The sequence below is a fragment of the Nicotiana sylvestris genome, chromosome 6 (genome assembly GCF_000393655.2).
Source record: "Nicotiana sylvestris chromosome 6, ASM39365v2, whole genome shotgun sequence".
In the NCBI taxonomy this organism is placed as follows: Eukaryota; Viridiplantae; Streptophyta; class Magnoliopsida; order Solanales; family Solanaceae; genus Nicotiana; species Nicotiana sylvestris.
Window position 1 is genome coordinate 56,493,359 of NC_091062.1, and position 62,269 is coordinate 56,555,627.

Consider the following 62,269-nt stretch of genomic DNA (forward strand, 5'->3'; position numbering starts at 1 on the left):
AATCCACCTCTATATCCTTCTCAAGATCCTAGTTCTTCCAATAATGAGATGGGCCGAATAGAGAACATGTTCAAACAAATGATGGAGAAGAAGGCCGACTCCGATGCTCAATTAGCCTCTCACAACACTTCGATTCGCAATTTGGAAGTTCAATTGGGCCAAATCTCACAAGCTTTGAACACTCGTCCAAAGAGGGCACTACCAAGTGATACAGCGATGAACCCTAAGGGTGGGAACAATACGGGACATTCCATGGCCATGACTACAAGGAGTGGAAAAGGTGGGGAAGCAACCACCTCAAGTCAAAAGAAAATTGTGGATGAGGAACAATTGGTACAAGAAGATGAGATGCCAAGCAATGAAGTGCAAGCAAATGATGAGGTGAGAATTGATATTGATGACAATGTGGAGGAAGCTCAAGAAGAAGTGAACCCATCTAGGGAGCATATTGTTGACATACCGGAATTAGTATTGCCAAAGGCTAAGGCACCAATGCCAAGGCCTCCTCCTCCATATCTTTAAAGGATTGCCAAGAAAAATGGTGAGAACCAATTTAAAAAGTTCATCGACATGATGAAGAGTTTGTCTATTAATGTACCGTTGGTTGAGGCCTTGGAACAAATGCCAGGTTATGCAAAGTTCATAAAGTACTTGGTGACCAAGAAGAGGTTGATGAATTGTGAGACTATAAAGATGACACATCAAGTGAGTATAATTGTGCACTCAATGGCTCCTAAATTAGAAGATCCGGGTGCTTTCACAATCCCATGTACAATTGGAAGTGCCGACTTTTCCAAAGCTTTATGTGATGTTGGGGCGAGTATCAACTTGATTCCCTATTCGGTGTTCAAAACTTTGGGGATCGAGAAACCAAGACCCACATCCAGGACGTTGCAAATGGCGGACCGTACAATGAAGATACATTTGGGTATTATTGATAATGTGTTGGTTCATGTTGACAAGTTCATCCTCCCGGCGGATTTTGTGATTCTTGATTGTGAAGTAGACTATGAGGTGTTTATTATTTTGGGTAGACCTTTCCTTTCCACGGGGAAGGTCTTGTTGATGTGGAAGCCGGTGAGCTCACTTTCTAGGTGGGAGGTGAAAAGGTGATCTTCCTTGTGTGCAAATCTATAAGGCAACCGAATAGCAATGAAGTTTGTTCGTTCGTGGATTTAGTGACTGATGTGATTATTGATGATGCTAGTGCCACAATGAATGTTGAGGATAATTTGGAAGTCATTTCGCTCAATCTTAATAATGATGAGGAGAAAGAAGGCTATGTGGAATGTGTGAATACATTGCAAAGAATGGGGTCGTACACTTATGAACCCTGCAAGTTATCCTTGGATATTGAAAACCGGAAGACTCCTCTAACAAAGCCCTCAATCGAGGAGCCTCCCACTTTTGAGTTAAAGCCATTGCCTCCGCATCTCAGGTATGAATTCCTTGACCCTTCTTTGACTTTACCAATTATTCTTTACTCTTGTTCGACTAACATGCAGGTAGAGTCCACATTTGGAGGTGCTACAAAGGAGGAAGATACCAATTGGATGTACATTGGAGGATATCTAGGGCATAAGCCCCGCCTTTTGCATGCACAATATTATTTTGGATGAGGGTGCCAAATCCTCTGTTGAATATCAAAGGAGGCTAAATGAAGCAATGCAAGAGGTGGTCAAAAAGGAGATTATAAAGTGGTTGGCTGCCGGGGTTGTTTACCCCATTTCCTATAGTTCATGGACTTCTCTGATGCAATGTCTCCCAAAGAAAGGGGACATGACTATGGTTACCAATGACAAGAAAGAGTTGATTCCTACAAGAATGGTGACCGAATGGAGAGTGTGTATGGACTATCGCAAGCTCAACAAAGTCACAAGAAAAGATCATTTTCCACTTCTCTTCCTTGCTCAAATGATTGATAGGTTGGCCGACCGTGCTTTCTATTGTTTCCTCGATGGGTATTCCGGCTACAATCAAATTCTTATTGTCCCAGAGGATCAAGAAAAGACTACTTTCACATGTCCATATGGTACTTTCGCATTCTCGCGGATGCCATTTGGGTTATACATTGCATCAATAACTTTTCAACGGTGTATGATGGCTATTTTCACCGACATGGTGGAGGATATTCTTGAGGTCTTAATGGATGACTTTTCTATGGTTGGGAATTCTTTTGATGATTGCTTGAACAATTTGGATAAGGTCTTGGCAAGATATGAAGAGATGAACTTGGTATTGAATTGGGAGAAATGTCACTTCATGGTCGAGGAAGGCATTGTCCTTAGCCACAAAATTTTAAAGAATGGTATTGAGGTGGAGAAGAGAAAATAGAGGTGATTTATAAACTTCCGCCCCTACATCCATGAAGGGATTGAGAAGTTTCTTGGGTCATGGGGGGTTCTATCGCCGATTCATCAAGGATTTTTCCAAAGTGGTGAAACCCTTGTGTAAACTTTTGGAGAAGGATGCCAAATTCGATTTCAATGAGGATTGTATGAATGCATTTGCATTGCTAAAGTTCAAATTGACAACTACTCCCATTATCACCGCACCGGATTGGAGCTTGCCTTTTGAGCTCATGTGTAACGCAAGTGATGTGGTGGTTGGAGCGATTTTGGGGCAATTAATCAGCAAAATCTTCCATCCAGTCTACTATTCTAATAAGACCATGAATGATGCCTAAGTCAGTTACACTGTGACTGAAAAAGAATTACTTACTATTGTCTTTGCTATGAAGAAGTTCCACCCGTACTTGATTGGTACATAGATGATTGTCCACACTGACCATGCGGCGCTTTGATACTTAATGAGAAAGAAAGATTCAAAGGAGAGTTTAATGCGTGGGTGCTTCTATTGTAAGAGTTTGATCTATAGATCCAAGACTGCAAGGGTAGTGAAAATCAAGTGGTGGAAGAGAGTCCACATGATGGCCTAGAGATCAATGATTCCTTCCTCGACGAGCAACTTCTAGCTATTTCAATGACCATGATGCCATGGGTTGCTGATTTAGCAAATTATCTTGTGAGTGGCATTGTACCGAATGAGTACTCTTCAAACCAAAGGAAGAAGCTCAAACGGGATTGCCTTGACTATTAGTGGGATAAACCGTATCTTTTTTGGATATATACTGATGGTGTGATCCGACGATGTGTGCCGGAGGAAGAACAAGTGGAAATTCTTGAGGCTTGTAAATCTTCACCGTATGGTGGTCACCATGGTGGAGCTAGAACGGCAACAAAAGTATTGAGTTGTGGATTCTATTGGCCTACTCTCTATAAGGACGCTAGTGATCTCTTCAAGCGTTGTGATGAATGTCAAAGGGCCGGTGGGATTTATAAGAAGAATGAGATGCCCGTCACCATCATCTTGGAAATTGACATCTTTGATATGTGGGGGCATTGATTTCATGGGACCGTTCGTGAGCTCTTCTAGTAACACTTATATTTTGGTATCTGTGGACTATGTGTTAAAATGGATTGAAGCCATGGCTTTACCCAACAACGAAGCTAGAAGTGAGGTGGAATTTTTGAAGAAGAACATCTTTACAAGATTTGGTACTCCAATGGCTATCATAAGTGATGGGGGTTCGCATTTTTTCAATAAGGCTTTTGATACCTTACTCACCAAGTATGGTGTAACTCACAAAGTTTCGACCCCCTATCACCCTCACGCAAGCGGACAAGTGAAAGTCTCCAAGCGGGAGATCAAGAGTATTTTATCAAAGACAATGAATTCCAGCCGGACAAAATGGTTAAGAAAACTTGATGATGCTTTATGGGCTTACAGGACGGTTTACAAAACACCGATTGGGATGTCTCCATATCGATTGGTGTTTGGGAAGGCTTGTCATCTTTCAGTGGAACTTGAGCATAAGGCTATGTGGGCATTGGGGAAGCTTAATCTTGAATAGGATGTCGCCGCCAACTTAAGGGTGACACAATTGAATGAGCTAGATAAATTCCGGTACCATGCCTACACAAGCTCGTCACTATACAAGGAGAAGATGAAGTACCTCCATGACAAGTACATCCGGATCAAGGAGTTTAAAGAAGGTGATCTTGTGTTATTGTTCAATTCTCGGTTACGTATGTTTCCGGAAAAGTTGAAGTCAAAATGGAGTGGCACGTTTGAAGTTGTTGGTGTGACATAATTCGGTGCATTGGACTTGAAGATAAGAATGATGAAGTGTATAGAGTCAATGGGCACCGGGTGAAGCACTATCTTGGAAAAGTTGATAATGGCCATGTCGTGGCGGTTCTTCATTTCAAATGATTGGTAATCTGCGTCGTACCGCGACATTAAATCAGACGCTTCTTGGGAGGAAACTTATGTATCTTCTTCGTTTTTCCTTTTCTTTTTCATTAGATAGGTTTTATTTTGTGCTAACTAGTTGTGAAGTGTATGCAGGAATGGGTGTGCATTGTAGGGACTGTGTCATAAAAAATTGGCTAAGTGTTGAAAAAGTGCAGACACAATTCTGATTGCAACAACAGAAATAACTCTACGGCCGCACAATTCTGTGTGCGTTCGCATAACTGGAGGACAAAAATTGCAAGATCTTTGAAGTTGATATGTCAAAATTCATAGCCAATCTGCGGCCGCACACAATATTGTGTGGTCAGCACAAATTCTGCGGTCGCACTCACTTTTGTGCGGACCACAGAGCTTCAGCAAACTTCCAAGTAAAGAGTGCGGACCGCACAATTTTTTTAGCAAAGTTCTAGGTAAAAAGTGCAGACCACACCCAAAATTGTGCGGTTGCACTTAGATTAAGTTTGGGGAGACTTGGTCAACCTATAAATAGAACCTCAGTGCACTATTCACAACTTTACACAATCTGAGTTCCTGAGACCTAAGCAAACGTAGTGCACATCAAATTGGTTCACACTTCACACTCATTTCATCAGTCTAAATTCTTCCTTGCATCCTTCATCGCTGGTATGTTCAATTCATGTTTAGATTTTTCAATTTTTCATAATTTTTGTTCTTTAGTATTATCATTAATTTTAAGCCTAAACTGTAAAATGTCATTTATGTGTGCTTTAAATCATGTGGGTGATATCGTATTTGTTCCTTGGGGACTGGGTAGATATTAATCATGTTTAATTGAAAATACCATGTTTCAATTGTGTAAATATTGCAAAACATAAAGTCAGTGGTGCGTGATTCCAAATTGTACCGCCGCACACAAAATTGTGCCGTCCGTAGATCTTAGAATTACGGCAAATGTGTTGCATGAAAAGTGCGGACCGCACTCAAAATTGTGCAGTTCATAGAAAATTATGTGGTACACAGAAAAGTGTGTGTGACCGCACTGTTGAAATATTAGAGAACCAGTAGTCTGAACCTGGGATTGTGCGGCCGCACTCATTTTTGTGCGGTTCGAACTGTCTCTCATGTAGTCTGTTTTCCTGTAACTGTAATGCCAATGTTTCCACTATTTTGAACTCCAACTGACTTATGCACCTTGTATTGCAGACAATTCGATCACGAGGTCGAGCACTTCTAAAGGGAGGGGTGAACACTCCCGAGGCCGAGGCAGGGGAAACCTCCCACTCTCAGTCCAAAGAGCAATAAACAAGAAGGCAACTGCCAACATAGTCCCTGAACCCTCAGAATCCAGTGGGTATCTCCCATCTAGGGAAGCTTCAGAGGAAAACTCTGTGCAAGCACAACCCGAGGCCCAATATCAACCCAAACAAGTTCCAGGTAGACTACAATTGAGAGACGAATCCTCCTCCGCTACTAGTTCTTCTAAGGGTTCGGAAGAGGGTAGCCAAGATTCTGAGCTCTCTTCCTCACATTCCCCTGCAACACCTGTTCCCGTTGATGATGATGATGATGCTCCTGATGATGGTAGAGGGGGTGACACTAGAGTGGGAGGCCAAGAGAGGTCGAAGAAGAAGGAGATATGGGAAGATCGATTTGTGAGTTTGACAGCCTTCACTAGGTTCAGAGAATGGTGGCCCTAGAGATCGCTCACACTTGAGTGACAATTCTTATTGAAGGACTTGGATAAATACAATCCTAATGTCCTTAGGCAGTTCAGGGAGCGCAAGGGGTGGATGTGGTTCACCCAGAGTGTCATGGATGCAAATGAGCACTTGGTACGTGAATTCTATTCCATTGTGGCACACATCAAGAAAGGTACCAAAGTACGTAATTTGAAAGTCATATTTGATCAATGCACTTCGAACACCTACATGGGATTTGAGGAGGTAGAGGCAGTTCAGTAGGTGGAGAAGCTTGCAATGGGTGATGCAGCTCACCCTTGGGTAGCAGAGGTCTTAGCAGCTCCAGGATCACCACCATCGTGGATCACAGCAGGAGTTTCCCATTGCACAGAACACCCTCAATTTTGAAGCAAAAGGGTGGCAAACCTCTGTGTGCAGCCGGATAGACCCGAGCAAAAATGAGAACAATCTTCCACTTCCCCGAGCAATTTTGATGGCTCTATAAGGGCTAGGTACCCAATCAATATAGGTGCCATCATGTCGGCCAACATGTCTGTGGTTGTCCGAAAGGGTGAAAGCTCCTATCCATATCCAAACACCCTCACTGAATACTTTAAGGATGACAAGGTGGAGCCGAGGAGATTTGATACATAGGTGCGGGTCAAAAATCCCTTCTCATGGTACTTTCTGCAAGGACTGGGGAACCCAAAATTCAAGGTTAAAGCAAATACCACCGGTGGCCAGTGTGATGAGCCAACGGTAGTGGTTACAGATTCTACTACTAAGCTTTCTAGAGCTGCCATGCCTCCACAGTAGCCGATCCTTCCACCGAGATAGCTGACATTCCAACACCTCCATCTTCTAGACCATCTACATCAGTACCAGTGCTTGCCTCTTCCACATATCAACTCACTGCACTACGAGTCTTGCAGATATTAGCGAGTCTCAACAACTAGATGCATACAACTACTTCAAAGCTGTCTGATATATCCAATGTTGTTGCAGTATAGTCTTTTGCCCCAGTAGCATCACAAGATCCTCAGTCAGTGGAGCAAACATTGTCAAAGATCCTGGAAAATCAGAAGACCATTATGGATACATTGATGGGGCATGGGAAAGTCATTGAGGAGTTAGGCAAACAGGTGAAGAAAATGCAAAAATCTCAGGCTTCGAAGAAGTTAGTGGATAGATTAAGAAAATAAGTCTTCAAGATAACATATGCTGGAGATATACCACTTGATTTGCTAATGGAGTCAGCACCTGCAGAGCCAACAACACCATCAGTGCCAGAGCCATAAGAGGCAGTAGTTGGCCAGTCTGAGGAGCCAGACCTTGCTGCCTACACTGCCGAGGAGATGTTGCAGATGTTCTCAAACCCTGTTATTCCCCGATTGGAGGATGACGAGATCCAGTTGGAAGATCCTGAGGATGTTGATGACCCCATGCACACTGAGACCACATAGGGAGCTCTCTTAACTCTCCACCCTTCCTTATTCTGATTGTTATTAAGCATTAAGGATAATGCTTGTTCTTATTCAGGGGGTGATCTATTTGGTTTGATTTGATATGACATTGGGTTGTAATACTTTTAATATTCCTTTTCTTTTATCTTAATTTTCTCTTTCATTATATATCTATTCTTCCCTCTCTTTTGATGTACATATTTTGTTCCCCTCGGTTTATATATTCGTTTGTCTTACATTAAGTTGTTTATTTATTAACTTCTTTAGCTTTTTCTTAGTAGTATAACTTCTTATTTACTTTAATAGCTTCTTTTTTATGTTTAAGTGAGTAATAAGCCTTTGGTTTTCTTAATGCCATGATTCTTTCCAAATGTGGGTTTAGTGTGAATTGGGTGACTCTTCCCAATGATGGATGGCGTGACAATCTTCTTAAGAGATTGGGTCTGTTTTTGATGTTTAGGTAAAAAAGTAGTATTAATGAATAAAAAGGGTCAAGCATGCTTTGCTTGGTACCAACGCATTTAACTACAGCCTTCTGGTTAAAAACAAGTTCATGGCAAAGAATAACTTTAATTAGTGACCTTTAGACTCTTGTGTTGACTTGAGCAATCATCGAGTGGTTTAGTTGAACAATTAGCTATTTTCAATCTTGAATATGGTTGTTGTGGGCCCTCGAATCTATCTTCTTTAACAATTCAATTGTGTGAGAAGTGAGATTTTTGTTGCAAGTCTGAGTACCCGTGCGAATGGTCTAGAACTTGCCCCGAATGTGCTTCTAGACAAAATTCTAAACTTTGCTTGGCTTGAGAAGTGATTGTAGGCTCTCCTTGACCCGTTTGAATTTTTCATGTCCCACCAATGTTGTTATCCCTAGTCAACCCATTTGAGCCTAAGACCTTTCACATTTGATAACCATGTTACAAGCCCTCACCCGTTTTGTAATGACCCTCTCTTGGCACCCTAGCTTTCCTTATCACTCTTGAGAAATAATTTTCTAAAACGTAAGTTTGGGGGAGAGACGTGGAGATTGAAAGTGGAAAAAGGCACAAAAAGAAAAGAAATAAAGAAAAGGATAGGCAAAGAAAAATAAAAAATGAATAAAAGAAAAATACAAAAAGAAAGTGAACAAAGTGAAGAGTTGAAGGTATTCAAAGAAAAGCAATGATGCAAAGCATAGAAAAAACAAAGAAGGATAAAATGACCGTCATGACCGAGAAAGAGTGATATTAAATCTCTCTAGTTCCCCCAAGGAAAAAGAAAATGACTCAAAGAGTCGACAAAGTATGAGCCAAAAAGAGAAAATGGAGTGCTTAAGGAAAGATGAACCCATTCTATTCCAACAAATCCTACCTTAGTCCAAAAGCCTTCATTACATCCCGAAAAAGACCTACATGATTTCAAGTCGAGTGAGCGTACATTAGTGGTGATTTACATGAGGGGAAAGCATATGGTACATAGAGCCGTACTTGTGACATTCTTTTAAGAGAGATAAGCGAACTTTTCACAAGTCCTTGAATCTGAGTGCTACATTCTTAAGTGAGATATGCTAACGGAGAGTAGAGGAGGAGGCGTTTGGGATCCACAGTGACCTACATGAAAGAACATGCTTCCATGATGAATAAAGTCAACTCTTGAAAAGTCAAATCATTGCCTTGTTGATAATTCATAAGTGTTGGTCCTAATTGATGTTTGTTTGATTCATCTTAGGCTAGCTGAAATAGATCTTTTCTTGTGGAGGTGGGAATTACCTTATTTGCTTGAGGACAAGCAAAAGCTTATGTTTGGGGAAGTTAATAAGTACTAATTTTGACTACTTATTTGCACTCTTTTACTTTCGTTTTAGCTCAAAATTGCTTAAAGGTATTCCCAAAAACTGATGAAATATGCCTTCTTGCAGGAGTGTTGGAATATGAGACAAAGAGATGAAAATCAACTCAAGAAGAAGTAAATTTTTGACAAGGACTTAAATAAAGCAAAAAAATCAAAATGTGGACCGCACAATATTGTGTGCGGCCGCAGTCTATGAAGACTCCTCTGTCAGATTTTCTATGCAAAGTGCGAACTGCACAATTATTGTGCGGCCGTAGTCTATGAGGTTCAGAGAGATGGATTTTGGGTTCATAAAGAAGTGCAAACCTCACCATTATTGTGCCGCCGCAGGATTCAAAAGTGGGGCCATAATAAAAAATGTGCGGTCGGCAAAAGTCACTCAGATCAAGCTCAAAGTCAAGAGAATTGTGCGGTCCGCAATCAAAAATGTGCGGTCCGCAGAATCTGAAGGAGTGCGGCCGCAAACCAGAATTGTGCGGCCGCAAACCAGAATTGTGCGGCCGCATAAGTCCATCCTGTCAAGCTAACATCAAGTGTAGACCGCACACAGAATTGTGCGGCCGCAGAACCTCCGCAGAGGCAATTTTGTCTGATAACTTTAGCGGTGTATAAATAGTCTTTTTTGTCAAAATTAGGTCAAGTTTGAACATCAGAAAATAGATAGCCGTTTTTCCTTTACTCCTTTGGGTAACTATGTAGTAGTTTATCATTTTAGCATTGGATTTTCTTCCCTTTATCATCTTTATGAGTTTAATATTATTTTATTCTTTAGTTTCTTCAATTTTCTCTATGAGTAGCTAATTTCTAGCTAGGGTTGTGCGCTAACCCTAATGTGGGTGCCTACTGAGTGTTTGAATTAGGGCTTGTTTGTGATTGAGTTAGTGATATTTAGCCAAATATTTGCTTCAATTTAAGAATTAATGGTTGCAAACATTGATTCATACCTAATTGATTTAGTCTCTACTTGAGAAAGAGAGACTAAGTCTAGGAAAACTTGGCTAACAAGGAATTGGGGTGAACTCATTGATAGCCCCAATTAAAGGGTTGAATCTAGAGAGAATAAGACCCGACTAGAGCATTTATCACTTGTTTTGTGCAATACCCATTTGGACTTGAGAAAGCCAAATTGGGCAAAATGTAACGACCCATCGTTTTATGAGTTACCACTTCGTTTACCCATTCCTACTTCTTATTGTCTTGTTTAGCTGTATTATGTGCTATGGGGTTGGTTGGCTCGGGTTCGGAGAGGTATTGATAAGGTTTGAAACACTTAGTCTCTTTTGAGTAAGCTTAAAGTAAAAAAGTCAACCGGATGTTGACTTATGTGGAAAGGGCTCGGATGTGAGTTCCGATGGTTTAGATTGTTTTGGAATGTGATTTGGGACTTAGGAGTGTGATCAGAACGTGTTTTGGAGGTCCGTAGTAGGTTTAGGCTTGAATTGGCGAAATTGAAATTTTGGCGTTTTCCGGTTGATCGGTGAGATTTTGATATAGGGGTCGTAATGGAATACCGGGAGTTGCAGTAGGTCCGTTGTGTCATTTGGGATGTGTGTGCAAAATTTTAGGTTATTCGGATGTGGTTTGATAGATTTTTTGATCAAAAACGGAATTCGGAATATTTTTGGAACCTTAGGCTTGAATCCGATGTTATTTGGTTGATTCGATGTTGTTTGAGCTATTTTGAAGATTGGCATAAGTTTGGATAGTGGTATATGACTTGTTTGTGCTTTTGGTTGAGGTCCCGGGGGCCTCGGGGTGATTTCAAATGGTTGACGGGAGATTTTGGAGTTGAGTTTGGTAGTTGAAGTTTATTGTTGCTGTCATAACTGCACCTGTAATTGGGTGGCCGCAGGTGCGATGCCCGCAGAAGCGGAAGGCAATCCGAAAAAGCGGCCAAGATAGGGGTCAGCTGGAACCGCAGAAGCGACTATTGGAGCGCACCTGCAATAGTGCAGGTGCGGGCGTTTGGTCGCATATGCGGAAGAGGGCTTTTAAGTGAAAACCGCAGATGCGGTGCTTTGGCCACAGATGCGGTGTAGGGACCGCAGGTGCGAGAAGCCTGGGTCGGAAAGTATATATTTCATCCTTCGCGACAGCCTTTCTTCATAATTTTTAAATCGATTTTGGGCTTTTTGGGGGGATTTTGAAGAGGGAATCCAAGGGAACTTAATTGAGGTAAGATTTTTGAACATAAAACTCGTTCCTATGGTGTTATTTCATTAATTAGGCCTGAAATTTGTGGAAATTTGTGGGTAAATATTGAAGAAACTAGGGCTTGAGATTGAAGACCTTTGATTAAGGGTTTAAGGGGTCATTGTGGTTGGATTTTGATACTTTTGATATGAATGAACTTGGGGAGTGATAAGGATTCCATTGATGTAAATTTTGTCGGATTCTGAGAAGTGGGCCCGGGGGTCAGTTTGGTAAATTTCGGGATTTGTGTTGTAATTTTATTATTTTTGAGTGGACGTTGTTCCCTAAGCATGTTTTGATGATTATATACTGATTTTTGTTAGATTTGGAGCATCTGGAGGCCGATTCGAGAGGTAAGGGCATCGCGGGTGTTGGCCCAAGTTCAGGTGAAGTTTTGAAGAATGACAAATGAACTCATTCATAGACCAGGTTCATCACGTGAGGCACAATATTTATCAACCTAGACATGTGAGATACACGTGAAGAAGATAAGTCTCAGTAATCAAGCAGCAATATCTCCTGAACTGATCGAAAAGGTTATATATTGGATGAGGAGAGAAAGTATCCTTATGGGAAGAGGACACAATCACACAATCCGGATAAAGGATAGAGTTGGAGTTTGTATTGAACAAGGACTCAACTTCGATGGAAGATCAGCAATTGAGTCTCAATCAAACTCTGATTACTAACTCATTAAATAACAGTGATTGTTCTCTTTTACAGGTGTTGCACATACGCAGAAGTTAAACATGAATATGGAGCAAAATAGCAACGCATTTTGCAAGCAGTTCGTGTGCAATTCAAGTATGCAAACTTGAAGCTACTTGAACGATATAGAAGAACCAGTTCCGTTGTGTTTATTCTTATTCTAGTTCAATTGTAGTAGGTGGTTTAAAGTTGTACCTTTTCAGCTTTCATAGAAGCATTTGTAATAGGTACTTTGAGTGTTCAAGTTATAAGCTAACTTGAAGGTGTCTCAACAATTGAGGTTGTGTGCTACACAGGGATTAAAGTTAATCCTTAGGTTTACAAAGAGTTTTGTAAATGCTATTTTGGCTCAGTGATTTTAGTGGATGTTTGGGAAAATTCTACTGAGTAGTAGGTCGTGGTTTTTTCACCTTTTGAGCCAGGTGTTTTCCACGTAAAAATCTCTGTGTTCTTTATTTTCTGTACTTTTAATTCCATAACAGTAGCAGTTAGAACACCTAGAAGAACCAGGTTCTTCTAGATCGAAAAATTGGTTACCACACAAATCACCCCCCTCTTGTGTGGTATTGACATTTAGAACATCAATTGGTATTAGAGTAGGTTATCCTTGAAGAGGCTAACACCTTAGGAAAAGATCAACATGAGTGCACCACCTGGGAACTGGGAAGGGAAATCCACTTCCAGGCCTCCACTGTTCAATGGACACTACTACTCTTGGTGGAAGAACAGGATGAAGGATCACATCATAGGAGAAGACTATGAACTCTAGGACATAGTCACTGATGGTCCTTTGGCAACTACAATGAAAAATGAGGAAGGAGTGGTTGTACCAAAGACAAGGGCTGACTGCACTGCTAAAGACCTAAAAAAGTGGGAGAAAAAAGCTAAAGCCAAGAAATGACTTGTGTGTGGACTAGGTCTAGATGAGTACAGTAGGATCCAAAGTTGTACTACTGCCAAGGAGATATGGGACACTTTGCAAGTGGCTCATGAAGGAACACCTCAAGTGAAAAGATCCAGAGGAACACTGCTGTATTCTCAATATGAGAATTTTACTATGAAGGAAGGAGAAACTATGCAAGAGATGTATACTAGGTTCACTACATTGGCAAATGAACTTAAGTCCCTTGGAAGGATTATTCTTGAAGAAGACAAGGTTGAGAAAATCCTGACAAGGGTTCTGCCAGTCTCATGGGAAAGCAAAATCACGGCCATTCAGGAATCCAAGAATATTGCTACTCTCAGACTGGATGAACTGATTGGAAATCTTACTGTTTATGAATTGAAAATGCAAACCATGAAGATGGATACACCCAAGAAGGAGAGAAGACTAGCTCTCAGAATTGCTGAAGGTTCAGATCTGGAGGATGATGAGATGGATATAATCACTAGAGAATTCAAAAAGTACCTGATGAGAGGAAATGGTTCTTCAAGAGATATAACCTTCAACAAGTCAAGAGCTCCTGAGAAATAGACCAATGAGGGTTGCTACAAGTGTGGTAAGACTGATCACATGATCAAGAACTGCCCTCAATGGGAAATTGAGTGGAAGAAAGAAAGGGCTGAACGAAGGAACAGGTTCAACCAAAAAGGAACAAAGGTTTAACCAAGGCTATGGTTGCTGTTTGGGGAGAAACGTCAGATAAAAATTCAGAAGATGAAGCTGAAGAAGAGCAAGCACTGATGTCTATCGAAGAATCAGATGATGAACAAGAGGTAAGTATCCTTCATCTCAAAAATAAGATTAAATTTTTGTCTAAAGAAAAGTTGGCTGAGCTACTACTAGACTTCATTGATGAGTCTGAGATAATTAACAATGAGAAAGAAGTTCTGTCTAGGGAATGCATGATCCTAAAAGCAAAATGCAAAAGGCTAGAGTCTAGGGCTAATGAGAGTGATAACACAAATGCTGAGTTGAAGAACCATGTTCTTGAACTTGATAATAGTGTCCTAGAACTTAGGTCTGAAAACTTAAAACTGAAACTAGGAATGGGAAAGAAGAAAGCTGATCACACAACTCACTCTAGAAGAAAACTTGGGAAAAATGAAAGATGAATTGTATAAGAAAGATGAACTCATCAAAGTCCTAAAGGAAGATCTAGGAAAGGTGAAACATGAACTAGACAGAACTTGCAAGTGGAACAAGGCTTCTGATGCACTCTCTTGGCTGCAAGAGCATCACAGTAGCAACAAAAGAGGACTTGGCTATGGGACTCAAGCTCCAAAATGGGACTCTAGAAGCAAGTATCTCACTCTTCCTGAAATTAAAATCTGCACACACTGTGGCAAGGCTGTCCATTACAAAAATGAATGTAATGCAAAAGAAAAGGCCAATCAAAAGAACAAAGTCTTTATTCAAGAGAAAAACAAACTGCCTAGGTGGGCAAGAAGGAATTTGATTCATCCTTTTGCCTATAGAAAGGGACCCAAACTAGTTTGGGTTCCTAAGACTAACTCCTGATTTCTTTTTTGCAGGTCCAAGTGAAAAGGAGGTGCCAAATATGGTATATGGATAGTGGTTGCTCAAAACATATGACTGGGAACAAGGACCAGTTCCTTTCACTTGAGGACTTAAAAGGGGGTAGTCTCCTTTGGTAATGGAAAGAAAGGTGAGATCATTGGGGTTGGAAAGGTAGGCAAAACAGATTCTCATTCCATAGAGAATGTCTACCTGATAGATGGCTTAAAATATAGCCTAATAAGTGTGTCACAATTGTGTGACAGAGGTAAACTTGTAGCTTTTACCTCTACCAAATGCTTTGTGATTAACCTTACCACTGACAAGATTGTTTTGTAGGGAAAAAGAGTTAACAATATTTACATTGTAGATTTGTCTACTCTCTCAGAAAATGAACTCACTTGCTTACGTGTGTTGGTTAATGATCCCCTCCTGTGGCACAAAAGACTTGGCCATGCAAGTCTAAATCAGCTAAACAAATTAGTCTCTAAAGACTTGGTGATAGGGTTACCTAATATCAAGTTCAAGGAAGACAAAGTTTGTGAGGCATGTGCAAGCGGGAAGCAGGTAAGATCATTCTTCAAAAGCAAGAAAATGGTAAGTACAACCAAGTCATTGGAACTGGTCCATATGGATCTATGTGGTCCAATGAGAACCATGAGCAAAGGTGGAAAGAAATATGTAATAGAGCTTGTCGATGATTATTCTAGATTTACATGGGTTCTATTTCTAACCTCCAAAGATGAAGCATTCGACATGTTTATTGCATTTGTTAGAAAAACTCAGAAACAATTAGGAAATCAACTTGCATACTTTAGGTCTTATCATGGAACTGAATTTGAAAATTCCAAGTTTGCTAAATTCTGTGATGAAAATGGTATAGATCATAATTTCTCTGCCCCTAGGAACCCTCAACAAAATGGAGTAGTTGAAAGGAAGAATAGAACTCTGGAGGACATGGCTAGAACCATGCTGCTTTCTAGTAAATTGCCCCACAGCTTCTGGGCAGAGGCCGTAAACACTGCATGTTACATAATCAATAGGTGCATGACCAGACCTCTGGTAGAGAAGACTCACTATGAGTTACTTAATGGGAGAAAACCAAACATATCCCATCTTAGGGCATTTGGTTGCAAGTGCTATGTCCAAAATAATGGAAAAGACTCCCTAGGTAAGTTTGATCCCAGAAGTGATGAGGGAGTATTCTTGGGATATTCATTACATAGCAAAGCATATAAAGTGTTTAATAAAAGAACTTTATGTGTAGAAGAAAGTGCACATGTAGTATTTGATGAAACTAACATTTTTTCTGAAAGACAGGAACATGAAGATGAAGCCATTGGATTGGTAAAGGAATTGACTGAATCCCCAACACAAGTCAAAGTGGCATCAAAACAAGGAACATGTGATGGAACATGTCCTTCAAATCAAGGCAACCTGACAGGGGGAACTAATCAAGGAGAAATTGAATCAAACCCCCTAAAGGAACTTGTTCATGAACCTGTTCCTCATCAATAGAACATGGGAGAGACATCTAGCAGAAACCAGTTGGTTGTGAAACCTCCCAAGTATCAAAGTTCTCATCCCATTGAGAACATTATTACTGATCGAACATCTGGAGTCAAAACTAGATCACAGCTAAAGAATCTATGTGCTTTTGATGCTTTCCTTTCTCTTATTGAACCTAAAAATGTTGTTGAGGCTTTGTATGATGCAGATTGGGTGAATGCAATGCAAGATGAACTCAACCAATTTGAAAGAAGTCAAGTTTGGCATCTAGTTCTGAGACCCAAAGACATATCAGTCATTGGTACAAAATGGGTCTTCAGAAACAAACTTGATGAAGATGGAACAGTTACAAGAAATAAAGCAAGACTGGTAGTACAAGGATACAGCCAAGAGGAGGGCATAGACTATGATGAGACATTTGCTCCAGTTTCAAGACTAGAGGCAATCAGACTCCTCATAGCCTTTGCAGCACACATGGAATTCACTCTTCATCATATGGGTGTCAAAGTGCCTTCCTGAATGGTTACCTAAAGGAAGAAGTGTTTGTGAAACAACCTCCAGGGTTTGAGAGCAAGGAATGTTCTGAGCATGTGTACAAGTTAGACAAGGCTCTCTATGGGCTCAAGCAGGCCCCAAGAGCTTGGTATGAACGACTATCCAAATTCCTACTGGAGCATAGTTACAAAAGAGGTAAAATTGACAGTACCTTATTTTTAAGGGAAAAAGGTAAAGATCTCCTTGTTGTGCAAATATATGTGGATAACATCATATTTGGGGCTACCACTGATAGGCTAAGTAAGGACTTTGCAAAACTAATGGGCAGTGAGTTTGAAATGAGCATGATGGGTGAGCTTAACTTCTTTTTAGGCTTGTAGATCAAACAAAGTCCAAATGGAACCATGATCTATCATCAGAAGTATACAAAAGAGCTAATCAAAAAGTTTAAAATGGAGGAATCTAAAGAAATAGACACACCCATTGCAACTTCCACCAAATTAGATATTGTTGAACCTGGTTCATCAGTCGATCAAAAGTTGTATAGGGATATGATTGGTTTACTCTTGTATCTTACTGCAAGCAGACCTGACATCGTTTTTAGTGTAGGGCTTTGTGCTCGTTTTCAGGCAAATTCAAAAGAGTCCCACCTGACTACAGTAAAGAGGATACTGAGATATCTGAAAGGCACCACTGATCTGTGTCTTTGGTATCCTAAAGGTAGTAATTTTGATCTAGTTGGATATGCTGATGCTGATTATGCAGGTTTCTTAGTGGACAGGAAAAGCGCCTCAGGTATGGCATATTTCCTTGGTTCATGTCTTGTGTCATGGGCTACCAAAAAGCAAAATTTTGTGGCCCTATTTACTGCTGAAGCTGAATATGTTGCCGCTACTTCCTGTTGTGCTCAATTGCTATGGATCAAACAACAGCTGGTAGATTTTGGAATTGAAGTGGGATGTATTCCAATATTCTGCGATAACACTAGTGCTATAAGTATGGCAAAGAACCCTATTCATTATAAGAGGACTAAGCACATAGATGTTAGACACCACTTCTTAAGAGATAACTATGAGAAAGGATTGATTTCAATAGAATTCTGTGCTACTGATAAACAAATAGCTGACATCTTCACTAAAGCACTGAGTAGAGAAAACTTTGAGAGGAATAGGTTGGAGTTAGGGATGATTAAGATCACCTAATAGGTCCAGTTCAGAATTCACAATGAAAAAAAAAGAATTTTTTTTTTGTTAGGGGTTCTAACTTTGTGTAAATATCTAGATCAATTTCTTAATCAGTTTCATACTTTAATCAGTATACTCCTGTGACATGTGTATGACTCACTGATTTCTTACAAAGTTTCTTCTATTTTGGCATTTGAGGCATGTTCAAGAGAGTTCTATATAATGAACCTGGTTTATCAGTATATGTTCATATGAAAAGCTCAGGTATGTTTTCTATACTCTACACAATTAGAAAGATTATTTTTTCAATCATGAGCAGAAGTCCTACATTCATCAAATTCCCAGAAATTATATCCGTTGAGCATTGAACCAGTTTCTTTCCCCTAGAACTCTAAAAACCAAGATTTGTGCCTAAAATCTAGCGATGCCTAATAATCACTAAGAGACCGGAATTACATCTTGATTAAACTTCTAATTGACATCTGAAAAATCTGCCGTTACTCCATTTAAGTCTAATCATCTTTAAATACACGCCACACCTCTTCTTCATTAGTCCATAACCGTCAAAACTCTTCTCAAGTTCTGATCGCCCTTCTTCTCTCCAAAATTTCCAAATTTTTCTTAAGAAACAATCCACCATGACTAACCCCCAAGATAATCCTGTCACTCCCCCACCAGTATCCCCTTCAAGTATATCCTCATCTACACCCCCTAGTGAAACCCCAAAACCTAGGTTTCATAAGCAAAAAATGTTGGCCAAAAAAAATGTAGCTTCTGGAGCTATAAGAAAAGTTCTAAATGAGAAATTGAAGGCTAGCCAGAGGAATGAAAGTCCTACTCAAGAATCTGACTCAAGCTCTGAGTCTGAAGCTTTTATTTCTGCCAGTGAAGGAGAAGAACATGGGTCTTCTGACACTGCCAAAATTCAAGAAACCCCTGGTGAGGTAAGTTCTTGTGTGGTACTCTCTACTGTGGTTGAAAATGTAGAAAATAGGTTTGCCTTGGTTGGTCCTGTCAAAGATGTAAAGGGGGATGAATCTAGTAGAAGTGGAGGTAAAAAGAAAGAAAAAGAGAGAGAGGGAGCAAGTGGTGATGAGAGGGGAAATGGGAAAGAAAAAGTTCTGTCTATCTGTGGAGGTGTTGAAGAAGGTGGCAACAAGTCAGGGGAAGTGGTTCTGGGGAGGTGACTGAAGGGCTTGTGCATCTAAGCAAGCAACAAGATGAACCTGGTTCATCTGTTGAGGAAACACTAGTTGATCTTCTGAAGAGGGTTGGGGCCAGTTATGATCCAAAGAAGCGTAAAGCTTCCACATAAAAGGCTCTAACTGCTTCCAAGCGAACAAAGAAAAGCAAAATGTCATCTCCAAAACCTACTGTACCTTTAGTACCTAAAGGAAGAGCCACTAGAAGCAGGGTCAGGCAAAGTGAAGCTGAGTTACAGAGAGCTCTAGAAGAAAGCAAGAAGAAAAAGAAGGAGAAGGCAAAAGCAAAGGCTGTGGAGAGTTCTGAGGTTGCAGAAGAAGAAAAGGAGATAGAACTGGTCCATCAAGAAAGGGGAACAACTGTGGAGGTTCCTACACCCAAACCAAAAAGGGCCAAGGCTTCTTCCAAGAAGTCTTTCTCTGAACCTGTATCTGATGAACCCTCTTTAGCCAAAAGAACCAGATCTACAGTGAAAGGTAAGTAGGTAAAAATTACTGAGGAAAAAGAAGAATGGAGTGGAGAAGAAGAAGAAGAGGAATCTGAAAAGGAACAAGATAGGTTTGCCATCTTTGGTAGAAGAAATTATTTGAAAGGAAGACTGTTGAGAGACCTGGATTAGCCATGAATGAGAAGACTGGTGTATGCCCTAGCTATACAAGGTTGGAAGGACATGGTCCTTGAAATGGCTAGGAGGCTGGCTAGGAAAGAATTGATTGAGTTTATGGCCAATGCCACAGTGAAAAATGGGGTAGTCACCAGGATAGTGAAAGGAGTAAGGGTGCAGTTTGATGCACTCAAATTGGGTAAGATTCTAGACATACCTAGTGAGGGGTATGATGATTATACAAGGCAAAGGTGGCTATGTCTAGATTCTCTCCCTACTGCTCTTCAAATCACTAGGAATTTTTGTGATGCCGCAACTGCTGAAGATGTGCCTGAAGCCAGGTTTGTGCAGAAAAGTGAGATGAGGCCTGAGCACAAGGTCTTGTTTGAATTTGTTAACAAGTGTCTGCTACCCAGACAGGAGAGGAGGCACACTGGCAACTACATGGATCTGGTTCTTATGGAGTGCGAGAGGAATGCAGATCAATTGGCCTGCCTTTATTGTCAAATTACTGGACAGGGTCATAAATGGCTCCAAGGCTCATGCCACCCCATATGGGTTCATATTGACTACTGTTCTGGATAGGCTGAATGTGCCTTTGAAGATATGGGAGATGGCATCAAGCAAGGAACATTTTGGCGTCAAGACTCTTCTGGCTTGTGACTATCCAGTCAATGCCACCCCAGTTAAACCTGGTTCAACCCTGAAGACACATGTGAACAGCAAGGTTAGGGCTTTGGTTCAAGAGTGTGGATCTAATGATGCTAAAATTGCTCGGCTCCAGGCTCGTGTAGCTGAACTGGAAACTGAAAGAGATGGCCTTAGAACTGAGCTAGCAAAAGAAAAGGAGAAGAGTGATGGGATTCTTTAGAATATGTTCAACCTTCTCCAAACCCAGCCCTCTAGTTCCTCCAAGCCTTAGGATGTCCAGTTGTTGTCTTCTGAACCAATCTAGTACCCCTAGTGACCTAGATTAGGGACTTTTTCATTTTTTTTGCTCATGCTTTGGAAGTTTTTCTTTCTTTTTGTGGTTTGTTGGTGGAAACATATCTTATCAATGATAATTATTATTTCTCTTGTTCTATGAAGATTTTGCTCTTAATAGTCTGAATATGTTTGTTGATTATTGATGATTTCATCCATGTTTACACTTGCAGTTGCCCAAGTGGCCATGAGTAATTACTAAAATCTGGGATTCACAATGCATGCAACTTTTCGATGATTCCAAAAGGGGGAAGAGAATTGTGTTTTACTCTTTATTCTGAATAATGTGATATTTATAACCTAATTAAATCTAGTCCTTGATGATAAGTTAAAATTCTAAGTTAATATGTTGATGGTCAAGATGAGTTCCTACAGGTTCTTTGATTAATAAAAGCATAGTGTTTGTCATCATCAAAAAGGGGGAATTTGTTGGCCCAAGTTAAGGTGAAGTTTTGAAGAATGACAAATGAACTCAGTCATGGACTAGGTTCATCATGTGAGGCACAATATTTATCAACATAGATATGTGAGATACACGTGAAGGAGATAAGTCTCAGTAATCAAGCAGCAATATCTCCTGAACTGATCGAAAAGGTTGCATATTGGATGAGGAGAGAAATTCTCCTTATGGGAAGAGGACACAATCACACAATCCAGATAAAGGATAGGGTTGGAGTTTGTATTGAACAAGGACTCAACTTCGATGGAAGATCAGCAATTGAGTCTCAATCAAACTCTGATTACTAACTCATTAAATAACAGTGATTGTTCTCTTTTACAGGTGTTGCACATACGCAGAAGTTAAACGTGAATAGGGAGAAAAATAGCAACGCTTTTTGCAAGCAGTTCGTGTGTAATTCAAGTGTGCAAACCTGAAGCTACTTGAACGAGATAGAAGAACTAGTTCCATTGTGTTTATTCTTATTCTAGTTCAATTGTAATAGGTGGTTTAAAGTTGTACCTTTTCAGCTTTCATAGAAGCATTTGTAATAGGTACTTTGAGTGTTCAAGTTATAGGCTAACTTGAAGGTGTCACAACAGTTGAGGTTGTGTGCTACACAAGTATTAGAGTTAATCCTTAAGTTTACAAAGAGTTTTGTAAATGCTGTTTTGGCTCAGTGATTTTAGTGGATGTTTGGGAAAATCCTACTGAGTAGTAGGTCGTATTTTTTTTACCTTTTGAGCCAGGTGTTTTCCATATAAAAATCTATGTGTTCTTTATTTTCTGTACTTTTAATTCTACAACAGTAGCAGTTAGAACACCTAGAAGAACCAGGTTCTTCTAGATCGAAAAATTGGGTACCACACAAATCAACCCCCTCTTGTGTGATATTGACGTTTAGAACATCAACGGGCTAGAGTTTGGACCGGATGGAGGTAAGTAATGATTTTAAATGTTGTCCTGAGGGTATGAAACCTCGGATTTCACATCGTTGTGCTACTTTGAGGTGACACACATGCTAGATGACGAGCGTGGGGTTGTGCACCATTGGGGATTGTGACTTAGTCAATCCCCTATGATTGTTTAACTGCGTATTTGATTGAAAATTGTTTGCTATCATCATCCTTTGGGCTGAATAACATATTTGGGCCTCGTGCCAACTTCTTTGGACCCTTAGGGGATTTTTACTACTATTCCTCACTATTTTGACTTCATATTTGTACTCAGTCATGGTGTATTATATTGTTTTCATAACTCAACCATATTTACTCAGTTTTTGATATTTTTAATGATATTTTGGGCTGAGTATCATGTTTTACTGTTGCCCGAGTGGCATGAGAGATTTCTGACTGAGTGAGGTTGAAGGCCTGTGTTGTGAGGATACTATGGGATCGGGCTGCGCGCCGCAGTAGTGTGGTACTGATTTATGATTATGAGGCCGAGGGACTGATTTGTTACGCCACGAGGTGGCTTGATATGGGGCTGGGTTAATATTTGATTTTGCCATGAGATGGCTTGATATTGCCCTTGGGCCGTAAGGGACCTCTCCTGGAGTCTGTACACACCCAGTGAGCGCGGGTACCCAGTGTGAGATGTGATATATCCTGAGGGTCTGATATTTCATGTTATTGCCCAAAGGGCTGGTACGAGTGATTGTGAGATACCCCGAGAGGCTGATTCTGTAGGTATTTTGCCTGAGTGGCTGATTTTATGTGTCTATCTTCTCTCACTGCTTTTCATTCACTCGTTCAACTGCTATAAGATGTTTTAAAGTGGTTTTTACTAAACTAAGGTGTTTCTATGAATTTTTACTGATTATTGCCTTGTTCTGGTTTTATACTGCCTCTTTGTAGCATTTTGTTATGTTTTACGTGTTTTCTTATCGCTCAGCTACCTTTACTTTTATTACTTACTGAGTTGGTGTACTCACATTACTCCCTACACGCTGTGTTCAGATCCAGGAGTCTTGGGTCATGCTAGCGAGGGCTTATTGCTTCTAGCAGGCTGTTTGGAGTTCACTAGGTAGTTGTTTGGTGCTCGCAGCCTAGTGCTTCTCCTTCCTATCTTTACTTTCCTTTGTACTAGTTCTGTAATAGACTATGTAGTCCTTTTCATACTCTAAGACAGATGTTTAGATGCTCATAACTGGTGACACCCCGATGTTGAGCTGTGTTGTTTCCGCAATTATTCTATTTCACTCTTTATTTTGGGATTTATAGCATATTAATGACTTAAATTGAATTATTATAACTGTTTAATTGATATTGGGGGTTTGTGTCAGCTGACCTTGTTTCACGATATGCGCCATCACGACTGGGTCCGTTTTAGGGTCGTGACAAGTTGGTATCATAGCCTAGGTTACATAGGTCTCACGAGTTATGAGCAGGTTTAGTAGAGTCTCACAGATCGGTACGGAGACGTCTGTATTTATCTTGGGGAGGCTGTAGAACCTTTAGGAAAACTTCATATCCTTGAAATTCTTGTTGTGCGAATCTGTTGATCCGGGTACTAAACTTTTGTTATTATATTCTCTCACAGATGGTGAGGACACGTGCTACCGGTCAGTACGGACGACCACTAGTACCACCAGCTGGGGCCACTAGAGGCCGAGGCCATGGTAGGGGTAGGGGTGTAGCCCGTACAACAGCTAGGGCAGCACCTGCAGATCCACCAGCCGCCCTAGTTCATGATCAGGTCCCAGTTGTGGACGCTCCAACAGCACTAGCTCAGGCACCAACTGTGCCCATTGTGATTCCAGGTCTTCAGGAGACCCTGGCCTAGATTCTATCAGTATACACTGGCCTAGATTAGGCGATCTCAATTACTACAGCTGCAGCTACTTCTCAAGCCGGGGAGGCACTCAGACTCCCGACGCTCACACACCTGAGTAGGTCGTGTAGGGACTTCAGACACCGGGGGCGCCTCTAGCCCAGCCGGTTGTAGCTGTTCAGGACTATGTAGCTCCTACTATGCTAAAGTATGAGTAGCGAAGGTTGGAGAGGTTTGGAAGACTTCAGCCTTCGACTTTCAGTGGGGAAGAAGGCGAGGATGCCCAGGGTTTCTTAGACAAGTGTCAGAGGATTCTTCGTACAAAGGCTATTCTGGAGACCAGCGGGGTCGCATTTGCTACTTTTCAATTTTCTGGAGCCGCGTTAACTTGGTGGGAGGCTTATGAGAGGCGTAGTCCTGTTGGTATAGCACCCCTTACCTGGCAGCAGTTCTTCATTCTCTTTTTGGAGAAGTATGTGCCACAGTCTCGTAGAGAGGAGCTGGGCAGGCAGTTCGAGTGGTTGTGTCAGAGAGATATGAATGTGACGCAGTATGAGATGAGGTTCTCGGAGTTAGCTCGGCATGCTGTTTGGATGGTTCTTACGGAGAGAGAGATAGAGGATTAGGAGGTTTGTTGATGGCCTCATGTATCAGCTTCGGATTCTCATTACCAGGGAGAGGGTGTCTGGTGCTACTTTTGAGGAGGTTGTTGACATTGCTCGCGAGATTGAGTCAGTTTGTCGCTAGGAGCGAGATGAGAGGAAGGCCAAGAGGCCTCGGGGATCTAGTAGTTTTGGCGGAGCTCCTTCGAGAGGTTAGTTTCAGCACGATAGAGGCCGTCCATTTAGACATGCTCAGTCAGCTCGCCCATGTTATTGTGGGGCATCATCGGGTCATGGTTCTCACAGTTCTCATCAGGGTCATTCATCACTTAGTGCCCTTCCAGCCTAGAGTTCGTCTCGTGGTCCATCAGTTCAGGGCTCTTCTATGCAAGGTGTATCTACTAGTCATTCCATTGCTAGGGGTTCCCTTCAGTCCCCGTCTCCAGCACCAGGGAGTTGTTATGAGTGTAAAATGTTGGGCCACATGTGGAGGCAGTATCCTCATCGTCTTGGGGGTTCGTCTCAGTAGAGGAGTCAGCCACCAGCTTCAGTGCCAATTACTTCACCATTACCTACCCAGTCAGCTATGGGTGGATGTCAGTCAGCTAGGGGTCGCCCTAGAGGGGGAGGTCGATCAGGTGGTGGTCAGGGCCGTTTCTATGCATTCCCAGCTAGACCCAATACTATTGCTTCAGATGCTGTGATTATAGGTATTGTCTCAGTCTGCCACAGAGATGCCTCTATGTTATTTGATTCCGGTTCCACTTTTTCATATGTGTCATCATATTTTGCTCGTTATTTGCGTACGCCTCGTGAGTCTCTTGTTTTATCTATTCGTGTATATACTCCGATGGGCGATAGTATTGTTGTGGACCGTGTGTACCGGTCATGTGTGGTGACTATTGGGCGTCTGGAGAACCGTGTGGACCTGTTATTGCTTTGTATGGTGGACTTTGATGTGATCTTGGGCATGGATTGGCTATCTCCGTGTCGTGCTATTTTGGAAATGTCATCTAAGACAGTGACATTGGCTATGCCAGGTGTGCCACGAATTGAGTGGCGAGGTTCGATTGATTATGTTCCCAGTAGGGTAATTTCATTCTTGAAGGCCCAACATATGGTCGGGAAAGGTTGCCTCTCGTACTTAGCCTTTGTGAGGGATATCGGTATAGAGACTCCTAGTATTGATTATGTTCCTGTTGTAAGGGATTTTCCCCATGTGTTTCCTGCAGACCTGCCGGGCATGCTACCGGACAGGGATATTAATTTTGGTATTGACCTGGTGCCGCACGATGATGATGTGCATTGATTACAGGCAGTTGAACAAAGTAACAGTCAAGAACAAGTATCCTTTGCCTCATATCGATGATTTGTTTGACCATCAGGGACTCGAATATTCTTAAGATAGCTTCCAGGACCCGATATGGTCATTATGAGTTCATGTGATGTCTTTTGGGCTGACCAATGTCCCAGCAACATTCATGTGTTTGATGAACAGTGTGTTTCGACCTTATCTCGACTCGTTTGTCATAGTTTTCATTGATGATATTCTAGTGTACTCGCATAGTCAGGAGGAGCACGCAAAGCATTTAAGAGTTGTGTTGCAGAGATTGAGGGAGGAGAAACTTTATGCAAAGTTCTCCAAGTGTGAGTTTAGGCTCAGTTTAGTGGATTTCTTGGGGCACGTGGTGTCTAGTGAAGGTATTCAAGTTTATCTGAAGACGATAGTGGTAGTTCAGAGTTGGTCCAAACCGTCCTCAGCCATAAAGATTCGCAGCTTTCTTGGTTTTGCGGGTTATTACCGTCGGTTTGTTCAGGGATTTTCACCTATCACATCACCCTTGACTATGTTGACTCAAAAGGGTGCTCCATTCATGTGGTCGGATGGGTTTGAGGAGAGATTTCAGAAGTTTATGACTGCATTGACCACAACTCCAGTGTTAGTTTTACCATTAGCTTCAGGTTCATATACCGTGTATTGTGATGCTTCGAGAGTTGGTATTGGGTGTGTGTTGATGCAGGAGGGTAGATTTATTTCTTATGCTTCTCGCCAGTTGAAGCCCCATGATAAGAACTACCCTGTTCATGATTTGGAGTTGGATACCATTGTTCACACGTTGAAGATTTGGAGGCATTATTTGTATGGTGTGTCTTGTGAGGTGTTTACTGATCATCGTAGCCTCCAGCACTTGTTCAAGCAGAAAGATCTCAATTTGAGGCAGCGGAGATGGTTGGAGCTGCTAAAGGACTATGATATTACTATTTTGTACCATCTGGGGAAGGCCAATGTGGTGGCCGATGCCTTGAGTAGGAAGGCAGTGAGTATGGGGACTTTGGCATATATTCCAGTTGGGGGGAGACCTCTTGCAGTTGATGTTCAGGCCTTGGCCAATCGGTTCGTGAAGTTAGATATTTCGGAGCCCAGTCGTAAACGAGCCAGAGTTGATAGTTTCTTGAATTTACGTCAGGGCAATATGAGTGCCAAAGAGTACGGCCTTCAGTTTAATTCCTTAGTAGGTCTAGGACCACACTTGATAAACGAATGCATGACTGCTGAGAAAGTACGAAAGGAGCAACAACAAGCTGAGCGAGAATCAAATAGGAGTCAGTGTAAAAGGACTAACCCCACCCGTGGGATTATACTAGCTATGTTGTTGTTGTTGTTGTTGTTATGTAACAGAAATTTAATTCACTTTATAATTGGTCCTTCACTTGACAGATAACATCTTTTTTTACACCACACTTATTTTCTTAATTGACATGCATTTTACTTGAATAAATATTAAAGTTTTATGGGAAACTCAATTTTTCATGAAATTTTCAAATTTAAAAACTCATCTTCAATTTTTTTTGAAACTCATCTTCAAAAATATTATTAAATGTATATAACCACACATGATTTGAAAATATTGGAACAAGCCAAGAAAATTGAGGAGCTACAGGCTCGCTTGGACACGGAGCTTGCAGTGGCGAAATCTGAGGCTAAGACGGCTAAGGCCGATGCTGAGGCGATCGTGGTTGTCTGCCGATCTGACGTCGAAGCCGCTCAAGCTCGAGCAAAAGAAATTGCCGATGCTGCTCAGACTCGAGCATACTGGGTTGTCGAGCATGTCAAGTGCCATCGCGATAAAGAATGCAAAAGAGCTCGAGGTTGAAGCCAAAGCGTTGCTCTCTTCTGATGATGATGATTCCGAGAGTGGAGAAGGCTTTGAGGACGAAGATGTTGCTCCTGCAGAAGATTAAGTGTTTAGGATATTTTTGTAAATTCTGATTGGGCCATGTTGCCTTTGTAAATAACTTTTTGATACATAAAAGGTCTTTTCTTTCCCTTTCTGTTCTGTTTTTACTCAAATCGTATGTTCTTATAAACAAGCTCCTCAACATTACTGCCAACAGTAGGATTTGTAGTAACCACCTCTCCTAAATGCAACTTGTAAAGCGTCGCCGTTTTACCAGCATTATCCAATCCAACTACAACGATCTTGTACTCTTTCGCTGGAAACATCATGAACAAGAATCTCGATATGAAACCTCTCATAATTTATAGATCTGATCCAAAAAATGGATTAAAAATCCAGATCGTGATTATCAGAATCAGAGGTGAAGATCAATAATTTGATCGGTGAGGAAATAAAGTTGAATAATTGATCTTTGATCTGAGAACTGCCTTTTTGATGAAGGATTGGGAATTTAAGAGCAAAAATAAGAAAGGAGAAGGAGATGAGACTAACGATTATTTTATATCTAAATATATATATATATATATAGTTAGCGAATATAATAATTATACAAAATTCCCAATTTCTGTTGTCCCATTCCAACATCGATTCCAAAAGGGCTAACCACAAAATTGAAAAGATATTTTGGGGAATTTGCTATGGCAATTAGTTTCAGCCCACGTGCAAATTTTGGGTAATACCAGCGCAATCTTCTTCCATGTTTCCTCTTCGATTCAATATTGTTTGGAGTTATTCTTTTGTTCGATTCCTATTTTCATTCTCTTTGTTTCATTTTTTGTTTTCCCCTTTTGTTTTATGTGCTAATGCTTGCTTTGATTTCTTTGGCATATGTTATTGTTATATCTATGTATTTGATTGTAAAATCTATGTATTTGATTGTAAAATCGATGTATTTTATTGTTATATCTATGTATTTGATTATAAAATCGAGTTTTCCTTTTTTGCTATCCTCTATACCTAGCAAAACAGAGAAGGCGGTAGGATAATTGCCTGGGTCACTAAGGAATTATTCAAATAGAGATTCCAACATGATACTTCTCCCAAGGTAAGTACACTATTTTCATGTTTGTCGTCTCAGTACGATGTACAACAGAGAACATTATTTTACGACCGTAAAAAGCAGGTGTCATGCGGAAGCTAGCAAAACAAACCTTGAACGACGATAAATCATACAATAAAGGAGAAATATATCAAAAGAGACATAAACATTTAACATGGTTCGGTCAACTAACCTACGTCCACCGCGGAGATGAGCAATCCACTATATGAAAAGAGAGTACAAAATATCGAGAGAACAACCTCACGAAGAGGCAAACACAAGTGACACACTAACACTTGTCCCGTAAAGTTTTCCCCCTAAATACTACTCTCAAGCCCCTATGGCTACATTGTGGATGCTACTGAATGAGAAAGAAGGATCCTCAATTTATAGAAGTCCTGATGATGTCCATCTCATTGAAGAAGTATTAGGCATGTGCCTAATAAGAGTTTTCTTTGGTTTGGTAGCCAACCTTGTTGACTTGGTTTGGTTGGTAGCCAACCTTATTGAATTTCTTTGGTTTGGTAGCCAACTTTGTTGAATTGTGAAAAGTGTGTGTAAATTGTCAAATATTGTAGGCTTTAGAGGGTGAAGCTTTGGCTATAAAAGGAGAGCTTCAACTCTCATTTCTACACACCAACAAAGAGAGAAAGAAAGAGTGAGGTTTCACAGACAAGGTATAAGAAAATAGTCTGTGAGGAAAATAGAGAGTGAGCGATATTGTAGTGAGGTGGGAATATCAAAAGAGGGTTATTTCTTTTGAGTGTTGTAGTGGTCTTTGGAGTATTTATCTCCGACCTACAAAGTGTAAAATTCCTTACTATAGTGATATCAGTTGCTCCTCTCGGGGTCGTGGTTTTTTCCCTTATTCAGAAGGGTTTTCCACGTAAAAATCTTGGTGTCATTGTTACTCTTTTATTCTTGTTAATTACCGTATCTCGGTGCTACATTATTATTCCGCTTTATTACCGTGAATATTATTTTGGTAAGGGGTTTATTCCCAACAACTGGTATCAGAGCACAGGTTCTGCTCGTTCACTGAAATACTATTCACTGTCGGTAGTACTATACTTGGTGAAAAATAAAAATGTCCGGAGTAAAGTACGAGGTAGCAAAATTCAACGGAGATAACGGTTTCTCAACATGGCAAAGAAGGATGAGAGATCTGCTCATCCAACAAGGATTACACAAGGTTCTAGATGTTGATTCCAAAAAGCCTGATACCATGAAAGCTGAGGATTGGGCTGACTTGGATGAAAGAGCTGCTAGTGCAATTAGGTTGCACTTATCAGATGATGTGGTAAATAACATCATTGATGAAGACACTGCACGTGGAATTTGGACAAGGTTGGAAAGCCTATACATGTCCAAAACGCTGACAAATAAATTGTACCTGAAGAAGCAGTTATACGCCCTACACATGAGTGAAGGTACGAATTTTTTGTCACATTTAAATGTGTTTAACGGACTAATCACACAGCTTGCCAACCTCGGAGTGAAAATCGAGGAAGAAGATAAAGCCATCTTGCTATTGAACTCGTTGCCATCTTCGTACGATAATTTGGCAACAACCATCCTGCACGGTAAGACTACTATTGAGTTGAAAGATGTCACATCGGCTCTTCTACTCAATGAGAAGATGAGAAAGAAGCCTGAAAATCAAGGACAGGCTCTCATCACAGAAGGTAGAGGCAGGAGTTATCAAAGGAGTTCGAACAACTATGGTAGATCCGGAGCTCGTGGGAAGTCAAAGAACCGATCCAAATCAAGAGTCAGAAATTGCTACAACTGTAATCAACCAGGTCACTTCAAAAGAGATTGCCCAAATCCAAGGAAGGGCAAAGGTGAAACCAGTGGCCAGAAGAATGACGACAACACAGCCGCCATGGTGCAAAATAATGATAATGTTGTCCTCTTTATAAATGAGGAAGAGGAATGCATGCACCTGTCAGGTCCAGAGTCGGAATGGGTGGTTGACACAGCGGCATCTCACCATGCCACACCGGTAAGAGATCTTTTTTGCAGATATGTAGCAGGTGATTTCGGCACAGTGAAAATGGGTAACACAAGTTACTCAAAGATTGCGGGGATTGGTGACATTTGTATCAAGACAAATGTCGGATGCACATTGGTTCTAAAGGATGTGCGGCATGTACCTGATTTGCGGATGAACTTGATCTCGGGAATTGCTTTAGACCGAGATGGATACGAGAGTTATTTTGCAAATCAAAAGTGGAGACTCACTAAGGGATCATTGGTGATTGCAAAGGGAGTTGCTCGTGGCACGTTGTACAGGACAAATGCAGAAATATGCCAAGGTGAATTGAACGCGGCACAAGATGAGATTTCTGTAGATTTATGGCACAAAAGAATGGGTCATATGAGCGAGAAGGGATTGCAGATTCTTGCCAAGAAATCACTCATTTCTTATGCCAAAGGTACAACTGTAAAACCTTGTGACTACTGTTTATTTGGTAAGCAGCATAGAGTCTCATTTCAGACATCGTCTGAAAGAAAATTGAATATACTTGATTTAGTATATTCTGATGTTTGCGGCCCAATGGAAATTGAATCAATGGGCGGTAACAAATATTTTGTTACTTTTATTGATGATGCTTCACGAAAATTATGGGTTTATATTTTGAAAACCAAAGATCAGGTGTTTCAAGTTTTCCAGAAATTTCATGCTCTAGTAGAAAGGGAGACGGGTCGAAAGCTAAAGCGCCTCCGAAGTGACAATGGAGGTGAGTACACTTCAAGGGAATTTGAAGAGTATTGTTCAAGTCATGGGATCAGACATGAAAAGACAGTTCCTGGAACCCCACAGCACAATGGCGTAGCCGAGAGGATGAACCGCACCATTGTGGAGAAGGTGAGAAGCATGCTCAGAATGGCTAAACTGCCTAAGTCATTCTGGGGTGAAGCAGTTCAGACAGCCTGTTACCTGATCAATAGGAGTCCATCAGTTCCGTTGGCGTTTGAAATCCCAGAGAGAGTTTGGACCAACAAGGAGGTGTCCTACTCGCATCTGAAGGTGTTCGGTTGCAGAGCTTTTGCACATGTACCAAAAGAGCAGAGAACAAAGCTGGATGATAAATCTGTTCCCTGCATATTTATCGGATATGGAGATGAAGAGTTCGGGTACAGACTGTGGGATCCTGTAAAGAAGAAGGTCATCAGAAGCAGAGATGTAGTCTTCCGAGAAAGTGAAGTTGGAACTGCTGCTGATATGTCAGAAAAGGCGAAGAATGGTATAATTCCTAACTTTGTTACTATTCCTTCTACTTCTAACAATCCCACAAGTGCAGAAAGTACGACCGACAAGGTTGCCGAGCAGGTGGAGCAACCTGGTGAGGTTATTGAGCAGGGGGAGCAACTTGATGAAGGTGTCGAGGAAGTGGAGCACCCCACTCAGGGAGAAGAACAACCTCAACCTCTGAGGAGATCAGAGAGGCCAAGGGTAGAGTCATGCAGGTACCCTTCCACAGAGTATGTCCTCATCAGTGATGAGGGGGAGCCAGAAAGTCTTAAGGAGGTGTTGTCCCATCCAGAAAAGAACCAGTGGATGAAAGCTATGCAAGAAGAGATGGAATCTCTACAGAAAAATGGCACATACAAGCTGGTTGAACTTCCAAAGGGTAAAAGACCACTCAAATGCAAATGGGTCTTTAAACTCAAGAAAGATGGAAATGGCAAGCTGGTCAGATACAAAGCTCGATTGGTGGTTAAAGGCTTCGAACAAAAGAAAGGTATTGATTTTGATGAAATTTTCTCACCTGTTGTCAAAATGACTTCTATTCGAACAATTTTGAGCTTAGCAGCTAGCCTAGATCTTGAAGTGGAGCAGTTGGATGTGAAAACTGCATTTCTTCATGGAGATTTGGAAGAGGAGATTTATATGGAGCAGCCAGAAGGATTTGAAGTAGCTGGAAAGAAACACATGGTGTGCAAATTGAATAAGAGTCTTTATGGATTGAAGCAGGCACCAAGGCAGTGGTACATGAAGTTTGACTCATTCATGAAAAGTCAAACATACCTAAAGACCTATTCTGATCCATGTGTATACTTCAAAAGATTTTCTGAGAATAACTTTATTATATTGTTGTTGTATGTGGATGACATGTTAATTGTAGGAAAAGACAAGGGGTTGATAGCAAAGTTGAAAGGAGATCTGTCCAAGTCATTTGATATGAAGGACTTGGGCCCAGCACAACAAATTCTAGGGATGAAGATAGTTCGAGAGAGAACAAGTAGAAAGTTGTGGCTATCTCAGGAGAAGTACATTGAACGTGTACTAGAACGCTTCAACATGAAGAATGCTAAGCCAGTCAGCACACCTCTTGCTGGTCATCTAAAGTTGAGTAAGAAGATGTGTCCTACAACAGTGGAGGAGAAAGGGAACATGGCTAAAGTTCCTTATTCTTCAGCAGTCGGAAGCTTGATGTATGCAATGGTATGTACTAGACCTGATATTGCTCACGCAGTTGGTGTTGTCAGCAGGTTTCTTGAAAATCCTGGAAAGGAACATTGGGAAGCAGTCAAGTGGATACTCAGGTACCTGAGAGGTACCACGGGAGATTGTTTGTGCTTTGGAGGATCTGATCCAATCTTGAAGGGCTATACAGATGCTGATATGGCGGGTGACATTGACAACAGAAAATCCACTACTGGATATTTGTTTACATTTTCAGGGGGAGCTATATCATGGCAGTCTAAGTTGCAGAAGTGCGTTGCACTTTCAACAACTGAAGCAGAGTACATTGCCGCTACAGAAACTGGCAAGGAGATGATATGGCTCAAGCGATTCCTTCAAGAGCTTGGATTGCATCAGAAGGAGTATGTCGTCTATTGTGACAGTCAAAGTGCAATAGACCTTAGCAAGAACTCTATGTACCATGCAAGGACCAAACACATTGATGTGAGATATCATTGGATTCGAGAAATGGTAGATGATGAATCTCTAAAAGTCTTGAAGATTTCTACAAATGAGAATCCCGCAGATATGCTGACCAAGGTGGTACCAAGGAACAAGTTCGAGCTATGCAAAGAACTTGTCGGCATGCACTCAAACTAGAAGACAGTGCTACCTCCTCTGGATGAATGAGACTGGAGGGGGAGATTGATGATGTCCATCTCATTGAAGAAGTATTAGGCATGTGCCTAATAAGAGTTTTCTTTGGTTTGGTAGCCAACCTTGTTGACTTGGTTTGGTTGGTAGCCAACCTTGTTGAATTTCTTTGGTTTGGTAGCCAACTTTGTTGAATTGTGAAAAGTGTGTGTAAATTGTCAAATATTGTAGGCTTTAGAGGGTGAAGCTTTGGCTATAAAAGGAGAGCTTCAACTCTCATTTCTACACACCAACAAAGAGAGAAAGAAAGAGTGAGGTTTCACAGACAAGGTATAAGAAAATAGTCTGTGAGGAAAATAGAGAGTGAGCGATATTGTAGTGAGGTGGGAATATCAAAAGAGGGTTATTTCTTTTGAGTGTTGTAGTGGTCTTTGGAGTATTTATCTCCGACCTACAAAGTGTAAAATTCCTTACTATAGTGATATCAGTTGCTCCTCTCGGGGTCGTGGTTTTTTCCCTTATTCAGAAGGGTTTTCCACGTAAAAATCTTGGTGTCATTGTTACTCTTTTATTCTTGTTAATTACCGTATCTCGGTGCTACATTATTATTCTGCTTTATTACCGTGAATATTATTTTGGTAAGGGGTTTATTCCCAACAAGTCCAAACCTTTTGCTACAAGAAAAAGGATTAGCCAAGTATAAGAGAATTATAATTTCCTTCTACAAAAAGGAAAACTCAATTAAGGTAATTATATTGCCCTTTCCTTCAACAAATAGGAAAACCAAATATGGTAAGAAAATTATGGCAAACACCTAACACATTTAAAGGCTACGGAGCATGTGCATTTTATCCTGTTGCATGATTTAGATTACTTTCATTCATATGGTGTCTTGGCAAAGGATTTGAGAAGTTGTCCAGTATTGAAAGTTTTGTCGCTGAAACAAGATAACTCAGCTTGATAAAATCTCATGTACTCATTAAGATTCATATTCAGCTCCAGTGTATTGTTTTTCCTATATGCTCAGTAAATTTGTTTTCCTCTTTTAACTTCACAATACAACTCAACTTACTAAAATTTCATGCATCTTAACTTTGATTTGAATAGTTGGACAAGTGATCCTTCAAGAACTTACCTGATGAACCTTTAATTTGCTTGTGCAGGATGTTGCTTCCATAGAAATATACCAGGTAATACATAGAGTCTAATAGCTTGCTTGGCCAAACTTTTCAAAATTAGCTTATTTTAAAAAGTATTTTTCTCAAAAATACTTTTCAAAAAGAATATTTTTGGTGAGAAGCAGTTTGTGTTTGACAAATCAACTTGAGAAGCATTTTTAAATTTTCAAAAATAACTTCTACTTCTACTCAAAAGTAATTTTTTCATTCTAAAAGTTTGACCAAATATCTTAATTTTGTGAAAAAATATTGTTAGCTAAAAAAGCATTTTTGGCCAAAAAACAATACACCTAATAGGCTATAATTTCATTTCGAGCATAAAAGAATGAGTTTGTTTCTTCTTCTTCCCCTAAATGTTTTTCCAGTACACTTGTACATAAAAAGATGAAAATCTAGCAAGCATTTTAAATGAAATTTCGCGTCCTATAATTGGCGTAACTGCTGCAATAATAATAGAGTACTAGAGAAGAAGTATGCAGATTAATAAAGGTGAAAGTAAGTTCATATCAAATAGTCAATATGTAATTGTACACTTGCTCCATAAAGACCTTTTATTTTTTTCATGAAAAATGAAAATGAAGAGATAAACCATGATGAGCGAATTCCTTGCGTTCATTATGCCTATGTGCCGGCTACTCTCGAATTCCTTTATGGCAGGATACAGTTATTGGGGTTTGCCTACAGCTACCCCTTTTTCCATGTGTCTGGTATAATTTTGTTATATTAGTGAAATAAATTTTATTAGAGTGGAAGGAGGTTTCTGATTTTAATGTATTTATTGCATGTTGTGCAGCTATGTGTGGTATATTCGTGTGTACTCGCACTCTTTTTGCTGGCAGGAGTTCTTTGGAGCATGCTAAATTTGAGCTTATGGTATAATGAAGCACAAACAAAGATGCATGACAAAGTTTAGAAAGTATGTTAATTACTACCGACTAATTTAGTTCTCTTAATTCTCATATCAAAATGAAGTTGATTAAAACTAAAAGTTACAGCTTCTATACTATTGGGCCCGTGCGCAATAATAAAGTAAATGCTTGCCTTATCAAGCCTCATGCACATAATAATATTCCCACCTTGTCTCGCCACATGTGCAAACCCACATATTTAACTCGCCTTGTTGCGCCACATGTGCATATATCAATAGTAACAAAGCACGCAAAACCTCGTGCAACACAATAACAACTGCACTGCAATTAGAGGTAAACAACAGGGGCACTCCTGAGGTAATACCTCATAGTCCCAAAAGTAAATATGCAACAGGGACGCTCCTGAGGTACCGCCTAAAAGTTAATATGCAACAGGGTTGCTCCCGAGGTGCCACCTAGTGATCCCAAAAGTATATATGCAACTGTGGCTCTCCCGAGGTACCGCCTCGTAGTTCCAAAAGTAAATATGCAATAGGGGCACTCCCTAGGTACCACCTCGTACTCCCAAAAGTAAATTTGCAACAATGACAAAAACACAAGAATATGGCAAGTAAGTCAACTCAGGAATTCTTGAACACAAAGAAGACGAAAGAACGAGCTCACACGAAAAGACACAACAGGAAATAAGGATACAACATAGCAATAACTCAGCGAGGAAGAGATATTGTGTAACAACGATTCCACGTAAGCACAATTCAACGATAAGAGGGATAACATGAATCACTAACTCCAACTAAGGATAAATCAACAATGATAAGGGATAACAAAACTTCAATTAGGTGGAGCAACTACGGAAGAGATTCAACAATTCAATTAAGGATAGGTAGATTATAGAAAGGATAATAGTAACTTCAAATAATGATAGGCAACCAAGGAAAAGACAGCATAACATAAAAAGAGGCAACAACTTCAGTTAAGGCACATAAGAGTTTAATCAGCAATAAGGAAAAAATATGGAGCAATTAATTCCAAATAAGACACGTAAGGGTGGATTTAGCAAATGGAAAATTTAACATGACAACACAACTTCATATTTAATGGACATAAAAACCTAAAGGCCCTAGACGGTTAAATTTCTATAAATAAGCCCGAGCACGTACTCATCACCTCGCGTACACGAGCTTCACATAACATAATTAGCACCCAAGACTCAAATCTTAAGGGGTAGTTCCGCCACACAAAGTTAGGCAGGATACTTACCTCAAAGAAGATAGACAGTTATTCTAAAATGAACTTCTCGAGTAAAATAATCTCCGGACGGCTCAAATCTAGCCCAAATAACTTCAAATTATAAATAAAACTCATAAGAAACAATCTCAGATAATAAAACTTCAATCTTTAACAAAAACTAAAAAGTCAACCCAAAAGTGAACCCCTGGCCGACACCTCTGAACCCGACAAAATTCACAAAATCCGAACACCCATTTAATTACGAGTCCAATCATATTAATTTCATCCAAATCCGACTCCGAATCGATGTTCAAAACCTAATTATTCTCTTTAGAAAAGTTTTTGATAAAAAAACCCCAATTTTCCAATCAAAATATGGATTAATTCAAAACTAAACTTCTGTAATCATATTAAAATACAAAAATTATAGTTAGATACTGACCCCCATGAAAAGATGAGAAGAACGCCGCGAAAATCACCTCAATCGGAGTTTTAGAACTCAAGATATGCTCAAAATACCAAAATAACGCGGTCTAATTTTTTTATACTTAGGAATTTTCGCTTTTGCGACAAAACATCTGCACCTGCGCATTTCCAGCTGTAATTTCCGCTTTTGTGGACCATTTTTCGCACCTGCAAGACCGCAAATGCGGACCCAACTTCGAATCTGCGAAGTATCAGCACCAGCTCTCTTCTCCAACACTAAAATAAGCATAACTTCCTCATACGATGTCCAAATTCAACGATTCGTTTTGCTATGACTCCGTAATTATGATACGGATCTAATGCTTCAATTAAAATATAAATTGGAGCTTATTTGCTTAATTTGGTACCATTTATGCTTGAAGAAACGAAGTCAAAACATAAAAAAACGAGCGCAACACAACCCAAACCTATTCGAAACTCACCCGATCCCCTCGGGGGTCCGTCCGAATATATCAATAAGTCCCAAAACTATGAATTGCACCTCAAATCGAACTTTATGAACTTATGAACTTTCAACTTCTAGTACTCGCGCCGAAACATATCAAATCAACTCGGAATAATATCAAATTTTACATGCAAGTCTCAAATGACATAACGGAGCTAATTCAGCTCTCATAATCGAAATCCGAGCCCCATATCAACAAAGTCAACTCCCGGTCAAACCTCTTAGCCTTCCAAAATTTCAACTTTCTAATTTTCGCCAAAATGCTTCAAACTATCCTACGACCCTCCAAATCCAAATCTGGATGCACGCCTAAGTCCAAAATCACCATACGAAGTTGTTGGAATCATCAAAATGTCATTTCGACTAGGCCTTCCCCAGATGAAATGTTATAGAAATGGGGCTGGGGAGAGTAGGTGTTGTGTTATGGGACTGATTTACAACAAAAGAGTCAACAGAAGAGGACTTGGGTATGGGCGCCTGAACTGGAGATAGAGTAGATGTTGCACTTGGCGTAACAGGTGGTGCATTTCCAGCAAGCAACATAATAGCTTGAGCCTAATCCAAAAGAAGATATAATTGGTGAAATTGTCAACATAAGATACATTTATGAGACCAACATCAGGGAGAACCTAAAGGTCTAGAGCGTTTACCTTCTCTAGTGAAACATTATCATAAACGCAGACGGAGCCAACATAAAAGATGGTCAACTGAGCAGGACCTGCGGGAGTTTTAGGAAAAAATCAAAAGTCTAAAGCAAAAATTCCACAAAGATCAGTTTTTAAGCCGAAGACGCATATAGATTATCTTATCATATGAATCACAGATAAAAAACCAAACCCATAAACACACACACCAAGAAATCACAGAAATTCCATAAAGATCACCTTTAGTTGAAGATTGGGGAAAATTGGAAGAGATTGAAGGGTTGAAGCTCAAGGCTCAAGAATGCGACGTTCTATGAACGTAAAGCTAAAGGAGCGACAGATTAGTCATATCCGTTTGAAAATCTATCAAGAAGCTACAAAATCAGGTATGTACAAATGATCAATGATAATGAAAGAGCTATAGAACAACCAAAAAAGAGAAAACAATTTGGATATAAAGGGAAAAATTAAACTCAATGACCGCAAACTAAATCACAAAAGAAAGTAAACAAATTAATGAAAGCACATTGAACATTCTATTTATACACTTAAACAACCATATGTAACCAGTATAAAATTTGAATATGCAGGAATGTTTCAATGTGCCACTAGAATGTAAACTCCAAATGAGTAAGGTAAGAAGCTCCCAATCATCAATGGTGTGCCAAAACAGGATGGAATGAAGCTCCTAATATCAATCGAGTAGGAGGAATGCATCAATGACATGAATGTTCCTAGACAAATGCGTCTATATTTTGATATTTATAGATCCACTTTGAAATGACATCGTAAGCGCAATTTAGCGGGAGAATTCTTAAGTAGCAACAATGTATGAATACAAGCTTGCATGTAGGAAGATATGATAATTGGGTAATTGAAAGCACTCTGCCAAAAAAAGGTATATGATAAGTCACGAAGATGAACATCTCTTCAATAATTTTTCCTATTGTTCAACAGCAAGGAAGAAGTTACTTTTTGTTGAAGCTCAGATGACCGCGAAGCTGACTTTATTTTTATCGTTTCAGTCAATTGTTTTCAGAAGTTGATGTAGGTTCATGGCGTAGACTGGATTCTAAAGAAAATTCAGGAAGGAAAGAATTAACTAGTGGTTCCTATTATGAAAAAGACAGTGAGAGTAGACCATAAGAAATGCAGTTGATAAAGCAGAAGATGCTATTTAGTTAAACAAATTGAATAAAGTGCAAGTCTTACAATCAGTTCTACAGTATTTTTCAATAGAGACACTAAAATAATCATGCTAATAAAAGGTTATATGTAAGAATTCTGCAGGGCTAGTATAATACCTCCAAATATTTTTAGCAAAATAACCTGTGTAGCAGATGCCATTCACTGAGTCGGTGGCATATGTATAGCAGCAGACACATCTTGATACCAGCTGGTGTGCAAAATTAGAAACTCTAGGATCAGTAAGAAGATTGATTGTTCGTTAAAGTTTTCCATAGTAAGAAAGGACAGTTAAAAGAAATAATTTTTGTGCCAAATCTTTTTTTAGTAAAAAATGTAGTTTTCCTTGGTGTCATTATCTCCCAGGCACAAGGTCTCGTGAAATTGCCAGAATAATCCACCAAAGTGCAAAGTGCAAAGTGTAAAATGCAAAGAAGAAAAAGAAAAAGAATTTTACGGATGATAGAACTTTACAAAGTGTAGATTAGTAGGAGAATTATCTCCCATCTGGTAAAAAGGATTTTACGTCTTCATTTATTGATGCTGCGAGTCAGCTAATATGAAATAATAGTCCAAACTTTATCATTGGTAGTAGATAATACCAGTGTAAATAGTGAAATGACTGAACTTTTTTCTGGAGGAGGAATCTGAAATAAGCAAAGAAAAAAGGATTTAGTGGGCACATGAGTCACTCGGTAAGATAATTTTTAACTGAAGAGAAGTAACACATTACCCATCTTTCTTTTGATAAAACAATGACTTTTACTGCTTACACAAATTGTTCAACAGATGGTGAAGGCATACACATGTGTTCAACACCCATGTTCAAGCGTATTACATTTTCCTCAGGTCAAAACAACAATATATTGCCGTCATGTTTGTGATATGCTTTTAAAGCTTCGAACAATCCCTATTAATATTTCCAATAGCATTTTTAGTGACTCTAACACATGAATAAGTAACCATTAAAATGAGTAACAAAGAAGAAATATATTTTAGAATAAGAAAAGTTTCATGAGACACTATCATAATACAAAAGTGTAAAAACTAACCTATCCATAATTTAATATTTAAGCAGATGAGCTCAACTTAATGTTTATCGAAACATTGTAATTCACCCTTGGAAAAGTTTTCACCTTGAGAACATTTCATGACATACATATAATCAGTGGCCAAAGCCAAGGTTGTCCCACTCAATGTTGGTTAATTCAGATGTTATGTTGCTGTTATAAAAATAAAGATCCTATCAATTATGTGAAAAGCAATAAACAAAGCTTTACCATGAAGTCGTTTTTTTCTCTTTTTAATGAGGCCATTACTCAAATGGTCACTCAACTATCCCAAATTATCTCTTAAAGTCACTTTACTTTCGTTTGTAACAACAAAATCATTGAACTATGCCTATTGCACTCAGAAGGCCACTCAACTAGATTTTCCAAATTTTGGATTGCCAAATACCTATTTTATCCTCTAAATTATAAACATTTATCTTCTTTTTATTTTTTAAAACTTTTTAATATTATGATTTTCCCTTTTTAATTTATATTATGGACTTATCTATAGAATAAATAAATATTATTTATAAATTAAAAAAAATAAAAAGTATTTAAGCATGTATAATGCTTAGTAAAAAAAAGTTAATTAGAATAATTTGTTAGTAATAATAATTTTAGTATTAACAACAAAACTTCAAAAATTTATTTACACAATTCAGAATGAAAGAAAATAAAGGTTGTAAAATATATATTCTATGCACGTAATACAAAAATAATTATTTAAATAAAGATATTTTTATAATATACATTATATATTCTTGAAAATTATGCTCAATTATATTATTATGTTTCTATCAACTTTCCGACGACACAAAGTTATGTCACCAGAAAGTAGGGGGACTATCTGTATAGGGTAAAATATACTATGTTAAATCGTGCATGGAATATATAAAATATAATTGAGCAAAATTTTCAAGAATATATATATATATATATATATATATATATATATATATATATATATATATATGTATATTATAAAAATACTTTTATTTAAATAATTATTTTTGCATTACATGAATCGAATATATATTTTACAACCTTTATTTTCTTTCATATTGTGTAAATAAATTTTTAAATTTTTGTTGTTAATACTAAAATTATTATTACGAACAAATTATTCTAATTAATTTTACTATGCTCATTATTTTGTTATTCCAACATTATAGATTATAGATGCTTAAATACTTTTTATTTTTTAATTTATAAATAATATTTATTTATTCTATAGGTAAGTCCATAATATAAATTAAAAAGCAAAAATCATAATATTGAAAAGTTAAAAAAATAAAAGAAGATAAATATTTATAATTTAGAGGGTAAAATAGGTATTTGATAATCCAAAATTTGAAAAATCTAGTTGAGTGATCTTCTGAGTGCAATAGGCATAGTTCAACGACTTTGTTGTTATAAACGAAAGAAAAGTGATTTTCGGAGAAAATTTGAGAAAGTTGAGTGACCATTTGAGTAATTGACTCCTTTTTAATTTATGCATTCTGATGGTACTTGTATTGGAGGAAGTAATCACTTCCCTTTCTCATTGTAAATAGCATTCCATGACCATTATCCTACAGATAATTGATTAATATGTTAAAACAAAAGCGCAAAAAGGACAGAGCAAATTATCATATGATATTAATAGTGATATACCTTTAGATCAACTGATTGTTATCCTACCACATGTCTTGATTTTGCAAACCAAATGTTATGTGGTATTTTAGTCATTCCTGTTGTGACAGAAGTTTCACGTGGTTGATATGTCATTAAATGGCACACAATTGTGATTGTCTGATCGCAGAGCATCATAAACAGATGAGTTACCTGCATCAGACAACTTTAATATATCAGTGCCACAATTTTTTTCATTTGAATCAGCAAGCTGGTATTCCAAATTCATATCTCAAATACATGATATATCGACATCATCGAGGGTGGAAGTCTCTTCCTCAATTTCAGTATCTGTCAAATAGAGAACAACAATATTTAAATTAACTTATCAGCTAAAAGATATTTAATTAGCACAGAAACAACGCAGGAAAAGGAAAGAGTATCGAAGTATAATATTGCGGATAATTTTTGTCATATGCGCAAAATCTTTGATTGTTCACCATTCACCCAAAATCCAAAGTAATACGTGCTCTTCTCAAAGGTAGACAGAGCAACTGCAATCAGAGAGCATAAAAGCATGTGAGAAAAATGGGTACACAGGGCAACAACAAAATACCTGTGAAAGTAACGTATGTCGAAGACATCAAGCAGCTGCCTTTTTAACAAAATACCTGTGAAAGTAACGTATGTCGAAGACATCAAGCAGCTGCCTTTTTAATGATTTCATCATCTCTCAGCTCTATTTTCTCTTGCTATTTTCAATACTTTTTCAACAAACTGTTAACGATCTCGTCAGCTATTTCCGAAATCCTGAAGTTGGAGCTAGTTTTAAGTAAAAATAATGGAGAGAGATTTTATGGGTTTGACTCATCATGTGAAGCAAGAAGTCACTGAAGAACCTATAGATCCAGGTATCGTATTGCCTTTTCGTTTATGTTTCATGTTTTCTCTTCCTCTTATTTCAAGCTTGAATCTTTAGGCCAGTTCCATATTATTAATATTTCTATGAGAATATCTCTCTGCTTAAATCGTCCCTTTTCCATTTAATTAGTCTATTTAGTTGAAGAAATTGTTTTTCTTGTAAACCAGCTATCATATAAGCAAAAAATCTCAAATAGCCTTGATCATGAGCCATATAATTATCACTATAAATAAGAACCATAATTCCAACCGTAGTGATTAATATTGACATAATAGAAGTAAGTGGGTCGATCAAGTATCCGAAGTCTAAAGAAAAATCATTATTGATGATCCAAGACCATACATATTGATAAAAAGAACTGCTATTTATTTGCTGAATAGACAGGTAGATTGAAAAAACCATGACTATGCTTAACAATAAAACACTCTGAAAAGCCCACATACGGCGAAAACTTTTTGTTGCCGTTGGAAAAAGAAAAAGTCCCGCTCCTATTAACATAGGGACTGGAAGTGGAATGAAAGGTATGATCCACGCATATTCATATGTCTGTTCCATAAAAAAGTTTTGAATTCTTAATTAATTGTTTCCGATTCACCGGATCTTACCTCTTTTGAAAGGAGTCAATAAAAAGTCAAAATATGGACTAACTGAAACTAATTTAAAACTTAAATCGAATTTTCTATTCTTACTTATTCTGAGTCTTTGCTAAATACTTCAACTATTGAAATCAAGAAGTTACAATTGGTCAAATGATATGAAAGGGATTAATTACTAGTCTCTTTTGAAATAGGCCTATTTTTCTCCAAGTTTGACCAGTGAATCGAACGGCATTAAAAGGGCAGAATATTCCCTAAAAACGCGCTAAAATTAAGGAGAGAATCTTGGTGTTAATTGATTCTACATTAAATTCAATTTTTAAAAAGGAAAAGGAGATTCTCATCTGAGTATTTTTCTCCAGAACTACAATTCAAATTCTCGAAAAAAAAAGAACGAACAATTCAAATTTTCGAGTTTCAACAACTCAAAGTTGAAAAAATCTGTTCTTCCATATATTTTCCACCATTGATAGCCATTAAAAAGCTTGAAAGCTTTGAATTCAAATTTGGGTTTTCAAAAATCATTATTTGTTTGGATTGGGTGTTGTTGTAAATAATTCGGAATATGTTTAGGAGTTTATATCTCAATTTTGAGGGGTTTTGGTGAAGATTAGACTTGGTTTTGACTGAATTTCAGATTGAAATTCGAAGAAGAAGAAGAAGACATATTTCCAGAAATTGTAGATAAATTGTAGAATTGTAGATCAATTGTAGATAAATTGTAGATTGGGAAAACTAAAACTTCTACAATTATGTCGAAAATGCCAATTATGCTACAATTGAAATGAGAATTGGGATATTAAAATTTAATGTATCCAGTTTGTAGATATCTACAAATTTTCTACAAAAAATCTACAAAGAAACTACAAATCAGTTTACGTATGTATAAAGCAGTATTGTTTTGAAGGGTATCTACAAAGTTACTACATTTATAGTACAATTACACGACAATCTATGTTGAAAAAAAATGTTGACTACAAAATTTTCTCTTTATCTACAAAATTTCTACAAATAAACTACAAATTAATTTTTCCAGGATTGATGAAGAACAAAACAGCAGAAGATGCAGAAGATGGGCCACCAGAGTTGCTCTTTATTCATGCTGGTTATACAAGTAAAATTTCTGACTTCTCATGGAACCCATGTGAAGACTGGGTCGTCGCTAGAGTTGCTGAAGACAATATACTACAAATCTGGCAGATGGCGGAAAACATCTACCACGATGAAGATGATATACTCAATGAGTCTCATCTCTGTATTTTTTTAGAAGAAGAAGGAATGGAGAAGAGAAAGAAATGGGAGGGGGAAAACGAATATGGTCAGATCTTAGGAATTAAGGGGAGAGAGAAACGTGTGATATATGGATACCTTTAATTAAGGAGTAAAAACTGCCTATTAATTAGACCCTTAATTAAGTATGGTATAGGATTAGTAATTTGGTATACGGGTTTGTAATTAAATCAAACTTTAAACATTGAGGGTAATAAGGTTTCATATATGGTATAGATAGGTAAAAATTCTAAAAGCAAATAATATTATGTGTACTTGTGTGAAAGCAAAACTGAGCCCACCCCAAATTGAACATTACTATCCGTAAATAACTGGCAGAAAAGTGAAAATCGGCTTTGCAGAAGGAAATAAAAAGTTGATTAGCATTTTTTACCATATCAAGTGTTCTACTCAAATGTCAAATTTCATAACAGTTAAGCCTCCAATGGACAAAACAAACTAATAAGACAAATCGACGTACATCATACAATAAACAACATTAGGAACTTCACTTCAGAGATGCATGTACATTCACTTTTAAATTGGCAAATTAGTCAACTTGAACATTTCAACTGGACACCGATTTAATTATTTTCTAAAAATAAAAGTTCAGAGATTCACAAACTGCGTAGTAGATACATGATGGTGTTGTCATTTCAAAATGATACAAAAAGGCTAAGAAAACACAAAAATATATTTATTTGCTATGCAGAAATGAAGGAATCTACATACAGATAGAGAAAAAGAATTAACAGCTTAATCATAAACTGTTACTTCGTACATAATTCGAGGATAAAGAAGAGACCATAGTCTGTCTGAAAAGGAACTTGATCTATAATTCTTCTACGTTATCCATTTAATAGAAGGGAGACCATAATTGCTAGCCCCCTTTAAATTTTCAGTTCAGAAACTGCTATTCCACCAATTTCATCCAAGCAAAAAAGTCTAATAGCTTGTTTGGCCAAGCTTCTCAAGACAAAAAAAGTGTTTTTTTCCTCAAAAAGTACTTTTTTTTTCCTAATTTGAGGTGTTTGGCCAAGCTTATTTGGGAAAAAAGTGCTTTTGGGAAGAAACAGAAGCAGTTTCAGAGAAGCAGAAAAAAATAGCTTCTTTCCAAAAGCAGAAGCAGTTTTGGCTTTTCTTCTTACCTAAAATACCCTTAACAAAATATAGTATATACCAAAATAACCCTTAAACTTAATACTTAGGATATTAATTTATAAATATTTCTTCTTATTTTTAGGAAACTTTCTAATATATAGTGACTTTAGGGGTGATTGCTTTTATATTTGTTGAAGGAATTTTAATATATTTAACTTATACTAAAAGAATTAAGTACTTTTTAATTTTATTTTCATATTTTACTTAAATAAAATGAATTTTTTTAATTATTGCATGTAATAACAAAATTTTGATATTATTTATTTACTTATAATATTAATTATTAAGTAAATCTATTCATGTCCTTATTCGTAATTTGACACTTAAAAGCACTTTCTAAAAAACTTGGCCAAACACAAATTATTTCTCAAAAGTGCTTTTCAGATTAGCCAACTGATTCTCTCCAAAAGTACTTTTTTCAAAAGCACTTTTTTCAAAAGCAATTCTCAAAATAAGCTGATTTATAAAACACTTGAAACCATGGCAAAGCACGTCATCAAACAAATGAGAAGTGCAATTAAGAGCCAAGTAAAAGATGCTTTCTTGATATATAGCAGCAGATCAAGCAAGAAGAACTTCACAAAATCTTACCAACATAGAAGGCCATTACATACAGAGAGCAGCTACAGTATATTATTAAGGAAACTCCCCCTTAAGTTTCGCTGGCTTCAACATGTCTTAGAGTCAAGAATGTGCCAAGACTTGACTTTGGTAGGTCATAACGACAAACCTTGAAGAACAAACAAATGTCAGAGTAAATGAAGTGTTTGAGCCTGTCCTTTCCTCAAGTAACATAGCCAATCGTTGCTAGGTGACGCTGCATTTTGTTCTCCTAAAGTTTTAGTTGCCAGAGAAGATAATTTGCCTTCAAGTGGACAGACTTGTGAGAGGTCCAAGATGATTTGAAACAATCATGCGTGCTGACAAGAAGCATTATCAAGCTAGTGTCTAGAAAGATAACTTTTCCTTTTTGGTTCGCAACTGTAGATAATTTTTCAAGTTCCACTTTATTTTGGTCTCTCAGATAGATAGTTGCAGTCCTTATAACTTTTTGCCTATTAGCTGCAGTTTTATAATGTCCTTCATTGTTCCGTTTCCACCACTGAACCTAAGTTTTTGACATTGAACAACTTATGCAAATAGGAAATCTAGTTTACAATGTGCCAAATAGTCCTGTTACAAAAATCCTGCAAACATAGCATAAAAGGTGCAGAGGTTATGCACACATCAAATCTTTAAGAAGCATCGAGTACACCATTATCCCTCCTGTCTTGTATCACAAAAACTATACCGAACTTATATATCCTATGTACAAGCTATTACCAAAAAAAAAAAAAAAAAAAGATTTCCTACAGATTGATGGTTTCAGCTATGATATAAGTTATACATATCAGTAATCCCAAAATTAAGCTTCAGCTCGACTAATGAAAGATGGAGAAGTTACTTCAGTAAGAGAATGGTCGTAGCTACAAAATAATTCATAAAGAGAATGATCATAGCTACAAACCATAAAGCAGCTCCTTCACGAGGAAGTTTTAGCTCCTCGCACTTTGGACACCTTCGAATAGTAGAAAAAATAAATTAGCAGAGAAATCAGAGTACAGAAACTCTTCAGTGAAAGTAACATTAAAAGGCCAACTATTGGCAGTATAACTATAAAAGCAAATGAAAGATCACCCAATAGCAATTGCCAACATGTATTGGATGCATTAAATTTTCAACTCCGAGGATGATCAACAAAGGTCCCAAAAAAGTAAGTTTATGATACCCTCACAGATACAGTACGTCAAAATGGAATCCTATATGATTTATGAAAATCAACAAAAAATTATACAAGGTAACATAGCGAGGAAACGAAACAAGGAATGAAATAAGCTGACCAAAGCATAAAATGGAGACACCAGCATCAGAATTACTTTGTCCCTCTTTTTTATGCAATAAACAAGGAATTTTTAGAATATCCATCTCTACATTTCATATGAAATACTCTATTATCTCTAGACATCTTCAGAATTTTCAGCCACTCAGCTTTAAACAACAGTAGAACCTTTTTTTTTTCCTTTGAGAACCAAGAAATCCGCCACACCAGCTTTAGAGGATAATGGACTGTCTCTCTACTCTTCATCACCACTTAAATACAAGTGTTGTTTCACCAACTAGGATCCAAACTTGTGACATGCAGTTACCACATATCTCGCAGTGTACTACCTTTGCTAAGTGCTAACAACAGAAACTATACTCGAACTGCAACATTAAGTTTTATATTAAGGTCACAAAAATATCCTAGCACAATTTTTATTTGTAATCAGATGTATTAGCTAATCTGATTAGCTAATGGTAACAATTTGCAGTCGTCTTTTTTGTTCTCAAACAAATAGATTTGATACACTACGATCCAGCTCTAATCCTTTCATCATCTAAGCTAGTTTCATCTTCAAGTCATAACACTAAACTTCAATTGTGCTTGATTTTGATATGTTAGTTTCATTCTTCGTCGGATGCGCCCAGAGCAGGGCTAAAATTGAAAAACTGAATCTAAAATTATAAAAATTTGAAGTTACAACATATATGAAATTAATAGGTACCCTTAGAAGGAACCTAGCAGAAGCTAGTGGTAATTTAAAGGTGCAAAAACTGTGGACAAATCTATAATATGTGATTTTTGAGAAGTTTGCCATATATATATATATATATATATATATATATAGTAATATATGTAAATTGAAGTGCTATTACTCTTTCTCCCTTTTTCTTACTGACACCTCTAAATCTGTAAATCAATTATCTATGTGGACACTTACCTTTCTCTTAAAGTTGCTAAATCAATATGCATAAAAAATTACTACAGCTCTCTGAAGAGGACGGCTAATATTCATTCTCAGCTTCAACTTCCAGTTGCATTAATACCGAATCTCTGTTTCCTTTCCCCCTTTCTGAATGAAGTATGAATGTTATAACTTAACTAAATTTAGGAGCTTGTTGTTATTTCACTTGCTTTCTCATTCGTGGTCCAGTGTCTAATATAGTACCCAAAGACAGAGAGAACCTGGAGGCGGCAAACTTTTTCTGCGTTTTTTCTAAAACTCTGACATAGAAGAATTAGAAGTAGGGATAAAGTGGAGGTATATGATATAATTTAGCCACAGCGAAATGCGAAGAAAAAGCATTGGTACTCCTCAAGAGAAATACAGATAGAGATGAATCACAAACACTCAAAAAAATAGAGAAGACAGAATATGCATAAGAAAGTTAACAGATATGGTAATTCATTGAAGAATTTTCTCAAACACCTAGAGAACAAAAGTCATAGAGATACCCACCAAAAAATACGATTGACGAAAGGAAACACACTAAAGTTCAAACTTGACTACAATAGGAAAGACGAAGAGAGCAGATGTTCTGGATTTTTCTTAGTTGGAGATGGCGCCACTTCTCTACGGTCGAGAAACCAGCGGTCTTTGAAATGACGGAAATATCCTCGGACTAATATTTAATTCCATGGAAGCGCACATGTTGACCGAGATGTGCTTGCTACACAAAGGTAGACCAAAAATTGGAAGGAAGAAGACAACAAAGAGAAATTTTAGCAAAAATTGAAAGGAAAGCATACCTGGATCTGGATGAGAAGATGAAGAAAAGAGTTAGCTGTTGGACGATGGTGCTCTTTTTTTTGTTAGAGATGAGAAAGAAAAAGGATCCTTCTAGAGTTCTATTTTAACCCTTATGATGTAATTACTATATTGCCCTTAAATAAAGTTAGATTTGCAAAGATGCCATTCGTCGACCATCTTGCTCTTTCTATATAACTAGTATACTTATAAAAAAAAATATATTAGCATGATAATATTGCTCTTAATTATTTGCTCATTTGAATTATATAAACAAAAGGAATACTTAATAAGTGGACTCATCGCTGTGCCCTTTGCTATGCTTGTTATTTCATGGAGTAGTTTTCTATAAATTTGCTTGCATTTTGTCCTCAACTTAGAAGCGTCAATATCTTGGGCAGGCTAAACAAATTAAATAAATATTTCACCACACCAAGATATACATAATAAAACATCACTATTTCCCTGGTGGATTGAGAAATAGCCAAAAATCTCTCATGATGTAAATGCTGAATTATAAGAAAGTTATTCACCGGATGTTTTGTTTTCTGTTAGCTTGTGTATTCTCATCAACTTTCACAAAAATCAGTCTTCCATCAAAAATCTACAATCGGTAGATCATTTCAATTAAAGAAAAGCAACACCAAACCAGAACAGAAAACACAATTATGAATCAGTTCTAGAACTTTATACATAGGAAATCAAATACTGTTGGCATTAAAAATAAGAGATATTTTATGGATAATTGTCCTACCTATGTGCTTTTACTTCTTCAACTCATATCCAAAAATAGCTCTAAGGCCTTAATTGCTAGAGCATTTCCAGCATAGTCATCAATTGTAGGTGCATAGGCTATCATCAAGACTTTATGATTCATCTTCATCTTTCTCTGTTTAATGAACAAATAAAATCGAGATTATTTTAATCAACGGGTAGATCAATATAACCTGCTCTAAAGGCTATAATAACAGGCTATGCATGTATAGTACCCGCTATGCATGTATACTTTCAGCCACACCCAAGTCATGTTTTCCATGCTGATGAAACCTTACTCTTAATGGAAGGTTTCTCTGAAAACATGATATTCATTTGTAACAATGTATCTTCAAATTGTATTTTATGCCCATTTAAACGAAATGCTATCAAATGATAAATGAGTCTTGGAAAAATAAATAAATGTAAGTGCAGTAGAGAGAGTTAGAAGAAAATTTACCTTTGGAACGATTGGTTAGAACATCATGAAGCCTAAATGGATGTTGTTGTTCTTCTTTCTTGTATTTTAGCTTGTACAGTACTACGTGTCCAGCCAGGAAAAAGTTGTTGTATCAGGGATAAGTCACTCCCAAACTGCTGACAACAGCCTAAAGACAAGTTTTGTTCTAAATGTGTAAGAGCAAACCAAAGACAAACAAAAGAGGAAGGGAGTGCATAACAGTACTATTTGTGCTCAATCACACAAAGTCTGTCCATATAGCTCTAATTGGTGCCATGACCTACTGCTGATGCTTATGCATATCTTCTATTTTGATAAAAGCACTGGCATTTGTTATATCTTCTACTGATGCTTATGCATATCTTCTATTTTGATAAAAGCACTGGCATTTGTTATATCAGACAAAGGAGGACATCTGTTTTCTTTTTCGTTTGCATTCCCTCTGTCATTTGTTGGATCAACATGTAGGATTGCGTATAGGTGTTCGTAACACGCAGCGGAAGACAATAACAATCCTAGGCAGATCTTTTTATGTTTAAAATTTATTTACATGTCGTGAAAAGAGTCTCGTTTCAAAATTTCTTCGATAGTGCGAACACTCTATGCGTATCCACACCGAGACTGATCCTTGCTATCAACTCTTTGATCAATGAAACCCGCGAACAAATTGAACAAAATATTGTGTTGAAATTTTTCACAAAAATCTCAACTCAATGTTAGAAGAACAAGAAACACTTTTCTTGCAATTTTAGTGAGTTTTCTTCTCAAGAATAAGTGATCCATCAAATTTTCTCCATCACCCTTTATATAGCATCACCTACAAACCCTTTTCCTATTTGGTTGAGGTAATGATTTACTTAGGGTAAAAGTTTATTCCAAAAATAAACTTCATGGAATTTTTCTAAAAAGGAAATCGGAAAACATTCTTAGGAAGTTTGAATCTGCCGAATTTTACATGGACTTTCCATGAATTCCAACGTGAAAGTTGGATTGTAATAATGACAAATCCAATTCAATATTGGATTTTCCTTATAAGTCATTAATTATTATTTTGCTAAAAACAAAGTTCAAATCCCATAACAAAAAGATTTCGTCTTGTAGACGTCTCTTATGGGATTTACAATCCAATTCTAAATTGGATACTTTATTAATATTTATATATCTCCAATATATAAATAAATATCAATTATGACTACTTAATATATATCATATATATTCAACCAAGAAATAATTTAATTTTCTACTCTAAATAGAAAACTTCAATTTGTTCACAGTATTAATTATATCCTCTGTGCTAGCAAAGAATATAATAATATTTCATTTGGACTAACAGCTAAATGTATTTGACTAATTAAATTCCTTAATTTAATTATCAAATAATAAGTTAATTAATCCTTTAGCAAAGATCAGAACACTTGTTAGTGTGCGACCCCATAGGTTCAATACTAAGCCGGTAGTAAATTGACCACATTAATATACTAATCAAGGGTGGCGTCTAGCAACACTCCTTAACGACCGGATAATATGAAGTATACAATTACTCTCAAGAACCAGTAGAAGAATAATGTAGTAATTCCTTCTGTCCTTATAGCTCTGGATCACCCTAGGATATGGTTCAACTGTCAAATCCTAATAGGCGACCAACTATGTGTTCATGTCAAATATAATCGACCATCGAATGACCTAAGAAACTCATTTCTTCTTTCATTCAATTGCTCTGGCCAAGGTCTTAATTTGGTCGTTTATAATTCATGACAACATGGAGCTTAAACTCATTACCAAGAGTTGACAGATTCCATCTTGAACAATCACTAATTCTACAAGCATTTAATCATACCCAATATCCTTTCAATTATCGCCCTAGGGCCATATGTGTCTAGTATCAAAGCACAATAAATAACTTGTCAATTACTATGACGATCTCAGGTCAAAGGAAACTGTTACATCACATTCTTCAAGAGAATATCCTATTGACAGTTTATGGTAATTCTAACTATTAGGAATTATCCAATGAGTCGGTTCAATGATCATATCTCTATATGCATCATCTATCTATGTAATTTAGTTAATGAGATCAACTAATCTTTATCCCATAAAGATGATCACATAAATATTGATCTAACCGGATTACTAATGTCCAAATTAATAATCCTACGATCAAGAACAAATTTAGATTAAATTATAAGAAACTTTACTCTCATTATCATGATCTCCATCACAATGTCAAGTCTCAAAATTTAATCAAGGACCTTATCAAATTAATCAAGCAATTAATAACAATGATAAAAGAATATCAAATGCCATATATATTTTATAAAAATATGTTCAAAACATCAAATATGATATTGGATCTAGGGCATATCTACTATATCCCTAACAATCTCCCATTTGCACTAGAGCCAATCGCTCTTGTACTTCATTCCCAATTTCCACTTGTGCTTGTCAAACTCCTTTGCGCCAAGAGCTTTAGTGAATGGGTCTGCAACATTTTCTTTTCCATCAACCTTTTTGAATCTCGACGTCTCCACGTTCAATGATCTCTCTTATCAAGTGATACCTTCGCAGAACGTGTTTGGACTTTTGGTGTGATCTTGGTTCTTTTGCTTGAGCAATGGCTCCAGTATTGTCACACAACAGTGGAACCGCACCTTCTATTGAAGGAACCACACCAAGTTCAGTTAAGAACTTTTTCATCTATACAGCTTCCTTAGCAGCTTCACTAGCTGCTATATATTCTGCTTCAGTCACTGAATCAGCTACTGTAGCTTGTTTGGAACTTTTCCAACTCACTGCACCACCATTTAAGGTGAATACATAACCAGAAATAGATTTGCTATCATCTCTATCTGAAGAGAAACTTGCATCAGTATAACCTTCAAGTTTCAACTCAGAATCTCCATAGATGAGGAATTGGTCTTTAGTCCTTCTTAAGTACTTAAGAATGGTCTTCACCACCTTCCAATGTTCCTCACCAGGATTTGCCTGATAGCGGCTAGTCACTCCAAGTGCATAAGCCACATCAGGACATGTACATGTTATGGTATACATGATAGCTCCCACTGCACTAGCGTATGGGATCTTACTCATATGTTCTCTCTCTTCAGGTGTTTTAGGACAATCCTCCCTACTGAGAGTAATTCCAGTGCCTATCGGTAGATAGCCTCTTTTGGAATTATCCATATTATACCTCTTTAAGATGGTATCAATGTACAAAGACTGGGAAAGTCCAAGCAGCTTCCTAGATCTATCTCTATAGATCTTTATTCCTAATATATAAGCTGTTTCTCCCAAGTCTTTCATGGAGAACTGTTCAGATAGCCAAATCTTGGTACTTTGCAATGCCGGTATGTCATTCCCTATGAGCAATATATCATCAACATACAATACTAAGAATATAATTGTGCTCCCACTAACCTTTTTGTACACACAAGGTTCTTCTTCGCATCTAACAAAATTGAAATTTTCAATTGTCTTGTTAAAGCGAATATTCCAGCTTCGAGAAGCTTGCTTTAGTCCATAAATGAATCTTTGTAGCTAGCAAATTTTATTATGATTAGACGAAGATGTGAAACCTTCAGGTTGTGTCATGTACACATAGCTCACCATTAAGGAAAGCTGTTTTCACATCCATTTGCCATATTTCATAATCGTAGTATGCTGCTATAGCAAGCAAAATCCGAATAGATTTGAGCATTGCCACGGGAGAGAAAGTCTCGTCATAGTCAACTCCTTCTTTCTGACGATATCCTGTCACGACCCGGATTTCCCACCATCGGGTGTCGTGATGGCGCCTACTATCTGAGCTAGGCAAGCCAAATATATAAAACATTTTTCCTGCTTCCTTCCAAACAATATAATAAACGATACAAAATTTAAGCGGAAGACTTTAAATCTAAAGCAACTGAGAACCAAAAGTGCGGAAGTTTGAACCAAAATGCTACCCAGAGTCTGGTGTCACTAGCTCACAGACTACTACAGAATACTACAATCAATGTCTGAAAGGAAAATACATCATGTTTGTCTGATACAAGATAAACAAATGAAAAACATGGAAAGGGACTTCGGCCTGCGAACGCCAACTAGGCTACCTCGAGAGTCCCTAGACTGAAGATAGCTCCCAGAAGTCCTACTGCAGCTGCTCCCTGATCTGTGCACAAAAATGCACAGAGTGTAGCATCAGCACAACCGACCCCATGTGCTGGTAAGTGCCTGGCCTAACCCCGGCGAAGTAGTGACGAGGCTAGACAGTACCTACCACAATTAACCTGTACAGATATATATACAACAAGTGCAAGAAAACAATAACAAGATAATACAAAGTAAAACTGGGAGGGGACATGCTATCGGGGAGTAACAGATAAAAATGAAATATCGAAAATAAACAGAAGAAACTCTGGTTTCCATGATATATATATATATATATATATCATATATAAGTGGACGGCGTGCCACACGATCCCATAATATCATATATAAGTGGACGGCGTGCCACACAATCCCATAATATCATATATAAGTGGACGGCGTGCCACACGATCCCATAATATCATATATAAGTGGACGGCGTGCCACACGATCCCATAATACCATATATAAGTGGACGGCGTGCCACACGATCCCATAATATCATATATAAGTGGACGGCGTGCCACACGATCCCATAATACCATATATAAGTGGACGGCGTGCCACACGACCCCATAATACCATATATAAGTGGACGGCGTGCCACACGATCCCATAATACCATATATAAGTGGACGGCGTGCCACACGATCCCATAATATCATTCGAAACATCTGATTTTGTAAGGAGAGTCCCGTTAGGGGAAATCAACAACATATCACTCTAACCCGGCAAGGGTACAACTAACAGCCCAAAATATCCCGACAGGGAGAGTATATATATCGGTCTACACATCCCGGCAAGGGAGTAATCACAACACATTCTCTTTTTAAATCCATTCTTCCTCAACTAACACATTCATGTTCGAGCTAACGCTCCAAAAGTACACCAATCACAATTTTACCTCAACCGTTCACATTATATGAAGCTCATCAAATAAACAAGGAGGTTGTGTCACGTTATTCGAATTAAAAGCAATTAAGACGCACGGTCATGCTAGACTCCGGTGCATAGATAACCGTCACCATGCCTATACACCGTACTCCACATTAGCAAGTAGAAAATAACATCCTAATCCTATTCCCTCAAGCCAAAGTTAGAACAAACACTTACCTCGAATGCTCCAAACTCAACTCACGCTTCTAGTATAGCTTTACCTCTTGATTCCACCACCAATCCGCTCGAATCTAGTCATAAGTTACTTAATCACATTAATAATTACTAAATGAATCACTCCCCATGCATGAAAATAAATTTTACAAGGTTTTTCCCAAAATGGTCAAAAATACCCTCGGACCCACGTGGTCGAAACACGAGGTTCGGACCAAAACCCGGTTACCCATTCCCCTATGAATCCAAATATATGATTTGTTTTAAATCGGACCCCAAATTGAGGTCCAACTTCTCAATTTGTAGAAAACCTAGGTTCTACCCAAAACACCCAATTTCACCCCTGAAAATCTTTGATTTGAAGTTGAAATTATGTTAAAAGATGTTAAGGAATAAAGAAATTAAGTTAGAAATCACTTACCAATCGTTTTGGAGAAGAAAAGTTGTTTGGAAAATCGCCTCTTAGGTTTTGTGTTTTTGAAAAGTGAAAAATGACTGAGATTTTCCGAACTTGTATACCTTTCTGAGGACCTGGCGCGGCCGCGCCGAGTGGGAGAAAAATTGGGGCTTCTATGAACCCTTCCAGCGCGGACCGCACTGTTTTGGTGCGCGGCTGCGCTGGTTAACCTGAAACCCTAGCCCTCAGACTCAGCCACGCGGACCGCATAGAAAGGCATCGCGGCCGCGCGGAAATGACCGCGGCCGTGCTGGTGTCTGCAACACCTGAACCTGCATTTTCTTAAGTCCAAGACCTCCCGGGCCCTATTCAAAACTCACCCGAGCCCTCGGGGCTCCAAACCAAACATGCACACAACCTTAAAAACATCTTACGGACTTACTCGTGTGATCAAATTGCCAAAATAACATCATATACATAGGATCAAGCCTCAAACACATGATTTTCTTTCTTCAACTTTCATAACTCAAATTCTCCATTTTTAGTCCGAAACACGTCATATGACGTCCGTTTTTAGCCAAACTTTACAGATAGTGCTTAACACATATTTAAGACTTGTACCGGGCGTCGGAACCAAAATACGAGCCCGATACCTATATTTTCTAACTCCTTTTCATTTCAAATTTTCATATCAAATTTCAGAAAAATAATTTCTTTCAAAAATTCATTTCTCGGGCTTGGGACCTCAGAATTTGATTCCGGACACACGCCCAAGTCCCATATTTTTCTACGGATCCTCCGGGACCGTCGAATCACAGGTCCGGGCCCGTTTACCCAAAATGTTGACCGAAGTCAATATTATGCATATTAATATCGAAATTCATCAAATATTTCACATAATTCACATATTCTAACATAAAAACTTTCCGGCTACGCGCCCGAACTATGCACGCCAATCGAGGCAACTAAAAGCGAGGTTTTCAAGGCCTCGAAAGCGTGGAACAAGAAAGAACTACGGTGATGACCCTTCGGGTCGTCACATATCCCTTGGCAACAAGACGGGCTTTGTAGGTCTCCACCTTTCCGTCTGTTCCAATCTTTTTCTTAAAAACCCATTTACAACCTATAGGTTTTATATCCTTTGAAGGTTCAACTAAAGTCCATACTTTATTTTCCTTCATGGATTCCATTTCGGATTCCATGCCCTTTTGCCACTTCTCATAATCGGAACTTTGTATAGCCTCTTCATAGGTCTTAGGTCATCATCATTATGATCAACCTCATTTGATACATCATCTTGTACCAATAAATTTAATCTAGTTGGTACATGACGTTCTCGTGTAGACCTTCTAAGAGGTACTTGTACAACCTCTTCACCTTGTGCTGGATTTGGTTGTTGTTCAATTTGGTTTAGAACTGGTTCATTAACCTGTTCTTGAACTTCAACCGTTGAAGATGGCAACTTCCTTGGCAACTTCAAAACATCCAATAAAGGTTCTTCAACTTGGGTCTCATGATCTTTATATTGTGTTGATTCATTAGTTTCTTGAACTTCATCAAGTTCTATTTCTCCATTATAATTTCCTTCTAAAAGAAATTCCCTTTCCAAAAAGGTTGCTCCTCTGGCCACAAACACTTTATGGTCAGAAGGGTGATAGAAATAATATCTCATTGTTTCCTTGGGATACCCAATGAACCTACACTTATCTGATCTTGAGTCAAGTTTATCAGACTGTAGTCTCTTAACATAAGCTAGACAACCCCAAACTTTAATATGTTTAAGGTTAGGCTTACATCCTTTCCATATCTCATATGGTGTTGTAGAGATGACTTAGTGGGAACTTTATTAAGTAAGTATGTTGCTGCTTCCAAAGCATATCCCCATAAATTTATTAGAAGATCAGTGAACCCCATCATAGATCTCACCATATCTAATAAGGTTTGATTTCTCCTTTCAGACACACCATTGTGTTGTGGTGTTCCTGGAGGTGTCCACTGTGAGAGAATCCCATTCTCTTTGAGATATCTGGTAAAATCTTCACTAAGATATTCTCCACCTCTATCAGACCTTAGTACTTTGATACTTTTACCAGTCTGCTTCTCAACTTCACTACGGAACCTTTTGAACATTTCAAAAGATTCAGACTTGTGTTTCATAAGATACACAAATCCATATCTTGACATATCATCAGTGAAGGTGATGAAGTAAGAATATCCACCTCTAGCTTGAATTTTCATGGGCCCACAAACATCTGTATGAATTAGTCCCAATAATTCAGAAGCTCTTTCTCCACTTCCAGTAAATGGAGATTTGGTCATTTTTCCTTTGAGATAAGATTCACAAGTTGGATATGATTCAAAATCATACTTGTCAAGGTACCCTTCCTTGTACAACTTGTTAATTCTTTTCTCTCCAATATGACCAAGCTTACAATGCCAAAGGTATGTTTGATTTACATGATCATCTCTTTTCCTCTTAAGACTTGAAACATGCATAATCGAATTAGCATTCACATTAGGTAAGACATAAACGTCATGTTGGAGATAGCCATTTACATATAAATTATCACTATAATAAATAGAGCAAATACCATTGCCTATATTTATGCGAAAACCACGTTTGTCTAACATAGAAGCTGAAATTATGTTCGAAACAAATTTAGGAACATAATAACAATCATCCAACATAAGTACTTTGCCCGTAGGCATTATTAAAGAAATTGATCCTACAGCTACGGCCGCAACTTTTGCACCATTTCCAACTTGTAGATTAACTTCTTCTTTCTTTAGCCTCCTACTTACCTTGAACCCTTGCAACATATTACAGATGTTATAATCACTGCCAGTATCTAATACCCACAGTGAAGAATTAGTAGTAGCTAAAGAAACCTTGAAAACATTTTTCATTAATGTCTCACCTTGTTTCTTGTCCTTTAGTGTTGCAAGATACTCCTTGCAGTTTCTCTTCCAATGCCATTTCTTCTTACAGTGAAAACATTCAGTATCATATACTGGATGCAAGATCAAATCTTCAGAAAGCTCTTTACCAAGCTTGTACCCCAACTTCTTATGTTCTTCAGTAAGAACAGTCATATGATTGACAAGGGGTCCAACTGGAGAGTTTTCAATGTCCAACTATGTATCAATCATCTTCTTAAGATATTCAATGATTGCAGTTGAATCCATATTCTGATGTTTCCTCTGGAGTTCAGAACTCATAGAAGCGAGAATGATGTGTTTAATAACAAGGCATTCTTCCAAGTATTTCTGATAAACCTTGGTGCCTTGAACACCATTCTCTGGTGGGATTATCTTTGCAAGCTTATCGATCACATCAATAAGCTTTTCATGCATGAGAACAATTCTCAAATTTCTATACCAGTCATCAAAGTTTGGTCCTACCAATTTGTTGGTCTCAAGCATTTCACACAGTGATATAACAGACATACTGAGAAATCTAAAATATAGAAAAGAAAAGGCAATAATATAAGAACATATTTGCATATATCATAAAGACATGGACTTTTATCTAAATGATATTTCCACTAATTATTTTAAACTATTTACCCTCATTATAGTTTACGAAATCTTTATTTCTGTTAGTGTAGTAACGAAATCCTTTAATAATATGTATGAGCCCCTTGGAAGTCAAGTCATTTCTCACATATATTTTAAAGGTAGGTACTCTTACCAATTGTATCCCCATACAATTTCCTTAAATAGCTCTATGTCAAATAGTCCCCTGGTAGTCAAGTCGATCCTATTGGCATAGTTGAGTTCAACCATCATGATAGCAAAGAACTTATTAAATTTTATACTCCCCCGGGTAGTCCAGGCGTCTAGTGTAAAATTGAATAATTCTTTCAATCCATACATCTAATGCAATAAATAATTTTAACATATTCTCGAACTATAAGTCTCCTGGTAATCAGGTCGCTCCTTATAAACAAGAAATAAGTAAAATTAATTACCTTGATGGATAGCTCTATAATAAAATATCTTATATTTTATTATTTAAGAACTCAAATTTTAGTAAGAGGGAATTGTTACTAAAACAATTTTTAATAACATGAAGATCAAATGTTTTATAGCATGTGAATTTAGTTCAAGTTGTCTACATGCTTAGTCCTAAATTGATTTACATCACATGTAATAAATAATTCAAAATTATATAATGAACAAGCACGTGACTTAAAACAAAATTCAACATCCTCTAACATGTTTATCTTATATATTACATAAAAAGAATTCATGCTAGAATATTATTATTAATTAACGAACTAATAACAATTGAAAATAACAATAGAATCATGTAACCTATTATAGATTCCCATTGTATCTAATACAAAATTTTAAATTCAAGTTATGAACTATCTCAATAGTTCAAACGATTTAACTATTGCACAAGACACATGTATTATGGTTTGAACTCTTCAAATATAATATAAAAATATTTCGTAAATAAATTTTAGACACAATAAACCACTGCTCTGATACCACTGTAGGATTGTGTATAGGTGTTCGTAACACGCAGCGGAAGACAATAACAATCCTAGGCAGATCTTTTTATGTTAAAATTTATTTACATGTCAATAGATCAGATCTAAGACGTACCTGGTGAAGAGAGTCTCGTTTCAAAATTTCTTCGATAGTGCGAAGACTCTATGCGTATCCACACCGAGACTGATCCTTGCTATCAACTCTTTGATCAATGAAACCCGGGAACAAATTGAACAAAATATTGTGTTGAAATTTTTCACAAAAATCTCAACTCAATGTTAGAAGAACAAGAAACACTTTCTTGCAATTGTATTTTCTCTCTTGGCTTTGTATTGCACTCTCACTTTCACAAAGTGGGTTTTCTTCTCAAGAATAAGTGATCCAACAAATTTTCTCCATGACCCTTTATATAGCATCACCTACAAGCCCTTTTCCTATGTGGTTGAGGTAATGATTTACTTAGGGTAAAAGTTTATTCCAAAAATAAACTTCATGGAATTTTTCTAAAAAGGAAATCGGAAAATATTCTTAGGAAGTTTAAATCTGCCAAATTTTTACATGGACTTTCCATGAAGTCCAACGTGAAAGTTGGATTGTAATAATGACAAATCCAATTAAATATTGGATTTTCCTTATAAGTCATTAATTATTATTTTGCTAAAAATAAAGTTCAAATCCCATAACAAAAAGATTTCATCTTGTAGACGTCTCTTATGGGATTTACAATCCAATTCTAAATTGGATACTTTATTAATATTTATATATCTCCAATATATAAATAAATATCAATTATGACTACTTAATATATATCATATATATTCAACCAAGAAATAATTTAATTTTCTATTCTAAATAGAAAACTTCAATTTGTTCACAATATTAATTATATCATCTGTGCTAGCAAAAAATATAATAATATTT

General features: G+C 37.9%; 4 protein-coding genes and 3 long non-coding RNA genes across 7 annotated transcripts; 4 read left to right on the top strand and 3 right to left on the bottom strand.

The window, feature by feature from the left end:
- Positions 1-570: 570 nt before the first annotated feature.
- On the top strand, positions 571-1,619 carry LOC138870649 (uncharacterized). Its single transcript, XM_070148474.1, has 2 exons — positions 571-1,109; positions 1,208-1,619. The coding sequence occupies exons 1-2, from the start codon at positions 571-573 to the stop codon at positions 1,617-1,619; spliced, it is 951 nt and encodes a 316-aa protein (XP_070004575.1).
- A 1,868-nt stretch (positions 1,620-3,487) lies between these two features.
- LOC138870650 (uncharacterized) lies at positions 3,488-3,913 on the top strand. Its single transcript, XM_070148475.1, has one exon. It carries the CDS (start codon positions 3,488-3,490, stop codon positions 3,911-3,913), a length of 426 nt encoding a protein of 141 aa, XP_070004576.1.
- A 9,852-nt stretch (positions 3,914-13,765) lies between these two features.
- LOC138870651 (uncharacterized) lies at positions 13,766-14,749 on the top strand. Its single transcript, XM_070148476.1, has 3 exons — positions 13,766-14,096; positions 14,179-14,498; positions 14,627-14,749. The coding sequence occupies exons 1-3, from the start codon at positions 13,766-13,768 to the stop codon at positions 14,747-14,749; spliced, it is 774 nt and encodes a 257-aa protein (XP_070004577.1).
- A 23,419-nt stretch (positions 14,750-38,168) lies between these two features.
- Positions 38,169-38,915, bottom strand: LOC104241149 (uncharacterized). The gene is made up of 3 exons (XR_011400460.1): positions 38,840-38,915; positions 38,606-38,673; positions 38,169-38,510 (listed from the first exon to the last, which is right to left on the bottom strand). It is a non-coding gene; the product is annotated as an uncharacterized lncRNA (long non-coding RNA).
- A 997-nt stretch (positions 38,916-39,912) lies between these two features.
- On the bottom strand, positions 39,913-41,269 carry LOC138872045 (uncharacterized). Its single transcript, XR_011400461.1, has 3 exons — positions 41,065-41,269; positions 40,387-40,431; positions 39,913-39,995 (listed from the first exon to the last, which is right to left on the bottom strand). It is a non-coding gene; the product is annotated as an uncharacterized lncRNA (long non-coding RNA).
- Positions 41,270-43,268: 1,999 nt separating this feature from the next.
- LOC104241148 (uncharacterized) lies at positions 43,269-45,526 on the top strand. The gene is made up of 2 exons (XM_009796066.2): positions 43,269-43,358; positions 45,002-45,526. Exons 1-2 carry the CDS (start codon positions 43,289-43,291, stop codon positions 45,337-45,339), a joined length of 408 nt encoding a protein of 135 aa, XP_009794368.1. The 5' UTR covers positions 43,269-43,288; the 3' UTR covers positions 45,340-45,526.
- Positions 45,527-47,526: 2,000 nt separating this feature from the next.
- LOC104241147 (uncharacterized) lies at positions 47,527-50,082 on the bottom strand. The gene is made up of 3 exons (XR_714634.2): positions 50,006-50,082; positions 49,716-49,926; positions 47,527-47,953 (listed from the first exon to the last, which is right to left on the bottom strand). It is a non-coding gene; the product is annotated as an uncharacterized lncRNA (long non-coding RNA).
- Between the last annotated feature and the right edge of the window lie 12,187 nt (positions 50,083-62,269).

Excerpts from the sequence above, each read along its gene's own strand:
- LOC138870649 (XM_070148474.1), top strand. The coding sequence starts at position 571 with ATGATGAAGAGTTTGTCTATTAATGTACCGTTGGTTGAGGCCTTGGAA. Across the intron at positions 1,110-1,207 it reads TCTAGGTGGGAGGTGAAAAG|TGCCACAATGAATGTTGAGG; the intron begins GTGATCTTCCTT and ends TGATGATGCTAG.
- LOC138870650 (XM_070148475.1), top strand. The coding sequence starts at position 3,488 with ATGGCTTTACCCAACAACGAAGCTAGAAGTGAGGTGGAATTTTTGAAG.
- LOC138870651 (XM_070148476.1), top strand. The coding sequence starts at position 13,766 with ATGGTTGCTGTTTGGGGAGAAACGTCAGATAAAAATTCAGAAGATGAA. Across the intron at positions 14,097-14,178 it reads TGTTCTTGAACTTGATAATA|AAGAAAACTTGGGAAAAATG; the intron begins GTGTCCTAGAAC and ends AACTCACTCTAG. Across the intron at positions 14,499-14,626 it reads AGGCCAATCAAAAGAACAAA|GTCCAAGTGAAAAGGAGGTG; the intron begins GTCTTTATTCAA and ends TCTTTTTTGCAG.
- LOC104241148 (XM_009796066.2), top strand. The coding sequence starts at position 43,289 with ATGGAGAGAGATTTTATGGGTTTGACTCATCATGTGAAGCAAGAAGTC. Across the intron at positions 43,359-45,001 it reads TGAAGAACCTATAGATCCAG|GATTGATGAAGAACAAAACA; the intron begins GTATCGTATTGC and ends TAATTTTTCCAG.